Raw genomic sequence first — 72,089 nt, forward strand, 5'->3', positions numbered from 1 at the left:
GAGAGAGAACAGAAAGTTAAAGCAGAAATGACAACACGTAATGCATAATTGAAGAACAGTAGAACTCTATAGAGTGAGAAAATTAGATCCTGATATCCTCCAGTATCCTAAGCCAATAGCAGTAAAACTATAAAGTAGTGATGTTACGTGATATGCCGAGGCTTCGAGGCGTGTGTAGTAATGGAGGGGCCGTTTCCGTAAAGCGCGTATCGAGGCTTGCTTCATTTAGGGGAGGAGCCGAAAACGATGACGCCCGAAGCCTCGCTGCCCGGCTGTACCACGTGACTGCTTCGGGAAGTGGCTCAGATTTTGCCAGATGACCGGTTCATTCAGAACCAGTCATGGCTGCACGCTGGATCATAAAACAGTTCTGCTAACCAGATGCAGTTTAAAATGCCACTTGGTCTGTTTCCTTTTTATACTGCATTTTTTAACTACATGCACCGTATTTCTGTGCCTCAGCGCTTGCTGCTCCCCCCCCCCTCCTTTCCCTCGGAGCAGGTGCTTTTGTCACCGTTCACTGCGTTTAATGTCCTCACATCGGTAGCAACGTGTGCCAGTTAAAGTCAATAGGAGAGTTACTAGCTGTGTTTAATGCTCTTTCGTTTTTAACAACATAGAATCAGTTTCGGTGGGCGTGCTGCCTCGCGCTTTAATTCAGGTGCGCACATTTAAGGGTAATTTTAAAGAACTTGTAACATCAGGGGCTTCATCTCAGACCTGTCAGTACCCCTGTTCCCTTTATAGGAGCCCTTTACAGTCTTTAGTTATGCATTTTCCCCACTGTTTATCCGTCGCACGCAGCGCACCGGGGGAAAAATTCGCCAACCGCACCGCCACACTGACGAGAGCAATAGAAATTTGTCTGGTCAGCGCTGCGACTGACTGAGAAACCTGTCGCTGTGAAAGGTGATGAGAATGTTAGAAACTTTAACAGTCTAGAAGTGCATTGAGCTGAAAGGAGGGAGACATCAGCAGCTGGATCGTGCGTAAAGACGCAGCGTGAACCTCTGTGTGCTTCAGTGTTGCTGCTGAGGGGAAATTGTTGACCATACCCCCCCACCGCCCCCAAAATTAGCACAATCTCACTCTTAACTTTTGATCAAAGTTGAGAGGTCTGATTATTACACACCATGCCATATCACATGACACTACTATTTTGGGAATAATTACAGACAGAGAATACATTCAAACAATATTTTAGTATGCACATATGTGTATACATAATTTATGTAAACAAATGATTTCGTCCTACACCTTTTGTGAAGTCATTCCCAAGAGCCTTAATAGACAAAATAATCAATGCATCACACATGTTAAGATACAGCTGGCTGTGATTATACACCTGGCCAGTAGGTGGTTTTGTGTGCACATGAAGCTCCAAGAAATGAACCCTTTCTCGAACCAGTTGGCTCAAGTGGTTCAATGCCTCATGAGGCTTCATCTCACCATCACTACTATAAAGGTAGCTCAGAGTAACATGAGCCACTCTAGTTATAAGTTTTGTCAAAAAGGAAAGTTTTAAGATTAGTCTTAAAAGTAGACAGGGTGTCTGCCTCACGGACCAAATTTGGGAGTTGGTTCCACAGGAGAGGAGCCTGATAGCTAAAGGATCTGCCTCCCATTCTACTTTTAGAGACTCTAGGAACCACCAGCAGACCTGCAGTCTGAGAGCGAAGTGCTCTGTTAGGAACATACGGGGTAATCAGAGCTCTGATATATGATGGAGCTTGATTATTAAAGTCATTCAGCTTTTGATGTCATCAAGACATGACTGCAGTCGAAGAAATTGATTGGATTCATCAGGATTTATGGATAAATATTGCTGAGTATCATCAGCATAACAGTGGAAATTAATCCCATGCTGTCTGATAATTTTGCCGATCGGAAGCATATATATAGTAAATAGAATTGGTCCAAGGACTGAACCCTTTGGTACTCCACAGGTGAACCTAGAGTTTGAGGAAGATTTATTATTAACATGAACAAACTGGAATCTGTCCGACAGATTAGATTTAAACCAGCCTAATGCTTTCCCCTTAATCCCTACAGTATGTTCAAGTCTTTGTAGGAGAATATTGTAATCAACTGTATCAAATGCAGCACTGAGATCTAACAGTACAAGTACAGACACAAGTCCATTATCTGAGGCCATGAGAATATCATTAGTGACCTTCACCAGAGCTGTTTCAGTGCTATGATGAGCTCTGAAGCCTGACTGAAACTCCTCAAGTAGGTCATTGCTTTGTAAATGTTCACAAAGTTGATTAGCAACTACTTTCTCAAGAATTTTAGATAAGAAAAGAAGATTAGATATAGGTCTGTAGTTTACTAACTCATCTTGATCAAGAGATGGTTTCTTAAGTAAAGATTTAATAACAGCTACTTTAAAAGCCTGTGGTACATATCCATTTACCAAGGATAGATTAATCATGTCTAAAATAGTGCCACTGATCAAAGGGAATATGTCCTTAAACAACTTGGTTGGGATTGGGTCTAACATACAGGTAGAAGGTTTAGCTGAAGCTAAAATTTTAGATAGCTCAGCAAACTCTACTGCTTCTAAACAGTTCAGACACTGCGCAGGTTCTAAAGATTCCTCCAATGCTGCCTCACTTACTGAGGATGAGGTAATCATGTTTGGGAGGATGCCAATTATTTTATTTTTAATGGCATCAATTTTATTTATGAAGAATCCCATAAAATCGTTACTACTAAGAGCTAAGGGAATGGATGGATCAACAGAGCCTATCTTATCTTATCTTATTTCTGTAAATGAAGCCTCAAATCATCATTGAACAGTAGACACCTTATTACCTCATTATTTGTTATCTGTGAATCACGGAGGACAGCTAGTTCATACAAATTTTTGAATCTTCATCTTTTTATTTTTAATCTCTCTTAAACGCCATAATGAAAAAAACTTTGACCCTTGTTCATTGCCTGTTTGTTTTTGTTTGTTTATGTTTCTTATGTGTACTCTTAGCTGGAGTGGCCAAAAAGAAATTTCACCACAGTAGCATGCGGTGACAGTAAAACTGCAATAACTCTGTTTGTTAACCACAAGAGGAAGACAGAGAAAGTTTAGCCTCACAAACATTGGTCTTGGGATAAACTGGATATTTTACCACTTTGGAAGACACTAGTCAGGTAAGTCAGCTCAGTAATTTCTCTCTTAGAGTAGAAACAGTAAATTATGTCCCTGAGTTGCTCCTGTGAAAAAAAAAAAACACATGAAAAACAAATCTTAATATTGCTTCACCTGAAAAAATTTTTTTAGTCCTTATAGTGGAAATGTTATCATATCTTTCTTCGAATAAATATAACTAATAATTCTTCCACATTAATATAAATTTATTGACAACCAAATTGCTGACTCATTCTATTTTAAACTGACTACTCTAGCTCTAGAGAGCATCCAGAAGGCCATAGAGATGAACATGAAAATGATTTACCCAGGCACGCCTCAATATAATTCCAATTAAACTTTCTGGCACCTTAATCTGGAAAATTATGAAACCAACAACTTAGTCTTTCAAAAAGTTTTTATCAGGAATCCCATAAAATCGTTACTACTAAGAGCTAAAGGAATGGATGGATCAACAGAGCCTATCTTATCTTATTTCTGTAAATGAAGCCTCAAATCATCATTGAACAATAGACACCTTATTACCCCATGATTTGTTATCTGTGAATCACGAAGGACATGTAGTTCATACAAACTTTTGAATCTTCATCTTTTTATGTTTCATCTCTCTTAAACGCTATAATGAAAAAAAACCTGTGACCCTTGTTCATTGCCTGTTTGTTTTTCTTTGTTTATGTTTCTTATGTGTACTCTTAGCTGGAGTGGCCAAAAAGAAATTTCACTACAGTAGCATGAGGTGTAATGCCAACTCAGAGGTGACGGAACTGCATTAATTCAAGACGTGACGGATTGCAATGTGGCCAAAATGGCCACCAACTCCCATCATGCAACACGGCCCAAATAGCTTCTGGCATAACAGCGGTGACATTAAAAAAATCCTTGAATCCTTGAGCAGATAAGGAAAAACTGCAATAACTCTGTTTGTTAACCAAAAGATGAAGACAGAGAAAATTTTGCCTCACAAACATTTGTCTTGTGATAAACTGGATATTTTGTCCCTGAGTTGCTACTGTTAAAAAAAAAAAAAAAAAAAAACACATGGAAAACAAATCTTGATATTGCTTCACCTGAAATATTTTTTTTAGTCCTTATAGTGGAAATGTTATCAAACCTTTCTTCAAATAAAAAATTATAATAATTCTTTCACAATAATGTAAATTTATTGACAAACAAACTGCTGACTCATTCTATTTTAAACTGACTACTGTAGCTCTAGAGAGCATCCAGAAGGCCACAGAGATGAACATCAAAATTATTTACCCGGGCACGCCTCAAAATAATTCCAATAAAGCCAACAATTTAGTCTTTCAAAAAGTTTCAGAACTATGTACCAGAAAAGTGAATGATATTAATTTCACTGTTTGATAAAGAGAAAATAATATTACAGTTAGCTTAATGTGATAAAACATCTTTAAAACTGTAGAAAAAACAGAGTGATGATTTAATCTGCTTAGTTCAAGATAAATGCTCAGTGGTGACATCATCATAATCATTGTCCAATCCCTGATCACTGTGGATGGATGGAGCCATCACCATGGAAACGGGCAGGTCGCTTCCTGCTGATGGAGAAGGTAAAATAATTATAAATAACAATTGATTAATTTAAATTTAATTGTCAGTCAAGCATTGATTGATTATCAAGACAGAAGGAAATGAGTCAAAGTTACCTTTGGCTCTGTGTCGATACAAAGACACCATGAGGAGAGAGGAGATGAAGTACGGACAGAAGACCACTAGGTGGCAGACCAGCCTGACCTGGAGGGAGGCTGAGGCAGAAGGTGGAGCTTCACTGGTGGGTGGAGCTGAGGTTGGAGGTTTTACTGTAAAATGAATCCTTCCTGTTTAGATGATTGAGTAAAATAAGTGAGTTTTGAAATGACAGATATTTGTCATTTTGTCTTTGCATGCGTTTTGTGTTAGTAGTACTTTGTGTTTGCACCTCTCTGACATGTAAAAATGTGTTTAAGTTCCATTTTAGCTGCTGACCTGAGACAGAGATCCTGCTGGATGGAGACTCTCCATGAGCGCTGATGCTACACCTGTAGAGGCCTTCATCAGAGCTGGTCACATGGTGGAGGGTCATGTGACCTGCAGGCTCAGTCCTGATGAGGGAGCCATCTTTATAGAAAGCAGCTGGGAGGTTGGAGGGAGCGGTCTTTGTGAGACAGCTCAGAGTGACGTCATCTCCCTCCATCACAGGGAGGACAGGACTCTGCAGGATCACTGATCCACCTCAACACAGAGACAAACTACAGCATTTCATCCATTTCCACACAGCTTCATCAACACTAACTCCACAGTCTGATCTTACCAGTGACAGTGAGCTGGATGCTGCTGCTGGCTGCTCCCTCTCTCCACTCACACCAGTAAACTCCACTGTCATGTTCTCTGATGCTGCTGATGCTACAGGTAGAACCAGATGGTTTCCCCCATCCATCTCCACACTGAATCCTGGTCTCTCTGGTTATGTTCCTCCTCACAGTCCATCCAGCAGAGCTGTTGTCCTCCTCACAGCTCAGAGACACAGATTCTCCTTTAAAGAACTGAGATCTGCTGGGACTCACAGTTAGAGCAGCTGGGAGGAAGAAAGCAGGTTAAATAGTTTCTAATTCCTGCAGGAGCGTCTCTGTGGAGTCAGTCAGACTGAAACAGTGACAGAAGCAGTTTCTAACCTTGGTTTGTTGAGCAGCTCAGCAGAGAGATGAGAGCTGCAGAGAAATGACTCTCAGGTTAGTTGGAGCTTTAATCAGCGCTCTGCTGTGGGAAGCAGCAGTGATGGTCTCTCAACATTTCCACACCAACACACATCCAGCAGATGGGACTCACCCAGCAGCCTGTGGACAGATGTTCCCTCCATTCTGCAGCTGGATCAAATGAGACCAGCAGCAGGTTGACAGACAGTAAAAAGCTCCTCTTCCTCTTTGTGGACCACTACATGTCAGAGGCTCTGAGAGCTTTGCTCTGCAGCTCAGACCAGGAAACTCTCACATACAGGAACAGAGGTGAGAAACCCACAAACTCAGCATCACATAGACACTAAACATCGTCTGGGTTTGTTTCTATCGAAGGAGAAATCTTCAGTTTACTTCAAGCCAGAAGTCGTCTGATAAACCAGGAGCTGCTGGAAGAGGAACAAAGTTCAATGCAGTAAAAGTAATTCTTTTTTCAGGTTTTCTGGCTGCTTTGAGTTTTGTCTTGTCCTGTTAGCTTCTCAGTTTAGGTTTGGTTTCTGATTTATTTCTTGTTTTGAGCCTCAGCACTGATGTCTGGGGCCTGTTTCAATAAGGAGGTTCAACCAACTCTGAGTTAAAACTTGAACTCTAAGTTGACTTAGCCTGAGATGGGAAACTCTGAGTTTTGGGTTTCAGAACAGCTGAAATTAGTTAGTTCAATCAACTCTGAGTTGCCTGACTCTGAGTTAAGAGCGTGCACCACTACTATAAAAAGCCATTATCAATGGAGCACAGATATTACGAGCCATGTAGAAGGTCTTGAGGAAGGTCTTGAGGATGGGCGGCCATGGCAACAGCGTCAGACAAAGAAAGGTGTGCATATTTCTCACCAGCAGAACTGGTTAATTACTTTTATACAGTGTTGGGTGTAATGAATTAAATTACTAAGTCATCTAAATACTGCAGTTAAATTAAAGACTATAAAACAATAGTGGATTTAATATCAAATTTTAAAAGGTATATTTTTAATTTAACTTACTCCCTCTAGTTACACACTTTGGTCAATTTAAGATTAATTCATGCAATTGAATATTGTTTATTTGAAAGCATTAGAAGTGCAGTTTCTTGTCTCTCCTTGTATTGTTTAAGTGGTTGAGGTTAATTTAGGATTTAGAAAGTAATTAATAAGTAAGTAAAACAAATTGGTAAGTAGACCAATACTTTCTAGAGACAGTAATTATTACATTAATCTAATTAGACTTGTTGAAGATAAAATTTGTAGTTAGTAATTAAGAACTATTTTAGAGTAACTTACCCAACTGTTATAATATCAGAGGTGAAACTAGAAGAACAGTATTTTATGAAACCTTGTTTAATTTTCATGGATATGTGCAATCCTGCAGGCATGAAAAGAACATGGCAGCAGCTGAAAATGAAATATAAAAACATACTTCAAGCAGGTAAGCCTTGAGCATATCATAGGAGTAGAGTAGCTACCTGGCTTTACAAACATTTGACATATTAAATGACTCAATGGCATTCAGTGTAGCATTTTTGACATAGGTCTAAATGTTCATTCTCATTTGACTTCTACTCAGCCAACAGAAAGAAGGCAGAGGCTCGTAAAACAGGGGGAGGACCTGCACCACCACTCCTGACAAATGCAGAAGAGATGGCCCTGAGGCTAAATGCTGGAAGGCCAATGGCTGAGGGAATTCCTGGAGGGACTTCATCAGAGCCAGTCACTCCAGAAGATTTAAGTGCCTTCATAAAATGTAAGAGGTCTACCTACAGTGTTATTTTTTTCATATAGACTAAATGTGATATTTCCATTTATATTACTTTGGGTTGGGTTTTTTGTTGGTCCCAACAGATTTGGATGGTAATATCTGCCTCTTGGAGCCTCCTGTCCCAAAAGTACCCCATACAGTTGTCAGTAGCCTACTCCATACACCATCAATTATGACAAATATTATTATAAAGTGTACTCTATGAAATGCTCATCTTCACAGGATGATGGGGATGAAGAAACCGTTTCTGCTGCCACAGACAGGCCTACAGAGGTAATTTTAATATTATATGTCTACACATCAAACAATCTACACATTCACATTTATATGTGGAGTAGCCTATAGAATCCAAGTTTATATCTATAAATGGTCATTCTTATCTCTACCCCCCAGAGTGTGGAAGAACAGCAGGAGGAAGGTCCATCAACTTCTGGTGCACAGATGGACACAGTTCAGTGATTTACAGTAAATGCCACAGTTTCATTCTGAATTTTAGACTACATTCATGATGTAACTCTAATCTAATGTATTTTCAGTTGCCAGTTAAGGAGTTATATAGACTTCTTCTTATTAAAAAGATAGAAAAAAAACCCAGCAAAAAACTTAGAGGTACATACTTGGACCGCCAGATCCAAAACGCAGATCTGGAAATTGACATTCTGAAACTAAAGCTAGAGGTGAGTGTATGGTCACAGGTGAATTCTAGGAAATAATGAAACTATTTTAAAATCATTTATTTTTTTTATTTATTTTTTTTTTTTTAGCAAATGAAGAACACCATATAAATTGCTTTAATAGGATAGGGATATGACAAAAAATCCACTCTGGGCCTCAAAATCCTTTCCTGACGTAAATGTAACTCTCTACGAAGTAATACAGCCTCTTCGTCAACAGGATCATCCATAAAAGGACATGCCATTTCATTCCCTTTGATGCGCTCTGCGTGACTGAAATGTGCGCAATGAATATGTCCCCAAAGGATCAATGAGGTGTTTAAACACCACTTCCTTTTTAAAAAAGGGGAGGAGACCAAAATAAACTCTGGGTTTTCTGAAGAAAACCTGCTCCTGACCAGGTTAGGTTCACAGAGTAAATTGCCATGGTAACTGACTCTGAGTATAAGTTACCTCTCTTTCAGAAATGGGCTTGACTTACTCTGCTTTCTCAGGTTTAACTTACCTCCCCTTCTGAAACAGAAAACCCAGTTTCCCTCATTTCAGGGTTAACATACTCAGAGTTTTCACTTAACCTCCTTTCTGAAACAGACCCCAGATAACTGAGATAGTAAACAGACTAAATATGAATCTAAAACAAGACAGAACTACTGCAGAAATAAACCCAGAGGCAGGAGAGAACTAGCCTACCCAAACAATAAACCCAAACCAAAACAGAACATTACAAATCCTACACCTCTTTGTGTGCCAACCCCATGTTGTAACACCCCCTTGCCTTTTCTTTTGTTTCTTAACCCCCATGTTGTGAACACCTGACTCCTCTTGCCCTGTCTTTGATGTCTGATAATAAAGGCAAAGAGACAGAGATAACTAGCGCATATGGACCCGAGACTGTGATGGAACAAGCCTCACGTTTCTGGCCCTTCTGCCCTCTTTCTGAAGGAAGAGTGTAAACTTGTGTTTGTATTGGTTTTCTTTCCAGGATAAAAGGGTTATTAAACTTAACTCTATCACATAGCTTTAGATTCCAGCCCCCAGATCACCACCAACCATCTGCGTTTCTAACAAATTTTCCCCACAGCGACACACCCGCTGAGAAGCTGACCCTGGTGATTGGGAGCTCTATAGTCAAAACTGTGGCACTAGAGACACCAGGGACCATAGTCAAATGCCTGCCAGGGGCCAGAACAGGCGACATAGAATCCTACCTGAAACTGCTGGCTAAGGATAAGCATAAGAAACCTCAAGTCACCTGCTTTAACGACTACCGGCCTGTTGCACTAACTCCCGTCATGATGAACTGCTTTAAAAAGCTGGTGAGAGAACACATCATCTCCAGTCTTCCCCCAACACTCGACCCGTTCCAGTTTGCCTACCGACGGAACCGCTCCACTGAGGATGCCATCTCCTCTGCTCTTCACCTGAGCCTAGCACACCTGGAGGAGAAGAACACGCACGTGTGGATGCTGTTCCTGGACTTCAGCTCAGCGTTTAACACCATCATCCCACAGCACCTGGTGGGAAAACTAGAACATCTGGGCTTCAGCACACCCCTTCGCAACTGGCTGCTAGACTTCCTCACCAACAGACCTCAGTCAGTCACAGTCGGTCAGAACACCTCTGATGTCATCACCCTCAGCACGGGCTCCCCTCAGGGCTGCGTCCTGAGCCCCCTGCTGTTCACTCTGATGACACACGACTGTGTCCCCAGGTTCACCACCAATCACATCGTGAAGTTTGCAGATGACACAACGGTGGTGGGCCTGATCAGATACGACAATGACTACAGAGAAGAAGTTGAGCAACTGGTGGGCTGGTGCAGTGACAACAGCCTGATCCTGAACGTGGAGAAGACGAAGGAGATCATCGTCGACTTCAGGAAGAACCGGCCCCACCACGCTCCACTGCTCATCAACAACTCAGCTGTGGAGGTGGTCAGCAGCACCAAGTTCCTGGGGGTGCACATCACGGACAACCTCACCTGGTCTGTGAACACCACGTTACTGGTGAAGAAGGCACAGAAATGACTGTACTTCCTGCGGAGGATGAGGAGAGCCCACCTACCTCCGCCCATCCTCAAGACCTTCTACAGAAGCACCATAGAGAGCATTCTGACCAACTGTCTGTCTGTGTGGTGTGGAGGCTTTCCATGTATCGGTCTTACGTCACAGCTTATCTGTCCCCCACATAACTCCATACCAGGCACATGCACCGAAGGGTCTGATGAAGTCACCACACTCCTGGCCTTGGATAACAGTTCTCTAGTATCACCACACAGATTGTTTTGCATAACAGCGGCTGCACCAGAAGCAGACATGTCCGGAATGACTGGAGGAGTTGTTTACTTATCTTCTTGTTTGAAAAAAGATGATTCACTTACCCCCTGCAGACTTTCACTCTCTTGTTGTTGTTTGTCGAGGCCTGAGAAGCATATGCTGAAATAAAGTTTGGTTAGTTTTATCAAGCCTGCCATTTTGATTTCCTCTTTTTGGCATTTTTCCCGAGCAAACTCGCTAGCACCAGCCGTTTTTACTTGTGCTTGGGCTAGTCTATTTTTTAACATTTGTAAATAGTGAGTACACATCTGGGCTTCTGGCGGAGGCCCCTCTGCATCACCAAAAACCCTGTCTCCCCTCATTTTTTCACACCACTCATCGAACTGTTTCAGATGATGTTCAGCGTCTTTGTGACGCTTTGAGAGCTTATTTTTTATCTCTCAGACACCAAAACTTATTATGTTGCTATATGCCTTATTATAGTGTTTTTACACGACAGTTTCAATGAGCCAGTGTACTCTGGATGAGCAGGTTATACGTCACCTGAACAGGTGCACCCTTCACTCTTCACTTCCACTGGCTCAATGTAAATAACATGTTACACACACACACACACACACACACACACACACACACACACACACACACACACACACACACACACACACACACACACACACACACACACACACACACACACACACTTTCTGGCCAAGCTTCAGTTAACTCTGTACGTACCCCTTTACTTACCTTTTTCAAAATAGTTGGACTAGCTGCTTTTAAAGTTCTTTAAGAGCACTTTTGGAGCTATCAAAACCAAAAAATCCAACGGCTGGTTGCTTTTGGACCACTTATGGTGGTCCCTGGACTCTAAACCTAAGCCAACTCTTACGCACTCTGTAGGTACCCTTTTACTTACCTTTTTCAAATATAGTTGGACTAGCTGCTTAAAGAACTTTTTTTTAAAGTTCTTTAAGAGAAGTTTTGGAGCTATCGAAACCAAAAATCCTTACGCGCTCGTTTTTCGAAAAGGCAGCTTTTATATTCCCGTGAAAACGAAGAATTTTATGTTCGTCCTCGCGCAAATAAGGGTCTCTAAACCCGCATTTCTAGGCTACATGATCTTTTAGAAGCCACACGTAACGACGTGCCTGTCAGTCAGAATGGCTGCTTTTATGCTAAACACAGAGGAAGACGTATCCTCCTCTGTGCTTAACAAGGGGACCTTTTAAACCCAAATTCTCAGAATGGCTGCTTTTATGCCAAACAAAGAGGAAGATGTATCCTGCCTTGTGTCTAACAAGGGGACCTTTTAAACCCAAATTCTCAAGGTTCACAGTATTTTCAGAGACCTGGCCAAGGTCTCCCGGACTTTCACCGCTGTAACCGCATGCAAATCACAAGTTTTTACCTACACGTTTGCAAACAATTATTCTCAAACTTTTCTCTGCCTTTAGAAGTGCAAAAAGTCGGCCCTTCCAGGAAGAAAAAGACACTAGGAGATAAATGGAATATCCTTACCTTCTTGTGCGGCTGCCTTTTTTGTGTGTTTTTCCTCTGGAATGACGTCCTGGCCGGAAAACAGAAGGTGGTACGCCGCCTTTTGGGTCCGGGCGGAAACACCAATTTGTTACTGACTTCACCGCCTCCCCGTCTGCGGTGAAACACCCTCGGTGGACCCAGCTCTTTTTACCCTTCAGACGACCCCCACTAACTTATTACCTTGAATGTAGGACGCATAAAACAGACAAGTATACTTTTAGTTATATTTTATCTACGTAAAGACAGAGAAACAGTTACAGTCACACCAGCGCTGATGGGCTCTTGATCGACAAGAAGCCCCGATTGCTCTTTACAGAAACATTATAAAGGAGTTTAGGTTAACACCCATAAAAGGCTGTACACATCCAACCTGCGTCATCAGTAGATAAACTCTGTCACCTCCGGGGTGGTATCTGATATATATGTGCCAGTCTTTTTGGGTCGGTCCTATCTAAGTGTGCCATGCAGTTCTGGGATAAACAGCTCGTTCCACTTGACCTCGTTGATATCCTAACAGGCTGCAGTGCCGCCGACTGGAAGAACATGAGGAGAGTGGTGAGGACAGCAGAAGGGATCATCCGGGCTCCTCTTCCCTCCATCAAGGATATCTCATCACAGCGCTGCGTTTCCCGAGCCCGTAACATCATCAGGGACCCCTCACAACCCCACCATGGACTGTTCTCCCTGCTGCCTTCTGGGAAGAGGTTCCGCAGTATCCGCTGCAGATCCTCCAGGTTCTGCAAAAGCTTTTTCCCTGTTGCCATCAGACTGTTGAACTGCTGAGGCCGCAAAATGGACTCTGAACTGCTGAGACCACAAATGGACTGTACCACATTCGTATATTGCACGGTTTTAAATAATGTCACCTAGACACTGTGAAATCGCACACTGTCTATTTCCCCTGCATAGTTTACATTGTTTACATTTCAATTGTCTACATCAATCGCTGCTGCATCTTTATCCTGAAATTTACTGCAATTTACTGTGATTTTTGAAGCTGTATGCAAATGAAATTTCGTTCTGTACGCACTTTGTGCATACAGAATGACAAATAAAGTTGTCTAAGTCTAAGTGTTTTGGCACCTTCTTTTTATTATTGAGTACTGAGCCAATGTGACAAGTGAATTTCTCCAATGTGAGATCAATAAATTCAATTCAATTCAATTTTATTTATATAGCGCCAAATCGTGAAACATGTCATCTCAAGGCACTTTACAAAATCAAGTTCAATCATATTATACAGATTGGGTCAGATTATACAGATTGGTCAAAAATGTCCTATATAAGGAAACCAGTTGATTGCATCAAAGTCCCGACAAGCAGCATTCACTCCTGGGGAACCGTAGAGCCACAGGGAGAGTCATCTGCATTGTACACGGCTTTGCTGCAATCCCTCATACTGAGCAAGCATGAAGCGACAGTGGGAAGAAAAACTCCCCATTAACAGGAAGGAAAACCTCCGGCAGAACCGGGCTCAGTATGAACGGTCATCTGCCTCGACCGACTGGGGTTACAGAAGACAGAGCAGAGACACAACAAGAGAGACAAACAAGCACAGAAGCACACATTGATCCAGTAATCTGTTCTACATTAGATGGTAATAGCGGGTGAGCCGTCTTCTCTGGATGATGTCACATTTAACAGAACGCCAGACCAGGTGTACTTACTATGAAGATAAAAGAGAGAGAACAGAAAGTTAAAGCAGAAATGACGACACGTAAAGCATAATTGAAGAACAGTAGAACTCTATAGAGTGAGAAAATTAGATCCTGATATCCTCCAGTAGCCTAAGCCTATAGCAGTAAAACTATAAAGTAGTGATGTTACGTGATGTGCCGAGGCTTCGAGGCGTGTGTCGAGTAATGGAGGGGGCGTTTCAGTAAAGCGCGTATCGAAGCTTGCTTCATTTAGGGGAGGAGCCGAAAACGATGACGCCCGAAGCCTCGCTGCCCGTCTGTACCACGTGACTGCTTCGGGAAGTGGCTCAGATATTGCCAGATGACCGGTTCATTCAGAACCAGTCATGGCTACACGCTGGATCATAAAACAGTTCTGCTAACCAGATGCAGTTTAAAATGCCACTTGGTCTGTTTATAAGTTTCGTTTTTATACTGCATTTTTTAACTACATGCACCGTATTTCTGTGCCTCAGCGCTTGCTCCTCTCCCCTCCCCCTCCTTTCCCTCGGAGCAGGTGCTTTTATCACCGTTCACCATTAAAAACGTGAATCAGTGCGTTTGATGTCCTCACATCGGTAGCAACGTGTGCCAGTTAAAGTCAATAGGAGAGTTACTAGCTGTGTTTCATGCTCTTTCGTTTTTAACAACATAGAATCAGTGGCGCTTTGGTGTCTTAACTTTTGATCAAAGTTGAGAGGTCTGATTATTACACACCATGCCATATCACATGAAACTACTGTTTTGGGAATAATTACACACAGAGAATACATTCAAACAATATTTTATTATACACATATGTGTATACATAATTTATGTAAACAAATGATTTCGTCCTACACCTTTTGTGAAGTCATTCCCAAGAGCCATAATAGACAAAAAATCAATGCATCACACATGTTAAGATACAGCTGGCTGTGATTATACACCTGGCCAGTAGGTGGTTTTGTGTGCACATGAAGCTCCAAGAAATGAACCCTTTCTTGAACCAGTTGGCTCATGTGGTTCAATGCCTCATGAGGCTTCATCTCACCATCACTACTATAAAGGTAGCTCAGAGTAACATGAGCCACTCTAGTTGTAAGTTTTGTCAAAAAGGAAAGTTTTAAGATTAGTCCTAAAAGTAGACGGGGTGTCTGCCTCACAGACCAAAACTGGGAGTTGGTTCCACAGGAGAGGAGCCTGATAGCTAAAGGATCTGCCTCCCATTCTACTTTTAGAGACTCTAGGAACCACCAGCAGACGACCTGCAGTCTGAGAGTGAAGTGCTCTGTTAGGAATATACGGGGTAATCAGAGCTCTGATATATGATGGAGCTTGATTATTAAGGGCTTTATACGTTAGAAGAAGAATTTTAAATTCTATTCTTGATTTAACAGGAAGCCAATGAAGGGAAGCTAAAATTGGAGAAATATGATCCCGCTTGTTGATTTTTATCAGAACTCTTGCTGCAGCATTTTGGATCAGCTGAAGGCTTTGAACTGCATTTTGTGGACTTCCTGATAGTAAAGAATTACAATAGTCCAGCCTTGAAGTAACAAATGCATGGACCAGTTTTTCAGCATCACTCCTTGTCAGAATGTTTCTAATTTTGGCGATATTCCGGAGGTGAAAAAAGGAAACTCTGGAAACCTGTTTAATATGGGATTTAAATGACATGTCTTGGTCAAAAATAACACCAAGATTTTTAACTTTATTACCAGAGGCCAAGTTAATGCCACCCAGATTAAGTGATTGGTTAAGAAGTTTATTTTTTGAGGACTCTGGTCCAAAGATTACAACTTCGGTCTTGTCAGAATTTAGATGCAGGAAATTTAAAGGCATCCAGCTTTTGATGTAATCAAGACATGACTGCAGTCGAAAAAATTGATTGGATTCATCAGGATTTATGGATAAATATAGCTGAGTATCATCAGCATAACAGTGGAAATTAATCCCATGCTGTCTGATAATTTTGCCGATCGGAAGCATATATATAGTAAAGAGAATTGGTCCAAGGACTGAACCCTGTGGTACTCCACAGGTGACCCTAGAGTTTGAGGAAGATTTATTATTAACATGAACAAACTGGAATCTGTCCGACAGATAAGATTTAAACCAGCCTAATGCTTTCCCCTTAATCCCTACAGTATGTTCAAGTCTTTGTAGGAGAATATTGTGATCAACTGTATCAAATGCAGCACTGAGATCTAACAGTACAAGTACAGACACAAGTCCATTATCTGAGGCCATGAGAATATCATTAGTGACCTTCACCAGAGCTGTTTCAGTGCTATGATGAGCTCTGAAGCCTGACTGAAACTCCTCAAGTAGGTCATTGCTTTGTAAATGTTCACAAAGTTGATTAGCAACTACTTTCTCAAGAATTTTAGATAAGAAAAGAAGATTAGATATAGGTCTGTAGTTTACTAACTCATCTTGATCAAGAGAAGGTTTCTTAAGTAAAGGTTTAATAACAGCTACTTTAAAAACCTGTGGTACATATCCATTTACTATGGATAGATTAATCATGTCTAAAATAGTGCCACTGATCAAAGGGAATATGTCCTTAAACAACTTGGTTGGGATTGGGTCTAACATACAGGTAGAAGGTTTAGCTGAAGCTAAAATTTTAGATAGCTCAGCAAACTCTACTGCTTCTAAACAGTTCAGACACTGCGCAGGTTCTAAAGATTCCTCCAATGCTGCCTCACTTACTGAGGATGAGGTAATCATGTTTGGGAGGATGCCAATTATTTTATTTTTAATGGCATCAATTTTATTTATGAAGAATCCCATAAAATCGTTACTACTAAGAGCTAAGGGAATGGATGGATCAACAGAGCCTATCTTATCTTATCTTATTTCTGTAAATGAAGCCTCAAATCATCATTGAACAATAGACACCTTATTACCTCATTATTTGTTATCTGTGAATCACGGAGGACAGCTAGTTCATACAAATTTTTGAATCTTCATCTTTTTATTTTTAATCTCTCTTAAACGCCATAATGAAAAAAACTTTGACCCTTGTTCATTGCCTGTTTGTTTTTGTTTGTTTATGTTTCTTATGTGTACTCTTAGCTGGAGTGGCCAAAAAGAAATTTCACCACAGTAGCATGCGGTGACAGTAAAACTGCAATAACTCTGTTTGTTAACCACAAGAGGAAGACAGAGAAAGTTTAGCCTCACAAACATTGGTCTTGGGATAAACTGGATATTTTACCACTTTGGAAGACACTAGTCAGGTAAGTCAGCTCAGTAATTTCTCTCTTAGAGTAGAAACAGTAAATTATGTCCCTGAGTTGCTCCTGTGAAAAAAAAAAAACACATGGAAAACAAATCTTAATATTGCTTCACCTGAAAAAAATTTTTTAGTCCTTATAGTGGAAATGTTATCATATCTTTCTTCGAATAAATATAACTAATAATTCTTCCACATTAATATAAATTTATTGACAACCAAATTGCTGACTCATTCTATTTTAAACTGACTACTCTAGCTCTAGAGAGCATCCAGAAGGCCATAGAGATGAACATGAAAATGATTTACCCAGGCACGCCTCAATATAATTCCAATTAAACTTTCTGGCACCTTAATCTGGAAAATTATGAAACCAACAACTTAGTCTTTCAAAAAGTTTCAGGACTATGTACCAGAAAAGTGAATGATATTAATTTCACTGTTTGATAAAGAGAAAATAATATTACATTTAGATGGACTAAAAAAAAAAAAAATCAAGGATGACCTTTAAAACTGTAAAAAAAAAACAAAACAAAAAAAACAACAACAAAAAAACAGTGATGATATAATCTGCTCAGTTCAAAATAAATGCTCAGTGGTGACATCATCATAATCATTGTCCAATCCCTGATCACTGTGGATGGGTGGAGCCATCACCATGAAAACGGGCAGGTCGCTTCCTGCTGATGGAGATGGTGAAAAAATAAAATAAAATAATTGATTAATTTAAATTTAATTGTCAGTAAAGCATTGATTGATTATCCAGACAGAAAATGATTCAGAGTTACCTTTGGCTCTGTGTCGATACAAAGACACCATGAGGAGGGAGGAGATGAAGTACGGACAGAAGACCACTAGGTGGCAGACCAGTCTGACCTGGAGGGAGGCTGAGGCAGGAGGTGAAGAAGTGGGCGGAGCTAAGGTTGAAGGTTGTGCTATGGTTGAATTTTTTTATATGGAGAGATTCTGATCAGTTTACTGTTGGAGTAAAAAATATAAAGTGGCCAAGAGGTAAAAATGCACTGCAACTACAAAAATGTGCTGCAAACACAAAAGTACTCAAAAAAAGAGGCTGACTCACAAATTACATTGCAATGGCAAAATGCAGCAACAGAGAAACGCTGCAATCACAAAAATTTAACAAGCTACAAATACAAATGATGCTGACACACAAACACAAAACACATGCAAAGGCAAAACTCTGCAAGTAGCAGAAACTACTGCAAGTTAAGAAAAGCTGCTTTCTACTCCATAGGGGAAGTAGACAATGGTCTGCTGTCTACAGACCTGAGACTGCAGACATTGACACATCAGAAATGCACGTTACTATAAATTTGTCTCAAGCAGGCTAATACTAAAGTTGTTTATGTGCTATCATTCTATAATATTGTGAAAGATTGTTTAAAAATACACAAAGGAAAATGTACCTTTTATTTCTTCTATCCAAGTCTCCTTTGGGCTGCCAGTTCTCATGTCAAACAACTTGGTTGGTGGTCGACTCCCCCTAGTGGTCTGGAGAACTTCTCCTATGCAGATGTAGTTTGCAGCTTTTCTTATAGCTTGCAGTTCTTTTTACTGCTTGCAAAATTTTGTCTTGCATATGTTTTGTGTTTTTGTGTCTTGGCCTCTGTTTTGTGTTTGGAGTACTCTTTGTGTTTGCAACACATTTATGTATCTGCAGTGTGTTTGCACCTCTTGGCCACGAAAAAATGTGTTGATCTTCCAATTTTAGCCACTGACCTGAGACAGAGATCCTGCTGGATGGAGACTCTCCATGACCGCTGATGTTACACCTGTAGAGGCCTTCATCAGAGTTGGTCACATGGTGGAGGGTCATGTGACCTGCAGGCTCAGTCCTGATGAGGGAGCCATCTTTATAGAAAGCAGCTGGGAGGTTGGAGGGAGCGGTCTTTGTGTGACAGCTCAGAGTGACGTCATCTCCCTCCATCACAGGGAGGACAGGACTCTGCAGGATCACTGATCCACCTCAACACAGAGACAAACTACAGCATTTCATCCATTTCCACACAGCTTCATCAACACTAACTCCACAGTCTGATCTTACCAGTGACAGTGAGCTGGATGCCGCTGCTGGCTGCTCCCTCTCTCCACTCACACCAGTAAACTCCACTGTCCTCTATAAAGAGGCTGCTGATGTTACAAGAATATCCAGCTGGTTCTCCCCATCCATCTCCACACTCAGACTGACGTTTGGTTGTGTTCCTCCTCACAGTCCATCCAGCGGAGCTGTTGTCCTCCTCACAGCTCAGAGACACAGAGTCTCCTTCAAAGAACTGAGATCTGCTGGGACTCACAGTCAGAGCAGCTGTGGTGCATCTCAGCAGAGAGATCAGAGCTGCAGAGAAATGACTCTCAGGTCAGGTGGAGGTTTGTCCTTCATGGAGACAGCAGAGTAAAACCAGTCGTGTGCTTACAGATCAGCCACAGTAGAGATGTTTCCTCCATGCTGCTGCTTGGTGATCTGAGATCTGATCTGTGATCAGCTCAGCAGCTCCTCCTCCTCTGTGGTTCTCAGTGTTCTGCTTTCATCTCTGCTCTGAGGAAACCTTCTCTGTGAACCATCACCTGTTTTCTGCTTTAACCACTGATCTGACTTCAGATAATGAATAAACTGTGGCTTCACATCAACTCTCCTCTCAGCGCTAAACTCTCTGCACTTTGGTTTCCTCTCAGATACAGAAAAGATAATCTGAAACAAAAAGATGTGAGAATAGAAACAAGAATCACTTTTAGTGCATTAAACTTTGTTACTCTTCCAGCAGCTCCTGGATTTATCAGTCGGCTTCTGGCTTTAATAAAACTGAAGATTTGTTCTTTAATAGAAACAAACCCAGAGGATGTTTAGTGTCTATAAGTTGCTGAGTTTGTGGGTTTCTCACCTCTGTTCCTGTATGTGAGAGTTTCCTGGTCTGAGCTGCAGAGCAAAGCTCTCAGAGCCTCTGACATGTAGTGGTCCACAAAGAGGAAGAGGAGCTTTTTACTGTCTGCCAACCTGCTGCTGGTCTCATTTGATCCAGCTGCAGAATGGAGGGAACATCTGTCCACAGGCTGCTGGGTGAGTCCCATCTGCTGGATGTGTGTTGGTGTGGAAATGTTGAGAGACCATCACTGCTGCTTCCCACAGCAGAGCGCTGATTAAAGCTCCAACTAACCTGAGAGTCATTTCTCTGCAGCTCTCATCTCTCTGCTGAGCTGCTCAACAAACCAAGGTTAGAAACTGCTTCTGTCACTGTTTCAGTCTGACTGACTCCACAGAGACGCTCCTGCAGGAATTAGAAACTATTTAACCTGCTTTCTTCCTCCCAGCTGCTCTGACTGTGAGTCCCAGCAGATCTCAGTTCTTTGAAGGAGACTCTGTGTCTCTGAGCTGTGAGGAGGACAACAGCTCTGCTGGATGGACTGTGAGGAGGAACACAACCAGAGGAACCAGGACTCAGTGTGGAGATGGATGGGGGAAACCAGCTGGTTCTACCTGCACCATCAGCAGCCTCTACAAACATGACAGTGGAGTTTACTGGTGTGAGTGGAGAGAGGGAGCAGCCAGCAGCAGCATCCAGCTCACTGTCACTGGTAAGATCAGACTGTGGAGTTAGTGTTGATGAAGCTGTGTGGAAATGGATGAAATGCTGTAGTTTGTCTCTGTGTTGAGGTGGATCAGTGATCCTGCAGAGTCCTGTCCTCCCTGTGATGGAGGGAGATGACGTCACTCTGAGCTGTCACACAAAGACCGCTCCCTCCAACCTCCCAGCTGCTTTCTATAAAGATGGCTCCCTCATCAGGACTGAGCCTGCAGGTCACATGACCCTCCACCATGTGACCAGCTCTGATGAAGGCCTCTACAGGTGTAGCATCAGCGCTCATGGAGAGTCTCCATCCAGCAGGATCTCTGTCTCAGGTCAGCAGCTTTGCTGTCATTTCAAAACTCACTTATTTCACTCAATCATCTAAACAGGAAGGATTCATTTTACAGTAAAACCTCCAACCTCAGCTCCACCCACCAGTGAAGCTCCACCTTCTACCTCAGCCTCCCTCCAGGTCAGGCTGGTCTGCCACCTGGTGGTCTTCTGTCCGTACTTCATCTCCACTCTCCTCCTGGTGTCTCTATATCAGCACAAAGTCTCAGGTAAAACTGAATTATGTGTCTGATTAATTTCGTCTTGTGTTAAAAAGTTATCCTCATTTTCTAACTTCCTTTAACAGGAAGTGATGTGCCAGTGTCTCCAGCAATGACTCCACCCATCCAGGCTGAGCAGGGATTGAATGATGTTTATGATGGTGACAGAGCATTATTTCTGAATAAAACTAATTCTTTTCTGATTGAATAAATATGGTGCTATGAACTGAGAAATCACAGTTTGATGAAGCTCTTCTGTTTTTTTTTTTTTTTTACCAGTTCAGCAGCAGATCCAGCAGTAGACTCGGTAGATATGAGCGGATCATTTAGGAAGTTTTAAGAAAACTTGTGATTTTTATATTTACCCATTATACATGTTTCTCACTGAGATCCAACATCTTATTTTCAATAGAGATCTGTTTTAATAATACTACAGAAAAAGATAAAATAATAACATGAACATCTCCTCCTTTGATCAAGCCTTGATCAGAGGAGATGATGTTGTCGTCTCTGATCAGAAATCCCAAATCCCAAAACTGATGGTTGCTGACTGTTGTTGGTGAAACAGAACATTATTGATGGTAAAACAGCAGGTCATGATGGTCTACCAATCCAGTTTTATAGAATATTTTAAGACTATTAAAGATCTTACTGTTAAAAATGTAAATGCAACCCTTTATCCTTTTTTAATTGCTGTAGTGGTCAATTTGATGATGAAACCAGGCTGGCCTCCCACTACAGTGTTTTACATTTTAACTAAAGCCTACTGCTTTAAGACACAAAATTAACTATAAAGGGTCCTTATATTTTTCACCTGGTTCAAAGCAATAAGAAAATTTTCATGCCAAAACTCTCAGGAATTTCACAATATAAAGCAAGTCCCTGAAATATTCCATGAAAATTTGATAAGAGCAATAAGACTATAAGATCTTTGACTTTTCAATGTTTTTACTGGTCGTGCTGATTTGTTCAGAAAACCAGAGATGTTCCTCGTGGTCAATGTTCTCATGACTGGCTGTGGACCTCCTGTCTGGGACAACTGCAGCAGATCTGAGCCTCACTGGTGGAGGATTGTAATGGGTAGACAACAGGACTACCTTCTTTACTGCCAGTGTGATCTTTTGTTGAAGGGCATTTCTTTCAGTTTTCTTGGGTTACTACATTGGATTAAATTGTTTAGATGGTTCCTCTGTGATATGATTGGCAGCTCAGTGTCCTCATCAATATGTTTAAAGAAGGCGAGATAGGAACAGTCAGGGTTCAGTTTTTGCCTGTCTCACCATGGACAGTTGCAGCATTTTCTGCCTCCCATGCTGCCTGGCTTCACTCCACTCTAATCACCTCCACCTGCCATCAGTAATCAAAGGGAACTGATTCCACCTGTCAACTCACCTATACAAACTCTCCTCAGTCAGCTTTTCCCCGCCGGATCGTCTTTATCCAAGCCTCGTTCCTGCCAAGTGTTACATCCATCTGCCAGCCAGTATGTCCACATCTGCCAGTCAGAGCTTCCCACGTCTGCCAGTCGGAGCTTCCCACTTCTGCCTGATAGAACTTTCTACACCTGCTGATCACTCTCTCTCTGCTGCACTACCGGCTCCTCCTCAACCCAATAGCTCCAAGATTTCTCTCTGCTGTGCTGCCAGCTCTGCCTCAACCCCAGCGCTCTCCCACCTGCTCTGGAGGCTTCCTGGTTCCTCAGCACAGCACCCGCAGTCCTCCAGTACTCTCTCCGGTCCAACTTCAGCTCCAGCCATCTGCATCATCCCTCCACAGCTGCCTGCTACAGTCCTCTGGTTCCTACCTCCACTACTCATCCCTCTCAATAAAGAATCTTAAAACGTGGTTTCGTGTGTGGCTGAATTCGGGTTCAACTACCTAAACCCTGACAGGAATCTGTTAAGGGAATCCCACGTGCTAAAGTAGAACTTTCTGATTATCTGGATGGAATCTTGTTTCCTGAAGATCTTTCTCGTCCAAAAATCTTCCTCAGTTCAGAACATGGTTAGAAGGAACAGGCTCATCCATTGTAATCAGATCAATGACCAAAAGGGACATTCAGGTCACTAAAGAGGAAATTATGCCATGAGAGTAACTGGCCCAGATTTTTTTTTTGCTCATTGTTGTTGCTTGATGATCCAAACATGTCCTAACGACACCATGTGAATACTTTTGGTCACATATTCTAAGGTGTGAATTGTTGAAAAACCATTAATAGATTCCTTTACTCTTCTCTCGAACCACCTGTCTTCTGGGTCCAAAATCTTTAAACTGCATCTTCAAATGACTGTCACTTGTCTTGACCCTCACCCACATATGAAATGACGGCGTTCTTCCATTTCATTTCATCTTGAGACTGAGAAATTCTGGAAAGAAAATCAAGAACTGACACCAGAACCTGAAGGAGAACATGAGAACCTCCAAGATGCCTTTACTGACCCTCACTGACGCCCTGCTTCTTCTTCTTCTTCTTCTTCTTGATTTTTTTATTGGCGGTTGGCAAATAACGTTTAGGTGAGCATTACCGCCACCAACTGGTATGGAGTGTGGACCGCATGACAAAAAAATAAATAAATAAAAATAAAAAAAAAACAAAAAAAAAACTATATCCTATTATACAACCTACTCTGTTTCAAAAACTCAAATATGACCTGGTATCCTCTGCTTCCTGATTCCTTTCGCAATAAATCAACAATATCAAGTTTAATTTTCATGTTACTAAGTTTACTTGTCAACCTGTTTCTCTGAATCCAATATTTATTACAATTCAAAATGACATGTTCCACAGTCTCATCTTCCCCACAGTCACATTTCCCTGTCTGATGTTTACCTATCAAAAATAATGATCTATTCAATCCAGTGTGTCCCATTCTAAGTCGTGAAATAATTATCTCTTCTCTCCTGTTCCTTTCTGTTATTCTCATTTGTCCTATTCTCTTTTGTATTTTATAAAGCCACCTTCCTTTCTTTTCTTCATCCCATAACTTTTGCCACCTATCTTTGGCTTTTTGTTTAATTATACCCTTTATTTCTGTTATACCAAAACTAACATTAATATCTACCCTTACCTTATTTGTACTCTCCTTAGCCATTCTGTCTGCCATTTCATTTCCTTTAATCTCGTTATGTGCCGGAACCCAAACAAAATTTACTACTAACCCCATCATATTTATTCTGTAAAGCGTTTGTTGTATTTCAATTAATATATCAGGTCTACTGTCTGACTGATTATTTTGCAAACTGATTAATGATGAACTAGAATCTGAGCAAATGATAGATTTTAATGGTCTTACCTCTTCCACCCATTGAACTGCTAAAAGCAAAGCTAGCATTTCTCCTGTATACACTGAAACTCCATCACTAATCCTTTTTCCTATCTTAATATGAAACTGTGGTATTATAAATGCTATCCCTACCCTATTAGATGTATTTTTTGATGCATCTGTATATATTTGTATATAATTATAATATTTATTTAAGTGTTCTAATACTATATATTTATTCATAATATGATATTTTTCTTTTTCCTTCTTTTCTAATAATGCAAGATCAACTTTAGCATCAGGAAGTATCCAAGGTGGTATTGTTGTTAACGGAACTGTCTGACATATATCTAACTGATTTAAATTCATTTCATTGACTTTATTTTTTATTACCCATCCAAAGCTCTTTAATTGTTTCTTTTCTTTTTCCCATCCAGGTTTAAGCACCTCTAGTGTTGGATGATCCTTCCTTTGCCCCTGTAAATTTGACCAGTAGTTTAATGATAATTGATCCCTTCTAATTTTAAGAGGCATTTCTCCCATTTCAACCTGTAATGCTGCTGTTGACGATGTTTTAAAAGCTCCAGTACATATTCTTAAAGCCTGATGTTGAATAATATTTAACTTATGTAGATTTGTATCTGCTGCTGAGTTATAGACTATACATCCATAGTCAAGTACTGACCTGATTAACCCAGTATAAATTGCTTTTAATGATTTTCTATCAGCTCCCCACTCTGTTCCAACTAAACACCTCATTATATTTAGCACCTTTCTACATTTATCGATTATTTTTTTAATGTGCACCCCCCATGTCATTCTTTCATCAAACCACATCCCAAGAAATTTAAATTGTTTAACTCTTTCCAAATCCTGACCATATAATTTTAAGTTAGCTTTTCCATCAACTCTTTTTCTTGTAAAAAACATTATTTTAGTTTTCTCTACAGAAAATTTGAATCCCCATTTATATGACCATTTTTCTACAACTGCAATTGCTCCCTGAAGTTTCTTTACAATAAATTCCAAGTTTCTTCCTCTTTTCCACATTGCTCCATCATCTGCAAATAATGAGAATCCCATTCCACCCTCTATTTCTTTAAACATATCATTAACTATCACTGAAAATAATAACGGACTTACTATACTTCCCTGTGGTGTCCCATTTTCTATTTTCAAACTCTCAGAATAATCCTTCCCTATCCTCACTTGTATTTGTCTTTCTTCTAGAAAATTTTTAATCCATCTAAACATATGACCATTTATCCCCATTCTTCTAATTTTAATTAATAACCCTTCCCTCCACATCATATCATATGCTCTCTCAATATCAAAAAATACTGCCACGACACTCTCTTTATTCACCTGTGCCTTTCTAATTTCATGCTCTAAGCATAAAACTGGATCCATTGTACTTCTACCTCTCCTGAAACCACTCTGATAAGATGATATAAGTTGCTTGCTCTCCATATAATATATTAATCTTTCATTTATCATTCTCTCCATTATTTTACATAAGTTAGATGTTAAAGCTATCGGCCGATAATTTCCTGGTTTTGTCTCATTTTTCCCTGGTTTTCTAATTGGAATAATTACAGCTTCCTTCCAACTCTTTGGCAATTCCCCATCTTCCCACACCCTATTATACATTTCTAATAAAATATTTTTAGAATTTTCACTTAAATTACTAATCATAATATAATAAATGTTATCTTTTCCTGGAGCTGATAATTTATATTTTTTAAAAGCCCTATTCAGTTCTGTTATTGTAAAAGACATGTTCAACGGTTCGTTTTTATCTTCTATTTGCTGTAATAAATACTTGTTTTCTAAAATAGTCTTTTCTCTTCCTTTTTTTCCTTCTTCACTAATATTTTCAGAGCTATGAATTTTAACAAAAGTATTTACTAACATTTTTACCTTTTCTCTGTCAGTAACTGCTGTTATTTCTCCATCATCTAATATTGGATATCCACTCACTCTTTTAATCCCATTCATCCTTTTAATTGTTGCCCACACCTTAGAAATATCTGTCTCCCTTCCTACTGAATTACAGAAACTCCTCCAATACTCTCTTTTTGCATTTTTAATAATTCTTCTTACATTTGCTTGTAATTTCTTGTAGTTATTCAGATTCTGAAAATTGTGATTTCTTTTTAATAATTTGAAAGCTTAATTTCGTTTCCTGATAATCTCCTTACATTCTGATGTCCACCAGGGCACCAAACTTCTTTCCCTTCCCCCACCTTTCTTCCTTATAGCCTGATTAGCAGCTTCTAAAATAGCTTTACATATAGAAAAATTGATTTCATCAATACTACTGTTCATATCCACTTTTAACATTTTCATTTCACTACTGTTCCTAAATGTTTCCCAATCTGCTGACTTAAAACACCATTTCTTTACCCCTTTTATACAATACCTTTCTATATTTAACTTTATTTCAATCACAATAGGATAATGATCACTTCCTATAGTTGTTTTATTAATTACTTGCCATAAACAAACACCTGCTATAGAATTTGAAACTAATGTTAAATCAATTGCTGACTCTGTGTTATCTCTAACATTAATTCTTGTTCCACTTCCATCATTTAGACAAACCAAATTTTTAACATCCATTATTTCTTCTATTATATCCCCATTTTGATCATTATGATGACCCCATAGTGTACTATGCCCATTAAAGTCCCCACACCATATAACCTTACCCTCTAAATACACCCCAAGTTCCTCCATTAAATCTATTGAAAGTCTTTTACATGGATTATAGAAATTGATTATTTTAAATGACCCATTTACTGTCCAAATTTCTGTAACTATGTATTCTAACTCTCTTCCTTTAGCCAGTAGTCTAAATTGAATTCCCTGTTTTACGAATGTTATACACCCTCCTCCAGATCCACCCTCTCTGTCTCTTCTAATGCTTTCATATCCTTTTATAACAAAATCAAGATTTGGTTTAAGCCAAGTTTCCTGAATACATAAAATATCTATATCTTCTTTAAATTCTCTAACAAATCCTTTAAACTCTTGTCCGTTTGCAATAAGGCTTCTAGCGTTCCATTGTAAGATTTTCAGTTTTTGTCTTCATGTCCTCCTGCCCCTAGCCTCTTATTTATGTGTTCCCAGGATACGTCCTTTATACCAAAAAACCTCTCTGCCCCTTTCACAATTATTTTGATTTTTTCTGTTTTTTGCTTAACTTGATCTGTACAATTTATGACATATGCAATGAACAACAATATCTTTTCAACTGTTAGCACATTTTCAGTTCCACTCTGTCTTTGTTCTGGTGTTGGATTTGGTTGAACTTTCCTTATCACTTCTTTTGGCTTCACTCTTTTAGCAGCTTCTGCATAACTTATATTATTGGTGACTTTAACTTGTTCGATTTCCATTGCTTTTCTTCTGACCTCACATCCTCCATAAGTCACTCTGTGTTGCCCTCCGCAATTACAGCAAGTATCCTTCCCATTTTTACATTCTTCATAGCTATGCTCTCCTCCACACTTTGGACATCTTTGTTTTCCCCTACATGCTGCTGCGATGTGTCCATATCTCTGGCATTTATAGCACCTGAGAGGCGGAGGGATATATGGTCTCACAGGAAAGCACATACACCCAACTTTTACCCTTTCAGGAAGAACATTTGTTTGAAACTCCAGCATTACTGATAGACTTTCCATTCTTTCACCTTCAACTGTTCTCATCAACCTTTTAATTTTACTTACTTCTCCTCCATAAATACTTCTTCGGAACTTTTCTAGATCTTCCTCCACTGGAATACCTGTAATCACCCCTCTTACTACTTTATCCTCTCCCACAATCTTTACCTGAGTAATCATTTTTTTACAAATACTTTGGGTGCTCATTACTTTATTTTTCTGTTCTTCATTCCTCACTGTAACCAACAGATTCCCATCTCTAAGTATCTTAGCGAATGTCAGCTCTCCAAACTTCTTTTTTAATTCTCTCGACAAAGCCAACGGACTAAGATGAATACCTTCATCCTCCTTTCTAAACTTTATTATTAGTTTAGCTTCCTCCCGAACTATTCTCTTACACCCCACATTATTTTCATCCGAACTGTTTCCTTCCAGACTCCGTTTACTACTTTGTGTCTCTGACACATTTCCTTCTCTTCTCTCTCTTCCCGACCCTCTACTACCACGCACTGGAGTCCAGTCTCCTAAATCCATCTCATCATCTCCTTCATCCTCAACCTGAGACGCCATAGCAGTCCAGTCACAAACCAGTTTTTACCAACCGCACACGTTCAGCAACTTTGTGTCAATTCTGCTCCGTCTATTCAAATTCCGCTCCAAGCCAGCTGTCGACTTCCTCTACCGTCCGCACTCCTGCCGGAGCCTCAGAGATCCTCTCATCTGGCCCTCTGACGCCCTGCTCCTGGTCTCAGCTCCTTAAGAAGACACCTAATTAGCTGGGACGCGAAACACCTGCCTGTCACACCCTGCAGAGAAGAGAGAGACAGACCAGGCCCGAACCAGGACCAGCAGTATGACATTTAGTCCTTATAATGGAAATGTTATCAAATCTTTCCCCAAATAAAAAATAAAGATAGTTTTTCTACATTAATGTAAATGTATTAATTACCAAATTGCTGGCTCATTGTATATTAAACTGACTACTGTAGCTTTACGGAGCCCCCAAAAGGCCACAGAGATGAACATCAAAATTATTTACCCAGGTACGCCTCAAATAATTCTGATAAAGCTTTCTGGCACCTTAATCTGGAAAATTACGAAACCAACAATTTAGTCATTCAAAAAGTTTCAGTACTATGTACCAGAAAAATTAATATTAATTTTACAGTTTGACAAAGAGAAAATATTACATTTAGCTTAGTGTGATTGACTAAAAGATTTAGGATGATCTTTAGAACTGTAGAAAAAATAGAGTGTTGATATAATCTGCTCAATTCAAAATAAATGCTCAGTGGTGACATCATCTTAATCGTTGTCTAATCCCTGATCACTGTGGATGGGTGGAGCCATCACCATGGAAACAGGAAGGTCACTTCCTGCTGATGGAGAAAGTGAAAAAAATAGATAGAAGTATTGATTACTTTAGATTTAATTGTCAGTCAAGCATTGATTGATTATCCAGACAGAAAATGAGTCTGTTACCTTTGTGGGAGATTATTTAACTATTGAACCTTAAAAAAGAAAGAAGACTCGGAGAGAAATCGTTCCTCTGTCTATTGCCAACGAGAACTTTAGTTACAACTCACACGTACAATGGGTATGAGCAAAAGTTCTAAAGTACAATACCGTGAACAGACCTTTATAAGTCACAGATGTGTGTGACAATGTAGCTCCCTGTGTGCTCTGTGTCGATACAAAGACACCAAGAGGAGAGAGGAGATGAAGTACGGACAGAAGACCACGAGGTGGCAGACCAATCTGACCTGGAGGGAGGCTGAGGCAGGAGGTGAAGAAGTGGGCGGAGCTAAGGTTGAAGTTTTTTCTATGGAGAGAATCTGATCAGTTCACTGTTGTAGTAAAAAATTTAGAGTGACCAAGAGGTAAAAACGCACTGCAAACTACGATACAAATTTTCACTTGTAGAAACAGGGATCTTTTTTTAGGCACATGTTTTGTGTGACTCATGAACTGACTCACTATGATCTTATTCAACTTAAACCTATCGCTTACTCATTTTCCAAGTTCTCTGTAACAACTTTCTGCTGCGGCGTGTACTGTATCGTTTTGAAAGAGTTCCTCAGAAACCCCCTGCACAAAAGTAGAATAAGTACGTAAGTAATGACTAAAAACTAAATAAATAATCAAGATGTGACTGGTCACCAGGTCAATTAAAGCACCACTAAGCTTAATATATCCTCTTCTAAGTCCCTCTAATGATAATCTAACTTTTTCTGAAACGATTGAGAAGCTGTCTTGCGGCTCTGTTCTTGTTCTTGCGCTAAGACAAACACCTTTACGGCAACCCAGTGTAACGCCATTCGCATCAATAGCCGTGTTACGAATCTGCTCATTATGAGCGACTTCTGACTTTTTTAAAATTTTGTGAGTCCCAAGTCCTGGTTTATGGGTCTTGTTTATGACCGTGAAGTCACTTACTTGGGCAACAAAATAAGCAATGTTGCACAAGCGGCCCTTGCAAATTACTTAGTACTGCTTTAAATAACCCTAAAACTCAACTGGTGGTGATTTTTGGCAATACGGGCTCTTCTCCAGAGCGGCAGTAAGGTCAAGGTTGGTCAAGAGCACCAGTTTAAAGAAATGCATATTTTCATCTCTCAGGTGCGTCCCGATTTATTTTCTTTTGGCATCTTTTCGTGTGCAGCAAACCTTCCTCTTCTGGCTGCGGAGAGAAAGTCTTTTAGGAGTGGGGGCCCAGAAAAAGGGGCTCACCCAGGACAGAATTTATGCAAAAAACTTCCTATGTACACAATCTTTCACATGGAGCGGATGGGAATCACTGGGGCTGTTTGCTAGCAGCTCTGACCAGAACAGTTCTGAGGCCTTTTATGAGGGTTGTGACAAAATGTTTGTTACTATAGATTACTATAGATTACTACTATATAAACAGTTTTGAGCTTCTCTATTCTGCGGGTGATTTCAAGGAGGATTAGTTCAATTGCATAGCAACAAGTGTCTGTTTTTGCTAAATAGTCCTGAAATAGCATGAAGGAGAAGAACAAGATGATAAAAAGAAGAAGTGGTGAGTAATTACAATATGATGTTAGCAACTTCAATAAGCTTTAGACCAGGGTTCACCAATCTTTTTGAAACTGAGAGCTACTTCATTGGTGTTGTGTCATACGAAGGGCTACCAGTACTGACCTTTGAACTGGAAGAGTCGGAGTTCACCTAAACTTTATTTAAAATAAAAAAGTTATAGATATTGTTGTTTTTAAATCTATATAAACACAAGTGTAGATAAACAGAGAGAGGCATATAATGAAATAAAGTTTTAGATGCAGCTCACTGGCGGGTTGTACTGTTTTTAGAACAGGCTCGAGGGTCCCACGTGTGGCCCTCAGGGGCTACTAGGAGCCTGCCGGCCCCATATTGGTGACTCCTGGTCTAGATGAATGCCAGCACATTACACTGTTAAAAATGTTCTGAGCCCACCTGCCCCCGCCCATCCTCAAGACCTTCTACAGAAGCACCATAGAGAGCATTCTGACCAGCTGTCTCACTGTGTGGGGTGGAGCCTGCAGTGCCGCCGACTGGAAGAATGTGAGGAGAGTGGTGAGGACAGCAGAAGGGATCATCCGGGCTCCTCTCCCTCCATCAAGGACATCTCATCACAGCGCTGTGTGTCCCGAGCCCGTAACATCATCAGGGACCCCTCACACCCCCACCATGGACTGTTCTCCCTGCTGCCTTCTGGGAAGAGGTTCCGCAGCATCCGCTGTAGGTCCTCCAGGTTCTGCAAAAGCTTTTTCCCGGTTGCCATCAGACTGTTGAACTGCTAGTGACTCTGGGCTGTCGAGGCCGAAAAACAGACTCTGTACCACATTCACATAACTGCACACTTACACATTTGCACATATGCTTCAGAATGCTGGACTGCAGAATGCTGGACTGCAGAAGCCACTAAATGGACTGAACTGCTGAAACCCAAAATGGACACTGCACCACATTCGCATAACTGCACATTTACACATTTGCACACATGCTTCATGCTGCTGAAATGCTGAAGCCACAAATGGACTCTGTACCACACGTGAATAGCACACTGTCTATTTCCCCTGCATTGTCTACATTGTTACATTGTCTTACATCGTTTACATTTGTATTGTTTACATAAATTGCTGCGGCATCTGGATACGTGAATAGCACACTGTCTATTTCCCATGCATTGTTTACATTGTTACATTGTTTCTCATTTCAATTGTTTACGTAAATCGCTGCATCTTTATCCTGAAAAATAGTGCAATCTACTGTGATGTTTAGAGTGATTTCTAGACTGACTTTTTTCAAGCTGTATGTAAACGAAATTTCGTTCTGTAAGCACTTTGTGCATACAAAATGACAATAAAGATATCTATCTCTATCTATTAGCATCAGGCTCAAAAGAGCTAGCAGGTTGCTTGCAGGGCTGCTGGAGCTAACTTCAGTTTTAGCTTCAAAACATAGTTAAAACACTGAAAAATATATGATACCCAAATTGTTTAATCTCACACCAACTTTCCCTGTTTTCTGTGCCAAACAGAATGCCTCTACCAGGATGTTTTGTGACAAGGTTGACATTCAAAGGGTGTTTTCAGCAGCACTTAACTGAACATTTTCTGGGGGAAGTTAGCCTCCCTGGACCGGGAGGCTTACTCTGGCTTGCGGTGATGAAGGCTGAGAAAGGCACTTATTTTGGATTGAATTACTTTGGGGAAACCCTGTCAGGCCTGCAGTGAGGCTTCACTCAGCACTGTCCTTGTATGGGGCCTATGAAGGCTACTCTCAGTCATAGCTGGGGCAGGCCCTGCTGGCTATAAAAAACATCTTATGCCGGATCTCTGTCCAGATTCTTCCTGCCAAACTAAGAGAAAGATCAGAGCTTGTTTTCAGTGACTCATTTAGCCAAAGGGCCAAATGAGTCAAAATGCAACTTTAAGGATGATGCCACAGAAACTTTTATCCAACCTTACTGTTCTACTTCAACCTTGGGTTGCAACTCAGTAGATGAGCTAGTAGATAATTTTCATTCTAAAGTCTCAGACATCATTGACTGCGTTGCTCCGACTAAAGTGAAAGTTTCTTCCGGGAAGAAAAAATCTCCTTGGAGAAATGCTCCAGCAGTTAGAAGTGAAAAAAGGGAGTGCTGAAAAGCTGAACGCAGGTGGAGAAAGAACAGACTTCAGGTTCACTATGACATCTATAAAGAGAGACTTTACAGATATAACTTACAACTGAAAAGGGCAATGGAATCTTTCATCTATGAGATCATCAAGAAAAACATCAATAATGCTCGTGTCTTATTTGCCACAGTCGACAGGTTAACAAATCCTCCTGTGTCCGTGACTTCCGAACTCCACTCTATCAGGGCCTGCAATGAATATGCTAACTTCTTGACTGAGAAAATCCTAAAGATCAGAGGATCAGTTTGTACATACATATCAAGTTCAGTAACAAAGTTGTCTCCAACTAGAATTGATCTTGACCAAATGTCCCATTTCAGCCAAATAAACTACAAAAGCTTAGAGGAAATTATTCAACAGCTAAGTTCCTCCTCCTGCTGCCGTGATGTTCTACCCACAGCTTTCTTTAAGAAAGTTTTGCCTGTCATAGCGTCTGAGTTGACTCAGATAATAAACACGTCCCTTCTGTCAGGTGTTTTCCCCAAGGGTCCATCCTGGTTCCCCTCCTCTTCAATATCTACATGCTCCCTCTAGCTCAGATCATAACAAACAACAACATCGGCTACCATTACCATGCAGACGACACACAGCTCTACATCATCATGTCACCAGGTAACTATGTACCAGTTCAACCACTGAGGAAATGTTTAGAAGAAATCAATGCCTGGATGTGACAAAATGTTCTTCAATTGAATAAAAACAAAACTGAAGTAATAATATTAGGACAAATAGAGGAGAGATCAAAAGTTTCTTGCTGAAGCATCCACAGCTGCTTCAGCAAGAAACCACCGATCACGCCTGAAATCTGGGTGTTGTGATGGACTCAGACCTGAACCTTCAAAAGCATCTAAAGACAATTACAAGGTCGGATTTCTATCACCTGAGGAACATTTCCATGATTAAAGGACTGATGTCTCAGCAGGATCTGGAAAAACTATTCCATGCGTTTTTCTGTTGTAGAACTGATCACATTTTTCATGCTACATTGAAATTAATCATGTTTTCATAACACCAATTTCCCATGCTGCTTCGATGCAGACCTTCTCCTGTCGGCTGTTGGCAATTAGCTCATTAGCGCCTCACATCGAAATATGGAGTTTGCAGCTCTGCAGCGTCTCACATTGAAATACGGAGCTAAAATTAACCAAAAACCACTTCTCCAACACAGTTGACCTCTCCAAAATGCGGAGCTGTGCATCGCACTAGTCTTTGGTACAGTGTGTCGACAGTACTGCATTGCAAAAAATGCACTCATTATATCTGATAACTTACATGGAAAGCAACATTAAAAATCTAAATAAACAACAAATGTAACAAAACAGAAAAAGCAGTGCAAGCATTTAATTAAACTAGGAGATTATTTCATAAGTGCACATTGATGGAAAAAGGCTTCTTTTAAAAATGTTGCCAACTTTGGAACAGTGCTTCTAATGGGTTTCTTTCTAGGGCTCCACAATTCCTAGCAATGCAAGGGAGAACCTCCCATGCAAATAAATACTACAAACATTGAAAATGGAAACATGAGCTTGTTGTTTGCTAATTATTTGGTGCTACAACTTCCAGAAGCTGTAGGTTTTGTTTGTGTCACGTGAACATATTTAAATATTATGTTGAGCACACCTTTTTGTCAAGTGTCACCCTTAAACACATTGAATCTGGTGCCAAACTGCACACAAATCTTTTAACACTTGTATCAAACCTCTGCTTAAGAAGAACCTCTAAAAGCATTTGATTCAAAATCCCCAAGCAAAGCCTACAACCAAGGATGATTTTTAAGGGTGCAAACATATTTGAAATGAGCAGCATTCTTTCCAAAGAGCTTATATTTTCCTTTTCAGCACATACAGATGGTGGGCGCCTTATTAAATTTCTTCTGAAATTTTCTATTTTTTTATAGTTTATTTTTCTTCCATCACCGTTAATACAGCCCGAACCGTAAGGTGTACACCCACAAACTATATCTCAAAACGTGCGTCTCGATGCCGTGAAGCGGAAAATTTGTACTTCACACCATTTCGAGTTACCACCCCAAAAAAACCCATAGGAATGAATGGAGTCGGGTAGAAAGAAAGCCTCAAAAAAACTCCAAACGACCATTTTCAACTCTGTACTGTATCGTCATGCTTTCACCTGCGAACACCATTTAACTTCCAGTTTGTAGATATATCTTTGAACTACTCAGAAGTGAAAACGGGATGCGGATATCTTTTATGGTTTTCTTACAGTTACTCCTCAAAGCTCATGTCTCTCCAGGACCTGTACGCCTCCAGGACTCAGAGGCGTGCAGGGAAGATTGTGGCTGATCCCTCGCACCCCAGTCACAGACTATTTCAGCCACTTCCCTCTGGCAGGAGGCTGCGGTCCATCAGGACCACAACCTCACACCACAAGAACAGTTTTTTCCCATCTGCTACCAGCCTTATCAACAAGGCCAAGAGCCACCCGTGAAACTGGACACTGTGTTTCTCCGTTGTTCAGGACTTACAAGTTTCTGCGTTACATTGACGCACAGTCTGCTGAGTGTATACAGCTTCTGTGTATATATCCTTTGCTTCTTATTTTACTGTATTCTTATTTTTTGTCTGCACCATCAATACCAAGTCAAATTCATTGTAAGTGCAAACCTACTTGGCAATTAAACCTGATTCTGATTGTGATTCTGATGCCCAAAAATCGGCAGAATCATCGTTTATAATGGAAGTCTATGGACGGAATTCCCCTACTGTCACAGTGGCCCACTTTGGCGTTTTCAAAGATTTCAAACTCCAAACAACTTCAGCTTACTCGCTCAATTTTCACTCTACGTACACAAATTATACATCAAAACGTAGGTATTTTTGTTTGAATTCAGGAAATGTAACCCTCATTATAGATTTTTTGTAAATCACCTCAGAGCGACACCAAGTCATAATCCTCCTCATTCATTTTCTATGGAGCCGTTTTGAAAAATCACACCTGAACATCCCAAACAACACATGTTTTTGCATTGCCGCTACTCCTAAACCGTTTGATGTACAGACATGTGACTTTCACACATGCATGTCCAGACCCTTCTGGCACTCACAAAAAAGGAGATTTGTGGATAACTGTTATGCTTTTGTCGCAGGAACAATTTGTTCGGGAGTAGCGAACGTGCAAAATCCTGAAAAAAGATCAGACTTCCTTTGCACCAAATGATCCACTTTTTTTACATCGTCGCTGTGCCTACACCGAATTTTGTACAAACATAAAAATAAGCATCATAGTCCTCAAAAGCCTGCTGATACTCACGGTGAAAGAATTATTTTGATATCTCTTATACTTTTTCAGCTAGATCGATTTGTTCGGGACCCTTTTTAGACGATTTCTGCTATACATAAAAAAATCCCCTTTATATCATAATTTTTTTCCGCCTCTATTAAAGTATTTCAAGCAAAAAAACATATATTGTCTTATTCCCCTATCCGTTACAAAATAAACGCAGAAATAATTACATCTCTATCATTTACGGTTGACGAAATATTGAGTATTGTTTGAGGCAAAGTATTCCATTCTAATCCAATTACACAGACTGACCCAGTCTCTGCATGCTGCAGACAGACAGCAAGTGTTAGTGAGTTTCAATGACAATGGAGCTATGCTGGCCAGAGGTTACTACAGGTCAGGGACAGGGACGTCTTCATCCAGTCAAGTGATTTTTTTGTATCAGTTTCCATTTTGAGGTTACCATGGCGACATTATAAACAAAAAACATGCAACATATTATTTTCTCCCTTTTTGAGGCACTTCCCAGTACAGGATTTGGACCAAACTAACAGAGTACCATCACCTAGTGATACTGAGCACAACTATGTAAGCGGGTAATGGTTAGCATGTTGCTAACCGGAAGTAGCTCTAGGAAGGTCCTACCAACTTCTGCTTGACAGAGTGTATATTTCCTTTACAGAGAAAGCTGCACAACAAATTTGGGCCATATCGGATAAAGCATGTCTCCACACACGCCAAAATCCCATAATCCACAATTCAATGCTCACTGCGGGGACTGTGATGAACGTAGGAATATGATATTTGCAAGGGTAACTCTTACGGGTAGAACGATACGCACCATGAGGCAGGCGCCTTCTTAAATTTCTTCAGAAATTTTCTAGTTAGGCGACTGCCATGCAAATGCATGGGCAGTGCCTATTACTATGCACCTAATAAGGGTTTCTTTATTTTTATTTTATTTTCTTCCGTCACTGTTAATACAGCCCGAACCGTAGGGTGTACACCCACAAACTATATATCAAAACGTGCGTCTTGACGCTGTGAACCGGGCTATTTGTACTTCACGCCATTTTGAGTTACCATGGCGACAAAATTAGTGAAAAACCACCCCTGAAACAAAGCTAAACTCCAGATAATGCATGACCGTATATGGAGCTGGTCTTTTGTACAGTGGTTTAGTTCTGGTATTGGCAGTGAAGAGGTCGCAGGATCACTACCCGGTGTGGCAAGTTTAGAAAATTACTTTTTCAAAACGTGCGTCTTCATCCAGTCAACTGCTGTTTCTGTATCAGCCGCCATTTTGAGTTACCATGGCGACTTCATGAACAAAAAACATGCAAAATCGCATTTTCTCCCTTTTTGAGGCACTTTCCAGTACAGCATTTGGACCAAACTAAAAGAGTACCATCACCCTGTGATACTGAACACAACCATATTAGCGGCTAATGGTTAGCATGTTGCTAACCAGAAGTAGCTCTAGGAAGGTCCTACCAACTTTTGCTTGACAGAGTATGTATTGCTCCACAACAAATTTGGGCCATATCGGATAAAGCATGTCTATTTTATGAGGTGTCAAATATCCATTTTTGACCCCTTTTTTGGAGTCAAAAATGTCTGCAGCTACATGCTCAAGACATGCTCCACAGACACCTGTGGTGAACGTAGGAATATGATATTTGCAAGGGTAACTCTTACGGGTAGCACAATACACACCACGAGAAAGGCGCCTTCTTAAATTTCTTCAGAAATTTTCTAGTTTAAATTGTTCTTCTTCTGAAATCTCCCTGAAACATCTGCTGCCTCTCTTTGAAGCCTCAGCTGAGCAGATCTGAAGAAGTAGAGATGCACATACTGGATGCTCACACATAAACAATATTTGAAGGACAGCCACGGAAAGAGAAACATTATAGCTGCTTCTCTGGCCTGGTATTCATCTAAAAGCTGAACATTATGTATAATCAGCAGGAAAGGGACTTGTCAATGTTTATTTATTGAACCACCTACATTGGTTGAAGAGTGACTGAAGGGATCTTTAGGTTTCTGCCACCATTGGTCTATATATGTAATATCTAAGCAACATTATTTAAAAGGTAATCTTGAAAGCCTTCAGTAAGGTGGCGCTCAGAACATGTTTGATCACTTCTCAGCAGAGTCACCACCTCAATGATCTTCTGAGGTTTGAGTGTGACTGTAATCCTGGGGGCTTCACTCTGCAGGACTGAGGGTTAAGGGGAGCACCTGGTGGTCAAACCTTAGCTCCTGGGGTTTAATCTGGCCTAGTATGAAAAGCTGCAAGCTCACATCAGTTAGGAGGAATGTTGATTTCGGGTGACATAGGAGTCAGTGGTGGCCGAGGGTGGGGACCTGGGTGTGTCAATTCCCAGCATCACAATCTGGTTCTAGGGGCCTGTAATGTTACACCATCAGCAAGAAATAAATAATTGATACTTCATTCATCTCACAATGGAGAAAAAAACGGCCTGAGCAGATGTGTGAGGTTGAGTTGTACCAGAAAGACACATCTGGAGATGCAGCTTGCACTCTAGAACTGAGGCCTGGAGGGGGTTTCCATGCAGACTGTCTCTTACAGCAGTGTTACTCCAGCAGAGAGGTGTAGAGGTGGTATGGAAGTTACTCACAAACCCCAAGCTGAGTTCCTTGGTGTTAGAGGTTTCTCTGGTGAGAAAGAGGGTCCACTCTCTTCCACTACTTTACCTTCTCTGAATTGGCAGCCAGGAAAAAAAATAAAAAAGCATCACTGCCTCCAACTAGATGAGGACTTAAAAATGTAAAACAGACATTAGACACTATGGACCTCTGTAGATTATCTTTCTTAGCGTTGCCCGGCATAACTTTACTCCATCAGACCTACTATTTTTCTCTCTGTCATACTACATCAGCTCCTCCTGAACTGTTATTTGAACAATGTTGGTATTTAATTGATTTCTTGGTCTTTCAGTGTCACTGAAATGTGAATCATGTAACCAAATTCTAAAATATTTAAATGCTAAATGGCTAAAGTTCAGTGTGAGATATACAAGACAGCAACATTTTTCAGCAATTTATTGATATATTTTTAAATCATATTTCAAGAAGCCTTATAACACAAACTAAACCAGTCGATATGCAGTTATATAAAGCCCAGTTCAGTCCAAAATCATCTCGTGAGATTCAGACACAACTGCAACCATTTCAGTTGATTTGCGGTCTAAAGCTGCAGTTCCACCGGCCCTCCTGGTTTTTACCCGTCTGACTCGACTCCTCCCTACTATGATTACCTTAGCCCATTTTTGTGATTTGACCAGCCTAGAAAGGCCTGGAAGAGGGAAACACCTCCTGGTCGTTGCCTTAAACCCCCCTAACACACACACACCTGTTTACAACACTGAGCTTTTAAACAAAAATGCAATAAATGGTAGATGATAAAAAATAAATCAGTATAAATAAACTAGATAAAAGAAAAAAATCACAAACAACGTTTTTATAACTGTGTATGCAAGACTGTCTTGTATATTGTCCAGGAAGAATCTACCAGGATAAATATCTGGGTTACACATCTAATAATGAAATAAAGCAATATTCCCCTCCTCTACTATCTGCATTGAAGCTGTATTTGAGAGATAGACACAGGGGGAGAGAGGGAGAGCGTTTTAGCTTGTAAGCTTAGAGCCTCTCTGCTGAGGAGGTATCCAGGGGTTACCCGGGGTCCAAGCTCCCATTAGCGGCCACTAATTACGATAAAAGACGATGGAACTAGGCCTTAATACAATAAAGTCCAGTTCAGATGGTCACTTCTTCCCAGTCAGTAAATGTTGGTGATCTCAGGAAGTCATTATTATGAGTTCAGATGTTTTCCAAACTGGGAGAAGAGTGATGAGATGATCAGTTCAGAAGTGATGCTCTGTGGTGACATCATCATAATTCTCATCCAATCCCTGATCAGTCTTGGAGGATGGAGTCATCACCATGGCAACAAATAGGTCACTTCCTGCAGTCAGAGAAGGTTAGAAAGGAAGCAAATGGATAAAAGTTATCAACATGGAGAGATTTTTCTCTAACGGCGATCGATCGATCGATTGATTGATGGATTGATCAGACTGCTACCTGTGTCTCTCTGTCGATATAGAGACACCATGAGGAGAGTGGAGATAAAAAAGGGACAGAAGACCACCAGGTGGAAGAGCAGCATGAACACAAAGTGAGAAGCTGAGGCAGGAGGAGGAGATGTGGCGAAGTAGGGGCTTGTAGTTTGGCTTGTTGTAGGTTTAACTGGAGAAACAGTGAAATATAATCAGGTCAATATTTAGATTAAATATTTTGACAAACCAGAAGCAGGTTAAGACTCCTCTACCAGGGCTCTGTTAACACAAGATCATCACCACAGCAACAGGTTTAAATCAGCCAAGGAGCTGAGAGAAACCATCGGTGCTAACCAAACTGAATACCATGACATATGAAGATTGGCTGCACAAATACATCAGACTGTACCAAAATACAAAGAAAACTAAGTTAGATCTTCTGACCAAAAATCAGAGCTGCAATAAATCATCAGGAAGGTCAGGACTGTGCACCACGTGTCTTCATGTTAAACAACAGTGAAGCTGCTGACCTGAGACAGAGATCCTGCTGGATGGAGAGTCTCCACGACCGCTGATGCTACACCTGTAGAGGCCTTCATCAGAGCTGGTCACATGGTGGAGGGTCATGTGACCTGCAGGCTCATTCCTGATGAGGGAGCCATCTTTATAGAAAGCAGCTGGGAGGTTGGAGGGAGCGGTCTTTGTGTGACAGCTCAGAGTGACGTCATCTCCCTCCATCACAGGGAGGACAGGACTCTGCAGGATCACTGATTCACCTCAACACAGAGACAAACTACAGCATTTCATCCATTTCCACACAGCTTCATCAACACTAACTCCACAGTCTAATCTTACCAGTGACAGTGAGCTGGATGCTGCTGCTGGCTGCTCCCTCTCTCCACTCACACCAGTAAACTCCACTGTCCTCTATGAGGAGGCTGCTGATGTTACAAGAATAACCAGCTGGTTTACCCCATCCATCTCCACACTGAGTCCTGGTTTCTCTGGTTGTGTTCCTCCTCACAGTCCATCCAGCAGAGCTGTTGTCCTCCTCACAGCTCAGAGACACAGAGTCTCCTTCAAAGAACTGAGATCTGCTGGGACTCACAGTTAGAGCAGCTGGGAGGAAGAAAGCAGGTTAAATAGTTTCTAATTCCTGCAGGAGCGTCTCTGTGGAGTCAGTCAGACTGAAACAGTGACAGAAGCAGTTTCTAACCTTGGTTTGTTGAGCAGCTCAGCAGAGAGATGAGAGCTGCAGAGAAATGACTCTCAGGTTAGTTGGAGCTTTAATCAGCGCTCTGCTGTGGGAAGCAGCAGTGATGGTCTCTCAACATTTCCACACCAACACACATCCAGCAGATGGGACTCACCCAGCAGCCTGTGGACAGATGTTCCCTCCATTCTGCAGCTGGATCAAATGAGACCAGCAGCAGGTTGACAGACAGTAAAAAGCTCCTCTTCCTCTTTGTGGATCACCGCAACTTCTTTTTTAAATCAGCTTTCTTTACAGCCAAAGAGATTTTGAACTTTGATAGAATATGTCTAGTATTTCTTGACTCCTTCCCGTTGCTTGAAGACTTTGAACGTCAGTTTCCTCTTTTTGTCAGACCAACCCAGACTCCTACAGCATTTAGTAACACTATTTTAACCTGTTCCTCTTCTGAAATCTCCCCAAAACACCTACTGCTTCTATTTGAAGCCTCAGCTGAGCAGATCTAAAGAAGTAGAGATGCACATACTGGATGCTCACATATAAACAATGTTTGAAGGACAGCCACGGAAAGAGAAACATTATAGCTGCTTCTCTGGCCTGGTATTCATCTAAAAGCTGAACATTATGTATAATCAGCAGGAAAGGGACTTGTCAATGTTTATTTATTGAAACACCTACATTGGTTGAAGAGTGTCTGAAGGGATCTTTAGGTTCCTGCCACCATTGGTCTATATATGTAATATCTAAGCAACATTATTTAAAAGGTAATCTGGAAAGCCCTCAGTAAGGTGGCGCTCAGAACATGTTTGATCACTTCTCAGCAGAGTCACCCCCTCATGATCTTCTGAGGTTTGAGTGTGACTGTAATCCTGGGGGCTTCACTCTGCAGGACCGAGGGTTAAGGGGAGCACCTGGTGGTCAAACCTTAGCTCCTGGGGTTTAATCTGGCCTAGTATGAAAAGCTGCAAGCTCACGTCAGAATGGAGGAATGTTGAGGTCGGGTGACATAGGAGTCAGTGGTGGCCTAGGGTGGGGACCTGGGTGTGTCAATTCCTAGCATCACAATCTGGTTCTAGGGGCCTGTAATGTTACACCATCAGCAAGAAATAAATAATTGAACAGAGGTGAGAATGAACTGATCTTTTTTCTTGATCTTAATAAAATGCTTTTAGAATTTATTGATCTTTTAGTTTCTCAGTTTTGCATAATAATGTTCTGCAGCAACTATTTTTAAATACTTCCTCAAAAAACAATCATGCTGCAGCCATTTAAAAGCTCCATTGAACACATTAAAATAAAATCCGCATGTATTTTAAACCTGTAAGCAGTGTTCAAATAATGAAGGTGTAACAGGTCAACAGGTCATTAAATACCCAAAACTCAGCTGCTGGTGGTTTTTTGACAATATGCCTTGTTCTCCAGGGCGGCATTAGGGTCGGGCGTTGTCAAGAGCACCAGTTTAAAGAAGTACATATTTTTATCTCAGTGTTTTCCTGATTTACTTTGCATAGAAACAGGGGCTCACCCAGGACACTATTTATGCAAATTATCAAACAATTATTAACACGGAGCAGATGGGCTTTTTGCTAGCAGCTTTGAACAGAATAGTTCTGAGGTCCTTTATGTGGGTTGAGATAAATGTTTGTTACTATAGAAATCAGTTTTGAGAGCGGATTCTCGTTACTGGGTTTGATTTCAAGGAGGATTAGTTTGGTTGTGCGTGTCTCATTTTGGTAAATAATCCTGAAACGGCAACTGTTTGAGTCAATAGGAAAATTAAACTGCAATACCCATAATTCAACATTAAGAGGGCAGCACTAAGATGGTGCAAAACTAACTATATTCACATAAAATGTAAAAACAAAAATACACATTAACATCATAGTAGCACTCTTAGAATCAGAATCAGATCAGAATCTGATATACTTTAATAATCCCAGAGGGAAATTACTGTTTCAGTACAACCGGCATCACAAATATACATAACATACATCACAAACATTCCGGGGGTGGGGGGGGACAATTTACTGACGCCATGCCACCAAGGACACTGTTTACACGGCGCCCACAGTGCGCTGCCCTTAAATCTGTGGAATGTTAGATGCCACAAAAGGGGAGGAGAAGGAAAAAAACCCCACATATAAATCACACCCTATCCTCTCACGGTAAGTGTGAGATATCCGACAAAAAACCTCCGGCACAAGAAGCACAAATAAGACGAGACACATAAAAGCAGAAAGGTAAACATTGGAGACTAGTCGCGTGTAAGTTCATCAGTTTATATGAGCATCAGTTATGTGTGTCTGTTTGGGTGAAAGTGTTTATATTTCCATGAACGCTCTTCAGAGGCCATTGTCCTTGATGTTATCAGCCGGCCAACAGTTCAGAAAGCATCCGCAGATGTCAGCGGGGGAGGAGGGAGCGGGGGAGAGTTCTGAGCATTCTCCGCCATAACAATCCAGGAGTAGAAATAGGGAGGGCATAGACCAAATACTTTATTTGTACTGAGACAAGCTGCTCTGGCTTTCCCGTCAGCTTTAAGTCTTTGCTAGCTCCAAATGGCGAATCCAACATTCCAAATTATTGGGCTTTTTTGCGTTTCACTTCCAGATTTTATCCTAACTCCACTTGAGTTCAACCACAGAAGCCAGTCTGCGTTCACCTGCCATCCTCCCTACTTAAGCTCACTTCAGTCTGCTCTCCCCTGCCGGATCGTCTTCACTCAAACCTCATCCTGCTAGTGCTACCTACATCTATCAGCCAGAACGCCCTCATCTGCCAGTCAGAGCTTCCCACGTCTGCCAGTCAGAGCTTCCTATGTCTGCCTGCCTTCAGCCAACTGCCTGCTCCACCACATCTCCAGCCTCAGCTATCTTCACCTTCCCTCGTCTGCTCCAGCCAGGTGCTGTCTCTGGTCATCTCTTTAAAACGAAGCTCTGTGTGTGGTTGTGTTCGGGTTAATCAGAACAAATCCTGACAAACACTAATTATGAGTTACAACTGGTGCAATAACTGAGTGTCACGCTTTACTGCAGGTGAACCCGATATTCAGCCAGACAGAGTTACGTTTAGACGGTTTATTGAAGGGGTGAATAATGGCAGATGAGGCAGGCAAACAGCCACAGTTTCCTGGTTTAAGGAGCTGGTTTGCAGGTATGAGCAGAAAACCAGGAGATGTAGGCGACAGAACCAGCAGGCCGTGTGGACCAGAGAACCACCAGAACAGGTAAGCAAGCAGCTGAGATTCACGGAGGAACAGGTAGCAGTGCAGCATGGTGACTCAGGCAATCTTAACTAGGAGAGTTCAGCTAGCAGGCACACAGGATCCGGTAGAGCAGGAAACAGGCTGAACTGCAGCATGCAGACACAGGTGGCCTTAGCAGGGAAGTCCAGCTAGCAGAGCACACATGAGCAGGTGATGAAAAGAAACACCACATGGGGACAGTGAGACATTCTGGTGAGTAGGCAGAGGCAGGTATAAGTAGGCTGGTAAACAGGTGAGCTGAGTAACTAATTAGTGGGAACAGGAGGAGATAATCTAGACTGGGGTGGTGGCTGGAGGCAGACTGAGCTGATACCATAACTGCTGGTGGCTGAATAGTGACAGGGTGAACAGAAAACGTCCAAACTAAACTAAACAGAACCATAACTATGACACTAAGGCTATAGGTTTTAATTGTCACCCATCTAGTTCATCCATCCCAGGTGGTTTGTTTTTTTTCAGTCATCAATAGTAATTCAACTTTAAATATACTTACATTATTGAAAATAAGAATTTCATTTTTTATTACTCATTTCATGTATTAATGATTATGATATTTTCATCATTCAAGGTGTTTCTAAACTGGACATCCTTCTTTACTGCTGATGAGATCTTTTCTTGATGGACCTTCCAGTTTTCCTGGGCTTCTACATTGGATTAAATTGTTTACAAGGTTCCTCTGTGATATCATTGGCAGTTAAATCACCAATATGTTTAAAGAAGGTGAGATTGTAACCTGTTATTGGAATCCAAGTGCTTAAGTAGAACTTCACTGTCAACTGGACTTCTTCTCTTCTTTCTTAAAGATGTTTCTAATGCAAAATGCTTCTACAGTTCTGAATGACTAAAATGGCCATGAAGATCACTAATGAGGAAAATAAGCCATAAAGAGTAACTGGCCCCAACGATGCCATGTGGTTTATTTTGGTCACATATTCTAAGGTGTGAATTGTTGAAAAACCACCTGGGGAAACAAGTCGGAACTGCAAGGTTACCATTAATAGATTCTTTCACTCTTCTCTCTAACCACCTGTCTTCTGGGTCCAAAATCTTCAAACTGCGTTTTCAAATGACTGTCACTTGTCTTGACCCTCAGCCACACATGGCAAGACGGCCATGTGTGGCTTCCACCTCCACCTCTTTTCATCTTGAAACTGAGAAATTCTAGAAAGAAAATCAAGAACTGACATAAGAACCTGACGGAGAACATGAGAACCTCCAAAGATGCCTTCACTGACCCTTTGTAAGGATTCAGCTTTTAAAGCCTGAATCCCAACATGAAGCAGACGTTTAGAGACTTCAACCATTTGAGACATTTTTACTGTATGAATGGCTGTTTGTTTCTGTAGCTCAGAGCTGTTCTGCTGAAAGGAAATCAACCTGAGTTTCTGGTTCAACCACTGATCTGAGGCCAGAGAATAAATAAACAGTGTGGCTTCACACCATCGGCCCACTCAGGACTGAGCTCTCTGCTTTTGGTCGCTGCTTCAGAGCAGTCACATTGCTGTATGACTGCAAAGCAGGTCTAAAGCTGGATTTTAAAGAAACCAAAGATAAATGAGATTCAAACACTTTGTAATAAACTGGATCAAGTTTATTAAAAAACTCACCAAGTCTGCATATTTGATTTGGGGACCAGGGTTTGAATACCAGATGTGTCATGAAGAGCATGAAGTATAAAAAACTCGGTCAAGTCTATGTCCAAGTAGTAATGACTTGCTGTGGTGACCCTGAATAAGGAAGCAGCAACATGGACTCACTAGTGCTTGTAAGGGTTACAACGCCACTGGTCATAATTCAGTTGCAGTCCAGCACTATTTTTTTTTTTACCAGATCCAGAGCAGACAAGGAAAAACTGCAACAACTCTGATAACCACAAGAGGGAGACAGAAAAGGTTTAGTCTGGAAAACATTCGTCTTGTGATGAACTGGATATTTTGCCACATTGGAAGAAACCAGTCAGTCAAGTCAGCTCAGTAATTTCTGAGTAGAAACAGTAAATTATGAAATACAATCACTGAGCTGTTCCTGTGAAATATCCATATGGAAAACTAATCCAAAAGCAAATATTGACGTTGCTTCACCTAAAATAAAAAAGATGTTTAGTCCTTTATAATGAAAATTTGATCAAACTGCCCCTGAATTAAAATTTATTTTTTTCCACATTAATGTAAATTTTATTGAAAACCAAACTGCTAACTCATTTATTAAACTGACTCCTGTAGCTCTACGTAGCACCCAAAAGGTCATGGAGATGAGCATCAAAATTATTTACCCAGGCACGCCTCAAAATAATTCCAACAAGACCTTCTGACACCTTAATCTGGGAAATTATGAAACCAAACATTTATTATTTCATAAAGGTGCAGGACTATGTACAAGAAAATTTAATGATATTAATTTTACTGTTTAATAAAAAGAAAATAAAACATTTAGCTTAGTGTGAATGACTAAAAAGGTCAAGGATGATCTTTAAAACTGTAAAAAAAAAACAAAAACAAAAAAAAACAGTGATGATATAATCTGCTCAGTTCAAAATAAATGCTCAGTGGTGACATCATCATAATCATTGTCCAATCCCTGATCACTGTGGATGGGTGGAGCCATCACCATGGAAATGGGCAGGTCGCTTCCTGCTGATGGAGAAGGTAAAATAATTAAAAGCATTAAATAATTTAGGTTTAATTGTCAGTCAAGCATTGATTGATTATCCAGACAGAAGATGAGTCAGAGTTACCTTTGGCTCTGTGTCGATACAAAGACACCATGAGGATTGAGGAGATGAAGTACGGACAGAAGACCACTAGGTGGCAGACCAGTCTGACCTGGAGGGAGGCTGAGGCAGGAGGAGGTGAAGAAGTGGGCGGAGCTAAGCTTGAAGGTTGTGCTATGGTTGAACACATTTCTATTGAGAGAATATGATCAGTTTACTGTTGGAGTAAAAAATATAAAGTGGCCAAGAGGTATAAACACACTGCAAATACATAAATATGCTGCAAACACAAAAAGTACCCTAAAACAAAAAAGCGTGTGACACATAAAAACAATGGAAAAATGCAGCAAAAGAGAACCACTGCAATCACAAAAATTTAACAAGCTACAAATACAAATGATGCTGACACACAAACACAAAACACATGCAAAGGTAAAACGCTGCAAGTAACAAAAACTACTGCATGTTAAGAAAAGCTGCTTTCTATTCCATAGGGGGAGTAGACAATGGTCTGCTGTCTACAGATCTGAGACTGCAGACATTGACGCATCAGAAATGCAAGTTACTATAAATTTGTCTCAAGCAGGCTAATACTGAAGTTGTTTATGTGCTATTGTTCTATAATATTGTGAAATTTTGTTTAAAAAGACACAAAAGAGAATGTACCTTTTACTTCAGGGTTAGTTTACAGCTTTTCTTATTGCTTGCAGTTCTTTTTGCTACTTGCAACATTTTGTCTTTGCATGTGTTTTGTGCTTTTGTGTCCTAGCCTCTGTTTTGTGTGTGCAACACATTTATGTATCTGCAGTATGTTTGCACCTCTCGGCCACGAAAAAAGTTGTTGATCTTCCATTTTAGCCACTGACCTGAGACAGAGATCCTGCTGGATGGAGACTCTCCATGACCGCTGATGCTACACCTGTAGAGGCCTTCATCAGAGCTGGTCACATGGTGGAGGGTCATGTGACCTGCAGGCTCAGTCCTGATGAGGGAGCCATCTTTATAGAAAGCAGCTGGGAGGTTGGAGGGAGCGGTCTTTGTGTGACAGCTCAGAGTGACGTCATCTCCCTCCATCACAGGGAGGACAGGACTCTGCAGGATCACTGATCCACCTCAACACAGAGACAAACTACAGCATTTCATCCATTTCCACACAGCTTCATCAACACTAACTCCACAGTCTGATCTTACCAGTGACAGTGAGCTGGATGCTGCTGCTGGCTGCTCCCTCTCTCCACTCACACCAGTAAACTCCACTGTCACCTTGGATCGAGGCTGCTGAAGGTGCAGGTAGAACCAGCTGGTATCCCCCCTCTATCTCCACACTGAGTCCTGGTTTCTCTGGTTGTGTTCCTCCTCACAGTCCATCCAGCAGAGCTGTTGTCCTCCTCACAGCTCAGAGACACAGAGTCTCCTTTAAAGAACTGAGATCTGCTGGGACTCACAGTCAGAGCAGCTGGGAGGAAGAAAGCAGGTTAAATAGTTTCTAATTCCTGCAGGAGCGTCTCTGTGGAGTCAGTCAGACTGAAACAGTGACAGAAGCAGTTTCTAACCTTGGTTTGTTGAGCAGCTCAGCAGAGAGATGAGAGCTGCAGAGAAATGACTCTCAGGTTAGTTGGAGCTTTAATCAGCGCTCTGCTGTGGGAAGCAGCAGTGATGGTCTCTCAACATTTCCACACCAACACACATCCAGCAGATGGGACTCACCCAGCAGCCTGTGGACAGATGTTCCCTCCATTCTGCAGCTGGATCAAATGAGACCAGCAGCAGGTTGGCAGACAGTAAAAAGCTCCTCTTCCTCTTTGTGGACCACTACATGTCAGAGGCTCTGAGAGCTTTGCTCTGCAGCTCAGACCAGGAAACTCTCACATACAGGAACAGAGGTGAGAAACCCACAAACTCAGCATCACATAGACACTAAACATCCTCTGGGTTTGTTTCTATTAAAAGACAAATCGTCAGTTTAATTAAAGTAAGAAGCTGTCTGATAAATCAAGTTCAATGCAGCAAAAGTGATTCTTGTGAAGCCACAGTTTATTTATTATCTGAAGTCAGATCAGTGGTTAAAGCAGAAAACAGGTGATGGTTCAGAGAGAAGGTTTCCTCAGAGCAGAGATGAAAGCAAAACACTGAGAACCACAGAGGAGGAGGAGCTGCTGAGCTGATCATAGATCAGATCTCAGATCACCAAGCAGCAGCATGGAGGAAACATCTCTACTGTGGCTGATCTGTAAGTACACGACTGGTTTTACTCTGCTGTCTCCATGAAGGACAAACCTCCACCTGACCTGAGAGTCATTTCTCTGCAGCTCTGATCTCTCTGCTGAGCTGCACCACAGCTGCTCTGACTGTGAGTCCCAGCAGATATCAGTTCTTTAAACTACACTCTGTGTCTCTGAGCTGTGAGGAGGACAACATCTCTGCTGGATGGACTGTGAGGAGGAACACAACCAAACGTCAGTCTGAGTGTGGAGATGGATGGGGAGAACCAGCTGGATATTCTTGTAACATCAGCAGCCTCTTCATAGAGGACAGTGGAGTGTACTGGTGTGAGTGGAGAGAGGGAGCAGCCAGCAGCAGCATCCAGCTTACTGTCACTGGTAAGATCAGACTGTGGAGTTAGTGTTGATGAAGCTGTGTGGAAATGGATGAAATGCTGTAGTTTGTCTCTGTGTTGAGGTGGATCAGTGATCCTGCAGAGTCCTGTCCTCCCTGTGATGGAGGGAGATGACGTCACTCTGAGCTGTCTCACAAAGACCGCTCCCTCCAACCTCCCAGCTGCTTTCTATAAAGATGGCTCCCTCATCAGGACTGAGCCTGCAGGTCACATGACCCTCCACCATGTGACCAGCTCTGATGAAGGCCTCTACAGGTGTAGCATCAGCGCTCATGGAGAGTCTCCATCCAGCAGGATCTCTGTCTCAGGTCAGCAGCTTTGCTCTCATTTCAAAACTCACTTATTTCACTCAATCATCTAAACAGGAAGGATTAATTTTACAGTAAAACCTCCAACCTCAGCTCCACCCACCAGTGAAGCTACACCTTCTACCTCAGCCTCCCTCCAGGTCAGGCTGCTCTGCCACCTGGTGGTCTTCTGTCCATACTTCATCTCCACTCTCCTCCTGGTGTCTCTATATCAGCACAAAGTCTCAGGTAACACTGAATTATGTGTCTGATTAATTTCATCTTGTGTTAAAATGTTTTCCTCATTTTCTAACTTCTTTTAACAGGAAGTGATGTGCCAGTGTCTCCAGCAATGACTCCACCCATCCAGGCTGAGCAGAGATTGAATGATGTTTATGATGAAGGGACAGAGCACCATTTCTAAATAAAACTAATTATTTTCTGATTCAATAAATATGGTGTTATTAACTGAAGAATCACAGTTTGATGGAGCTCTTTGATTTTTTTAACCAGCTCTGCAGCAGATCTCAGCGGATCATTTAGGAAGTTTTAAGAAAAGTTATGAGTTTTATATTTACCCATTATACAGGTTTCTTATTGAGATCCAGCACCCAATTTTTAATAGACACCTGTTTCAATAAAAAAAAAAAAAAGCAAAAACTGAACATCTTCTCTGATTAAGCCTTTGATCAGCTTAAAATCCCAAAACTGAAAGTTTCTGACTGTTGTAGGTGAAACAGAATATCATTTATGGTTAAAAAAAAAAAACAAACAGGTTATGATCGTCTACCAATCGAGTTTATTAAAGATCTTACTTATAAAAATGTAAATGCAAACCTTTATCCTTCTTTAATTGCTGCAGTGGTCAATTTGATGATGAAACCAGGTTAACATCCCACTACTGTGTTTTACATGTTAACTAAAGCCTACTGCTTTCAGACACAAAATGAACTATAAAGGTTTCTTATATTTATCACCTGGTTCAAGGTGATAAGAAAATGTTCATGCCATAACTATCAGGGATTTCACAATATGAGACAAGTCCCTGAAATAATCCATGAATATTTGATGACAGAAACATGACTGTAAGATATTTGACTTTTCATTGTTTTTACTGGTCATGTTGAGATGTTGTGAAAACCAAAGATGTTCCCCATGGTCAGATTCCTTTGTTAAAAACATTTTCACAGTAAATGAGAGCTGTTCTGCTGAAAGGAAATCAAACTGAATTTCTGGTTTAACCACTGATCTGAGGCCAGAGAATAAATAAACTGTGAATTCACACCTTCGGCCCACTCAGGACTGAGCTCTCTGCTTTTGGTCGCTGCTTCAGAGCAGTTACATTGCTGCATGATTGCAAATCAGATCTAAAGCTGGATTTTAAAGAAGCCATACAAAAGTCTTTCGCCTTGGCTTTTCGAACTCTTCCCATGCCCAAGTTTTTGCCTCAGCGACCAGCAGAGCCACCTGCCGCTTTAATCAGCTGCTTCTGGAGTCCCACAGGCCAAGAAAGCCTGATAGGACACTTTCTTCATCTTGACAGCTTCCCTCACCACTGATGTCCACCAGCGTGTTGGAGGGTTTTTGCTGTGACATGCACCGACAACCTTGCGGCCACAGCTCCGACTAGCCGCCTCAACAATAGAGGCACGGAACTTGGTCCATTCAGACTCAATGTCCCAAAACCTCCCTTGGGATGTGTTCAAACTTCTCCCAGAGGTGGGAGTTAAAGCTCCGTCTCACGGGGTACTCTGCCAGACGTTCCCAGCAAACCCTCACAATGCGTTTAGGCCTGCCAGGTCTGACCGGAGCCAACTCACCACCAGGTAGTGGTCGGTGAAGAGCTCCGTCCCTCTCTTCACCCGAGTGTCCAAGACATGCGAGTCTCCATCCAGCAGCATCTCTGTCTCAGGTCAGCAGCTTTGCTCTCATTTCAAAACTCACTTATTTCACTCAATCATCTAAACAGGAAGGATTAATTTTACAGCAAAACCTCCAACCTCAGCTCCACCCACCAGTGAAGCTACACCTTCTACCTCAGCCTCCCTCCAGGTCAGGCTGGTCTGCCACCTGGTGGTCTTCTGTCCGTACTTCATCTCCACTCTCCTCCTGGTGTCTCTATAACAGCACAAAGTCTCAGGTAAAACTGAATTATGTGTCTGATTGATTTCATCTGGTGTTAAAAAGTTATCCTAATTTTCTAACTTCCTTTCACAGGAAGTGATGTGCCAGTGTCTCCAGCAATGACTCCACCCATCCAGGCTGAGCAGAGGTTGAATGATGTTTATGATAAAGCCTAATTCAGTCCAAAATCATCCCTTCAGATTTAGACACAACTGTAACCAGTCCAATCAATCATGGTCCAAAGGCGCAGTTCCACCGGCCCTCCTCCTTTTTACCTGTCTGACTTGGCTCCTCCCTGCTATGATTACCTTCGGCCATTTTTGTGATTTGACCAGCCTAGAAAGGCCTGGAAGAGGGAAACACCTCCTGGTCGTTCCTTTAACCCCCCCCCACACACACACACACACACGTACAAATATGCTTCGCGGCCTGTTTGCAAAACTGACATTTTAAAGAAATCTGTGAGAAATGGTAGTCAATAAAATATAAATCATTATAAATAAATTAAAAAAAGAAAAAATACAAATGTTTCTATAACTGTGCATGCAAGACTTTCTAAAACTGTGCATGATTTTGGAAAGATGCCTACCTTCACCACAGTGGACCTTGACACGCTTCTACAGATGATCGCTGTTATACAACAGAAGATATGCCGACTCAAACTGAATTATGATGTAAACAGCGCGTATGGAAATGAAACAACCCTGCCTGCAACTCCAAACGGGGACCACCAGCCCAGCAACTCTCTGAACAAACAGATCCCTGAGGAAAATGAGAATCCCTGGATCACTCAGGGTGCAAGACCAAAGGATCATCGAAACCCGCACCTAGACAAAGAAAACTGGCCGATACTACAGAGAACTGTCCCAGGACAAATGAAACAGCAGCGGACTGTTCCCACAACAAATAATTGGAGTAAACCTGCTGGGAATGCTGGAATTCCATTACGAAACAGATTCGCTCCGCTCCAAAATGTAACCCAGGAGGATCTTGACATCAATCAGAGGTACGTCAACGACTTTCGCTCTAAGACAACAGAGAAAAGACATGCCACGGGGCCAAAGACCCTGATTTTATGCAATCAATCTGTAAGTGAGATTAAACATTTCTGTAACAAGAAAAACACAGAGGTGTTGAAATATAATGATTTGAACCTTGGCCTGGTGTCTGATATATCAGACATCCTTCCAAGGATCTTAAAAGAACGCCCGACCTTGGAAAAACTCATAATACAAGCTGAAGCCCTGGGCGAAGTCACCCAGATAAGAAAATCAGAAGTATTGAAAGAGGATTACATTCATCTGTTGAACTTAGTTGATGGCCTTGATGTCAAGGTGTTTCTCAGCAGGCCTCGAGCACCCGTTAATTGTGGAGATGAGATTTTTTCCAGAATTTTGATGCTAAACAATTGGTTGGCAAAAACATGCAAACAAACAACTGTAACCTTCATAGACAACTTTAACATCTTTTAGGAAAGGAGACATCTGTTCAACAGAGATGGTTTCTCTCTAAATAGGTCAGGTGCAAATCGGCTGATTTCCAACATCTTCTATTCTGTGAACCATGCACCATCAGCTTTGTTTCAAAACAAAGTTCATCCAGTGCCAAAACAAATGATAAGCCCAGTACAGCCCAAACAAGCCAAGATAAAGATAGCCAGAAAGATGACACAGAAAGAGGCTACGTCAGAGCTACAGGAGGATTCATCCCAGATCTCAGCAGGACAAAGAGAGGACCAAGAACCTCCATCGTCACGAACACCGATCAAGACTGCACCCGCCTCCCCCTGCTCTCCACAAAGCCCAGAGGTTCCTTTTCTGGATTTTTCTCATAACATGAACAAAGTCCTTAAGATTGGTCTACAGTTGACATCCTCTCCACACATTAATTCTGAAAACGGCAGTTCTGTAGCTAAATCAGCATCTTCCAAAGGATGCAGAGGTCCAGATCCTCCTCCTCCTCTACATATCACAGAACATGCCTGTCCTGAAGACCTTCGGATAACTTCCTTGTGATGTACACCGGGCCCTGGCAGTACGTTTATCAGACAAGACCGCTTCCAGCATCAGCCTGGGCCTCCTGACGGAGAATATGGAATATCTGTTATGATACGTGGCAGAAATAAGAAAAGCAAAAGGAAAAAAACAGGAATAATCAATCGTACTTAAAAGTCATAAACTGTCAGATGCAACCTGCCACAGACACACCATCAACCACCAAGTCATATAAACTGGGTTTACTAAACATTAGATCTCTGTCAGGAAAATCCCTTTTAATTAATGACTTCATTATTGACAATAATCTTGATGTAATGTTTTTAACAGAAACATGGCTGCATGAATTTAGTGAAGCAGCCATTCTGCTGGAGTCGACTCCTCCAAACTACAATTTTCTTTATGAGAGCAGACAGCAAAGGAAAGGCGGAGGAGTGGCAACATTGTTTAATGATTCACTAAAGTGTAAAAAGGTGTTTTTGGGAAAATTCGACTCTTTTGAACATTCGACTCTTTTGCTCTCCACGTAAAGAGCCCGGTACGAACTATGTTTCTGAATGTTTACAGGCCTCCTAAGTCAACATCAAACTTTTTTAATGATTTTAGTGACCTCCTGTCTGTGATATGTGTTGATTATGACTGTTTAATTATTGTGGGAGACTTCAACTTTCACGTTGACAACCCTAAAGACAGAAGTGCAAAAGAACTGTGTGACACACTTAGAAACTTTGGTTTAACTCAGCATGTCAAACAGCCAACACACAAACAGGGACATATTTTAGACCTGATCATCACTAAAGGTCTAAACATTTCTAACATCAATGTAACTGATGTTGCCTTATCCGATCACTTCTCTGTTACCTTTGAATGTATAATTTCCAGTGACTCATTTAGCCAAAGGGACATCGTAAGAAAACGCACCTTTAAGGACAATGCCGCGGAAACCTTTATTCAAGCTTACTCTGACACTTCAACCTTGGGCTGCAACTCAGTAGATGAGCTAGTAGATAACTTTCATTCTAAAGTCTCAGACATCATTGACTGCATTGCTCCAGTTAAAGTGAAAGTTCTTTCCGGGAAGAAAAAATCTCCTTGGAGAAATGCTCCAGCAGTTAGAGGTGAAAAAAGAGAGTGTCGAAAAGCTGAACGCAGGTGGAGAAAGAACAGACTCTATGTTCACTACGACATCTATAAAGAGAGACTTTACAGATATAACTTACAACTGAAAAATGCAAGGGAATCTTTCTTCTCAGAGGTCATCAAGAAAAATATTAATAATACTCGTGTCTTATTTTCCACAGTCGACAGATTAACAAATCCTCCTGTGTCAGTGGCTTCTGAACTCCACTCCACCAGGGCCTGCAATGAATTTGCTAACTTCTTTACTGAGAAAATCCTAAAAATTAGAAGATCAGTTTGTACATCCACACCAACTCTAGAACCAAAGCTGTATTCAGCAGGGACTTATCCTGACAAAATGTCCCAATTCAGCCAAATAAACCACAAAAGCTTAGAGCAGATCATTCAGCAGTTAAGTTCCTCTTCATGCTGTCTTGATGTTCTACCCACAGTTTTCCTTAAGAAAGTTTTGCCTGTCTTAGCGTCTGAATTGACTCAGATAATAAACACGTCACTTCTGTCAGGTGTTTTCCCCCAGTCCCTAAAAACAGCAATTATCAAACCACTGCTGAAAAAGAACAATTTAGACAAACTACTACTCCAGAACTACAGGCCCATCTCAAACCTCCCCTTTATCAGTAAGATTATTGAAAAAGCTGTGTTTTAACAATTAAACACCTTCTTAACTACGACCAGCCGCTTTAACGTATTCCAGTCTGGCTTCCGTGCTCACCACAGTACAGAGACAGCCCTTATCAAGGTGTTTAATGACATCCATATAAATACAGACTGTGGAAGAACCACCGTGCTGGTTCTATTGGACCTCAGTGCAGCATTTGATACTGTTGATAAAAACAAAAAAGAAAGAAATATTTGGACCAATAGAGGAGAGATCAAAAGTTAGCATACAGCTTTAGTCGTTTCAGCTAGAAACCACTAATCAGGCCCGAAATCTGGGTGTAGTGATGGACTCAGACCTGAACCTCCAAAAGCATCTAAAGACAGTTACAAGGTCGGCTTTCTATCACCTGAAAAACATTACTAGGATTAAAGGACTAATGTCTCAGCAGGGTCTGGAAAAACTAATCCATGCATTTATATTTAGTAGAATTGATTACTGCAACGGTGTTTTCACAGGCCTGCCTAAAAAGTGGATCAGACAGCTGCAGCTGATCCAGAACGCTGCTGCCCGTGTCCTCACTAAGACTAACAAAGTAGAGCACATCACACCAGTTCTAAAGTCATTACACTGGCTCCCTGTATCTCAGAGAATAGACTTTAAAATACTTCTGTTAGTCTATAAATCACTGAATGGCTTAGCACCTAAATACATCACAGACTTGTTATCAGTGTATCAACCATCCAGACCACTAAGGTCTTCTGGCTCAAGCCTACTCTGCATACCTAGAACCAGAACTGAACAAGGAGAAGCAGCATTTAGTTCCTATGCTCCACTGATCTGGAACAAACTTCCAGAAAATTGTAAAGGTGTGGAAAGCCTGAGTTCCTTTAAATCAAGATTAAAAACACATTTGTTTAGGATTGCCTTCAACTGTTCTAGTTAACTGAATCACCACTTTTTTGTTCTTTTTTTTATATCTACATTTTATTCCTACTTGCTTTTATTCTGTTTTATTTTCCTATATTTTAAATCATGTAAAGCACTTTGCATTGTCTTTGTACTGAAATGTGCTATATAAATAAATTTGCCTTGCCTTGCCTGGACTGTCTTTTATAATACCCAAGAGGAATCCACCAGGATAAATATCTGGGTCACACATCTAATAATAAAATAAGGCAACACTCCCCTCCTCTGCTATCTGCCTTGAAGATGTATTTGAGAGAGAGAGACAGAAACGAAGAGGCGGAGCTGTTTAGTTTGTAAACTTCGAGCCTCTTTGCTGAGGGGGCTTCCAGGGGTTACCTGAGGTCCAGGGTCCCATTAGTATCTATTGATGCCGAATAAAGATGGTTGAACTAGACCATAATACAAAAAAGTCCAGTTCAGATGGTCACTTCTTCCGTGTCAGTAAATGTTGGTGATCTCAGGAAGTCGTTGTTATGAGTTCAGATGTTTTCCAAACTGGGAGAAGAAGAAAACAGCCAGGAGGAGAAGAGTGATGAGATGATCAGTTCAGAAGTGATGCTCTGTGGTGACATCATCATAGTCCACGTCCAATCCCTGATCAGCCTTGGTGGGTGGAGTCATCACCATGGCAACATGCAGGTCAGTTACTGATGTAAGAGAAGGTTATGAAGGAAGGAGATGGAGAAAAGTTATCAACATGGGTAGATTTATGTCTAATGGTTGATTGATTGATTGATTGATTGATTGATTGGTTTATTTGAGTGAAAGGTCAGTAGATGAATCAGACTGCTACCTGTGGCTCTCTGTCGATATAGAGACACCATAAGGAGGGTGGAGATGAAGAAGGGACAGAAGACCACCAGGTGGCAGACCAGCATGGAGACAAGGTGAGAAGCTGGGGCAGGAGGAGGAGATGTAATGAAGGAGGGGCTTGTAGATGGGCCTGTTGTAGGTTTAACTGGAGAGACAGTGAAATATAATCAGTTCAATATTTAGATGACATGTCTAGACAAACCAGAAGCAGGTTAACACTCCTCTACCAGGGCTCTGGTAACCCAAGATCATCACAGCACCAACAGGTTGAAATCAGCCAGAAGGTGGATGGACTTTGAAGGGTCTGGATGAGATGATCAGGTCCACACTGATACATCCACCAAGAGAGGATGAACCAAACTTCTGTACTGAGGTCAGAGTTTCTATTCATGGGGCAGTTAACGGGGTCATTACCTGGCAGAGCCAACCATGGTGACAGCACATCTATGGGGATGATGTTCACCTGTGTGTCTTCTTGATGACAGGATTTAAAGCATGACTGATGAAACTGGCCTCAGGCCATGGCTACAACCTGATGGTGTCCACAGCGGGCTGCGAGCGTTCTAAGTAATCAGAATCCATAAATCCTGATGAATCCAATCAATTACTTCGACTGCAGTCATGTCTTGATGACATCAAAAGCTGGATGACTTTAAATTTCCTGCATCTAAATTCTGACAAGACCGAAGTTTTAATCTTTGGGCCAGAGTCCTCAAAAAATAAACTTCTTAACCAATCACTTAATCTGGGTGGCATTAACCTGGCCTCTGGTAATAAAGTAAAAAATCTTGGTGTTATTTTTGACCAAGACATGTCATTTAAATCCCATATTAAACAGGTTTCCAGAGTTTCCTTTTTTTCACCTCCGGAATATCGCCAAAATTAGAAACATTCTGTCCAGGAATGATGCTGAAAAACTGGTCCATGCATTTGTTACTTCAAGGCTGGACTATTGTAATTCTTTACTATCAGGAATTCCACAAAATGCAGTTCAAAGCCTTCAGCTGATCCAAAATGCTGCAGCAAGAGTTCTGATGAAAATCAACAAGAGGAATCATATTTCTCCAATTTTAGCTTCCCTTCATTGGCTTCCTGTTAAATCAAGAATAGAATTTAAAATTCTCCTTCTAACGTATAAAGCCCTTAATAATCAAGCTCCATCATATATCAGAGCTCTGATTACCCCGTATGTTCCTAACAGAGCACTTCGCTCTCAGACCGCAGGTCTGCTGGTGGTTCCTAGAGTCTCTAAAAGTAGAATGGGAGGCAGATCCTTTAGCTATCAGGCTCCTCTCCTGTGGAACCAACTCCCAGTTTTGGTCCGTGAGGCAGACACCCTGTCTACTTTTAAGACTAGGCTTAAAACTTTTCTTTTTGACAAAAATTATAACTAGTGACTCATGTTACTCTCAGCTACCTTTATAGTTTTACTGCTATAGGCTTAGGTTACTGGAGTATATCAGGACCTAATTTCTCACTATATTGAGTTCTACTGTTCTTCAATTATGCATTATGTGTTGTCATTTCTGCTTTAACTTTCTGTTCTCTCTCTTTTCTCTTCATAGTAGGTACACCTGGTCTGGCGTTCTGTTAACTGTGACATCATCCAGAGAAGACGGATCACCCGCTACTACCATCTAATGTAGAACAGATTACTAGATCAATGTGTGCTTCTGTACTTTTTTGTTTCTCTTGTTGTGTCTCTGTTCTGTCTTCTGTAACCCCAGTCGGTCGAGGCAGATGACCGTTCATACTGAGCCCGGTTCTGCCGGAGGTTTTTTTTCCCGTTAATGGGTGGTTTTTCTTCCCACTGTCGCTTCATGCTTGCTCAGTATGAGGGATTGCAGCAAAGCCATGTACAATGCAGATGAGTCTTCCTGTGGCTCTACGGTTCCCCAGGAGTGAATGCTGCTTGTCGGGACTTTGATGCAATCAACTGGTTTCCTTATATAGGACATTTTTGACCAATCTGTATAATCTGACCCAATCTGTATAATATGATTGAACTTGACTTTGTAAAGTGCCTTGAGATAACATGTTTCATGATTTGGCGCTATATAAATAAAATTGAATTGAATTGAATTGAATCAGAATCAAGTTTATTGCCAAGTAGGTTTGCACTAGAAGGAATTTGACTTGGTGTTGACGGTGCAGACAAAAAAATAAAATAAAAATAAAATAGAATATATAAATATACAGAAGCTATATACACTCAGTAAGCGTTAATGTAACGCAGAAGCTTGTAAGTGGGGGGAGAGACAGTGTCCAGTTTCACGGGCAGCTCTTGGCCTTGTTCATATGGCTGGTAGCAGATGGGAAAAAACTGTTCTTGTGGCGTGAGGTTGTGGTCCTGACGGACCGCAGCCTCGTGCCAGAGGTAAGTCTCTGAAATAGTCTGTGACTGGGGTGAAGGGATCAGCCACAATCTTCCCTGCACGCCTGTTATAAGAATTATTATTCTGAAGTCACTTTGGCCTCACACCACTCGGACAGAGGAGGCCTGGAGACCTGATGTCTGTGTATAAGATCCACTGTTTGCTGATTGCAAGGCCAAATGCTGCAGCTGCTGAGGGATACTGATTGTTTATGATAGACTGTCTTTGTTTTGTCTCATGGGAAGGCCACTGTGCAGTATTAGGGGAAGCCCGAAAAGTGAGGCAGGCAGAGACAGGGCAGACAGAGACTGCAGCGGGACCGAGGGGTGCGATTACTTTCCATCTATGTGAATCTCTGCTCTGTTTCTCAATAAAAGTGCTGGAACGTTATACCACCGTCTCGTCATTTAGTAAAGATGGGAACTCAGTTACTATTGTTTAATATTCCACCCAAAACTCCCATAACAATTTGGCGTAAACGAACAAGATCTCCGACCGACGAGCGGGGGAGTCCGAGGACAGGAGCTGCTTTGGCTGGCCCGGAGAGGTTATCCGGCCTCTGGTACCCCGAATGGATTTTCAAGGGATGTGGAGGAGCTCCTGGTCTCGGAGCGTCTCGGAGCGTCTCTGTGCGTCGGCGCGAAGATCCGAACCTTTCTTTCATGAGACGTAAGGGGATTATTTTCCAGCTCTTTTAAAAACAAACGCAATTGGTCAAAAATGCTTGCAAGCTTTTAAAATTTAAACCCCATTTTAAAGTATACCTCAAGAAATTTTAAAATTTAAAACTGTAAACCTAAAAGGTAGTAAAAGTAAAAGCCGGTAGAAATAATAAATTATATTTAATCCTTAAGGCATATAAAACAGGATTTGCAATACAGAACAGTGACTAAGGTTTTAACATTAAACTAAAATTCAAAATTTAATTAAAATACGTTTTCAGCTGAAATACGGACTCTCATGCTGGGAGGAGGAGGGGCAGAGTGATTTTCACCTGGAGAACAGGTGACCGGCTGAGCAGTTTGCAGCTGGTCCATTAAAGTCCTCTTGTCTTGGGTTTATGCAAGAGGCTGTCCACTTCTGTTGTGGATGAAAGCGGCAGGGATGCTTAAGTCCTTGACTGTTGCGAAGACGTTCGCAGCTTTGATAAGTGGGGACCCCGACCATTATACCAAAAAGCCGACCATCAGATGTGAGGCCTTTCATTTTAGTTGGTCGATCGTGCTAAGGACGAGTAGAAAATAACAATAAAAACACAAAAAAAGGATAAAATAAATAAAAACAAACAAAAAAAAAAAAGTCTGGATGCAGACTAGGTCCGTGTGATGGGTAAAAGGCAGAGTTTCTCAGGGTCAAGCCTAGCCCCAGGGTGAGACGTTCGATTTCATGCTGAAAAAGTAGGGGCCCAGAAGCATGACATGCATAAATGATTTGAAATGATTTGATTAAACATGCAGATTTCTCACATAGGGATTATTATTATTACTATTATTTTGTTTTATTGCAGTACTGCTACTAAATAATAAAAAATAAAATTAAGAGAAAAAAAGGAAAGCGAAAATTGAATAAAATGAATAAAAACAGGAAAATGGAAACAGAACTAAAAGGACGTTGCACCGGGGAAGCGTTTACAGGGGGACTGACAAGAGACACTTCCGTTATGTGTAAAAGTGTTCTAAACTGCTAATAACAACGTATAACTTTCGAAAATTGGTAAGCGTCCAAGTGTCTGCGAGACAAAGAGTTGTGTCCTTGCGGGGCTGAAGCGCAAAACCGTGTGTGGACGAAACATTCGGGGGTCGTAGTGAGCGCTACACTCTCCACTTGTTAAACTAAGCGGGAACTTAGCGCGTTGAAAACATCTTTCGGTGTTGCCATAGACGTTATTATGGAAAACACAGAACTGTTAAAGATAGTGAAAAAAGCAGGCCTGCACGTGTTTGTTTGTCTGATTGTCATCGTTTCTATGTATCTGTATGTATGTAACTGTGCGTATCGTATGTAACTAAACGTTCACCTGAGTGAATTAATTGGGGGTAAAAGTAATGTTCATGGTTTTAAAATGATCATTTGTTTTGGGAGAACTGCAGCTCCGTAATTCAAATGACATTTTAAACATGGACTATGTTAACAAAAAGGTAAAGGAAAAAAGATATTTAAATAACAAAGTTTGTTTTTTTAACATTAAATATCAGGACCAAATGAAATTGATACACGGTGAGATTAACATGTCTTGAACGGAAATATTTCAGCTTTGTTAGAAAATTGGAACTGGTAATAAGCTTTACATAAAGCTTCTTGAGTTTACTGTATAAAATTAGATCCTATAACTTGTTTTCTTTAGCCCTAAAGTAATTTAAAATTACTGAGATCTCATTTCTTATGATAATGATGATTCATCACAAACCAGTCCATGCGAAAGAAGTTTAGATATAGATGATTTTTGATGTAAATACATGAGAAAAAACTGTGCTTTGAACAAACCTGTATGGAACTAAATATGGTTGTTTTTCTAAGGGTTCTCTATTAATTTATTTCATTTCTTTTTACTTGGGATTTGAATGCAACTAATAAGAAATTTTGAAAAGTGTCAAAATATCAGAAGGCCACGTTACACACGTCATCAGTTACAAAATCATCTGATGTTATTAGTTATGCTGAACTGAGGTGAACCTCAGAGGGACAGTATAACCTGAGAAGGACAATAGATATGATAAACAAATCTGACCATGATGTAAACATCTGAATGTTTATGGCGAGGCTGGGTCTGTGTGTTCTGGCCTGGGGGCACGAAAACTATGTCAGAGGGAAAAAATAAAATAAAGCCAGCTTCTGAAGGGTTAAACACTAATTCTAATCTTGGGTTGTTTTGGGTAGCCTTCTCAATGTGCTTACGGGGAAAACTCTTATCATTTACAGAGAAACACTAGAAGTTCAGTAAACTAAAAGGGAAAAAAATCTATGTTTTAAAGTTTCACCCTTGACCAATTTAGATTGAAAAGTTATATATGAATAAAGTATTACTACAGTAAATACACATGGTCAAAGGACCAGAAGGATATAAAAAAGTTTGTAATTATAAGTCAATAATCTTTGTCATATCGGAAAAAACATAATTGTGCTCCTTGGGAGCGTTTTGCTTTTTTGATTATTTTTGTTTTCCCTGTTATTTCTTTGTTTTTTTCTTTTAGAGATGTTTTGAACAAAGTTTCAAAGGAAAGGGGAAGAATAGAAACCTTCCCAGGATCAGAAAAAAAGGGAAAAAACATCACGTTAAAGTGACACTAAGGGGACCAGGGTTTTTAACTGCATGCTATTAACGCTCTTGTTTTTCTCTGAGTTATTGCTTTCAGATTAAAGGAGACGTCACCTTTCTGCCAACAGAAGACTCTGAGAGGACAGTGCTAGCAGTGCGGTAAGGGTCATAATCAGATTTGGACACTAAATTATACTTAGTTTTAACCATTTATGCCAGGAGATCTTCCAGCGGGAAAGGTGGCGTCTTAAAGATGTTTGTCGCTTTCTGCTATTAGCAGCTCTATCTTTCTGCTTCTTTTTCTTTGCAAAGAAACCTGGTCAATATGACAGGAATGTGCTAACATAGAGATTTAGTCTCATTTTAGACATTCTCAGATGCGAGAGAATGCAGAACCAGTGCCACAGTGACATGGGGGCTGATCCTTGGGAGAAGGAGAAAAGGTGATGTCATTGACTTCAGCCTGATCCTGATTGAGTTTTATTTTGTCAGAGACAAAGTTTGATTTTTTTATTTTTTATCCTTTTTATTTCTTTTATGTTTGTCATGTTAGAGGGAACACTGTAGTTAAAATGTTTGTGACTGTTTTGCTGTAATTTCTTTTCAACCTATGGAGCGTTTTCTTTGGCAAAAAATGCTGGCAGAATTCATTCTGTTTGCAGGCGTGAGGACTGGAGGATGGACTGTTAAAGGGAAGGAGAATGTTTGGCTGTTGATCTCAGACATTGGACTTAAAATGGACAATGAAGGACTATGACTGAGGCATCGGACAACCTTCGACAAAAACACACAGATGAGTTCTGCAGACACGACTTCATGCATTTCACTTCAGATTTTGTTGTACACAATTAAAACAAAACACACATTACGAAACACATTAAGATTATGTAAAGGTGAAAACTTTTAAAGAAGCACCTTGATGGAATCATGGAGCAACTTAATAAATTAAGTGGGTATTATATCAACAGTTTAATAAATAAATAAATTAATTTGTTTTCACTATATAAGCAGAGTAATGTGAACTTTTAAATAGCATTTTATTTAATGAACATCTTAGAGTAAGCGGCTTTCTGCTACTCTGGCAGGCATCAATAAAACACAAAGAAAAGGTTACTGGCTAAAATGGGTAATGTTGCAATAAAATTAGCATAATGACACATCCTACTAACTAACATGGGTAAATTTAGGATTAAAGCATCAGTGTAAAATGGTTACAGTATTTATGGAGATTTAATATCTTTCAACTAGAACACAAATAACTCAATAGTCTTTTTAACCAGTTAAACATCCTAAAGGAAAAAAAACAACACTGAGTTTAGCAAACCTTTAACCTGACGGCTTTTAGATCAGGATCATTTAATGGTTATCGTCTTACATACAGAAAATAAGTACGATTAATTTAATTAGATTAAATTATGGGGACATTTTGGATCTGGTCAGGATGGTTGGGGGGCTGTGATGATGAAAGGGTAACAGCTTGAAGATGTATCAATGAATGAAGGTTTTCTCTGAGGAACATTAAAGCAGCAAAGACACCCCACATTGGAACTCCTGTTGTGTAAAGAACATCTTGAATGGGACATAAAGTGAGATCCTTACAACGAGAGACGTTCCACACAGGGGGGTGTGGAGACCCCTGGGGCATGGCACCCAGGATGAGCTGCTGTGGACTTGACACAGCTGGTGGAACCAGAGGGACAACGAGGTGGTCCCACAGATCACCTGACACTGACTGTAAAGGGTTCGGGGTTTTCAGGGTTGCTGAAAACAGAAAGCTTCAGAGAACCTTAACCCTTCCTGACCAGGCACTCAGAATACATAGATCATAGATCAGATTGCAGAGGCCTAGACAAATAGGAACACAGAGACGCGTTCATCCAATAACTTCTTAATCAAAGTCCTTAATCCTCAGTTTAAGAAGATAAATAAATAAATAATCACAATGTACACAATGTAAGGTTTACTTTATTTTAGGATTAATTTGAGAACTAATTCTGATTTGCTTAAGTAGCTTTGGTTGTTCAACAATGTTAGAACATTTTCAAAAAGCTCCTGTTCTCTCCTGCTCACTGCTTTGTTTTGTAGAACCTTGGCATCCTTGAACAGTAACAGCATGGTATAAATATTTTGTCTTTTCTGTGCAGAACAGCACCTCACTTAAAAAAAAAATAAAAAAAGGAGAGAGAGAGGGAAAAGCTTTCACATGGAAAGGCTTTCTTTTTCTCAGTTGGGTTTTCAAAATAAATGGGAAATGACATTGACATGAAACGAATATGTTGATGAAATTATGTTGCAGAGAACTTCAACTGTCAGACAACAACAGTTAAGACACACATTGAAAGCATTCTGTTAAGAATTATTATGAATTTACTGCATATACATTTGAACTTAAAGATTACTATTTTAATTAATAATTAAATTGCAGAATTCTGAAAGCTAAATAATTGTGCACAGAAATATCTTGAATGTGAAAGTGCATGGAGGATGTTTTAATAAATGACACATGAAAGGGGTTTTGATAAGAACACTAATTACACCTTGTTTCTGTTCTCCAGTGGAAACAATGACTCGTGTCTGCAGACCATCTTCACAAAGTGTTTTATTAGAGAGAAATGCAAAATAAAATGCTCAGTGACCATCCAGAACTGAACGCTTATTACCATCCAGCTCAATCGTCCAGCCTGCGAGGAGGAACCAAGAAGAGGACTGGGGATGAAGAAGCCAGAGAACTCTGATTCCTTATTCTTCAACGGGAGGAGTTGCCTGAAGAGACCCTAAGCGCGATTAGATTATTTTCTGCCTTGTGCCTGAATGGCCTGAAGTCTGAAACGTTCTTGACGTTTTTTTGTGTTATGAGATCTACACTTTAATATTACATCATGTTGATCAATATGGTTTTATGATAAAAAATGGAAACTGTTTGCTTCAGACACACAAAGATCTATGGTTTATGCACCTTTTGATTTGATATAGGAAGAACCAGGATCGGATTGGCTCTAAAGATCCTTTAATATTAGCTGGTAATGATAACACTTAGATTCAATACAGGATTTTCAGGCTCATATTGGCCGAGAGCAGATCTCCCTCGGAGGGGGGCCTTGTAGTTTTTACTACCCCCTAGGGGTAGCTTTTTCTGTGGTTCCCCTGCCCGCACTGAACCTCTCCTGCCTTTGGTCCTGGTGTTGTAAGTTTGGAGTGGTGGATTATTGTCCATCGGAGGGGTGAGTGGAGAAAGGAGTAGGAGGGTATTCAGGGTGGGGAAGAGTAGACGTATTCGACCTTGGTTACTGAACAGGTTTAGCTTACCATAGTCTAATGTAATTTTAAAATAATGTGCGCATAGGTACCTAAAACAGGCCTTACTTAAGTAGACGACCCCTAAATTGTAGACAAAAGCTAAATCTTTGATCTTGTGTGTTAAACCTCTTTGAAACATTCATGTTGATCTGTACTAAAAGTTCCAGCACTACCCTGTTCCAACACGGGAACCCTTTGGGTCCCACTTTACGAGTTTACAGAAATGGTTCCTCTGTGCTTTGTTCACATTTTCAAGTGATGGGTCATGTAGTTTTGTCTTGATGCTGACGACGCCATCATCAAAAAAAAAAAAAAAAAAAAGAGAGGAATGTTATAAGAATTATTATTCTGAAGTCACTATGGCCTCACACCACTCGGACAGAGGAGGCCTGGAGACCTGATGTCTGTGTATAAGATCCACTGTTTGCTGATTGCAAGGCCAAATGCTGCAGCTGCTGAGGGATACTGATTGTTTATGATAGACTGTCTTTGTTTTGTCTCATGGGAAGGCCACTGTGCAGTATTAGGGGAAGCCCGAAAAGTGAGGCAGGCAGAGACAGGGCAGACAGAGACTGCAGCGGAACCGTGGGGTGCGATTACTTTCCATCTATGTGAATCTCTGCTCTTTTTCTCAATAAAAGTGCTGGAACGTCATACCACCGTCTCGTCATTTAGTAAAGATGGGAACTCAGTTACTATTGTTTAATATTCCACCCAAAACTCCCATAACAACGCCTCAGAGTCCTGGAGGCATACAGGTCCTGGAGAGATGGAAGAATGCAGCCAATCACCTTCTCTGCAGACCGGATGACACGCTGCAGTCTGCCCTTGTCCTTAGCGGTGGCACCAGCGTACCAGATGGTGAAAGAGGAGGTGAGGATGGACTCAATGATGGAGGAGTAGAACTGCACCATCATTGTCCTTGGCAGGTTGAATTTCTTCAGCTGCCGCAGGAAGTACATCCTCTGCTGGGCTTTCTTGGTGAGGGAGTTGATGTTCAGCTCCCACTTTAGGTCCTGGGAGATGACAGTTCCCAGGAAGCGGAAAGACTCCACAGTGTCAATGGTGGCCAGAAGGTGGATGGACTTTGAAGGGTCTGGATGAGATGATCAGGTCCACACTGATACATCCACTAAGAGAGGATGAACCAAACTTCTGTACTGAGGTCAGAGTTTCTATTCATGGGGCAGTTAACGGGGTCCTCACCTGGCAGAGGTAACCATGGTGACAGCACATCTATGGGGATGATGGCCACCTGTGTGTCTTCCTGATAAGAGGATTTAAAGCACGACTGATGAAACTGGCCTCAGGCCATGGCTACAACCTGATGGTGTCCACAGCGGGCTGGGAGCGTTCTAAGTAATCAGAATCAGAATCAAGTTTATTGCCAAGTAGGTTTGCACTTGCAAGGAATTTGACTTGGTGTTGACGGTGCAGACAAAAAATAAAATAAAAATAAAATAGAATATATATATATATATATATATATATATATATATATATATATATATATATACAGAGGCTATATACACTTAGTTAAATTGTGCGTTAATGTAACGCAGAAGCTTGTAAGTCCTGAACGGGGGAGAGAGAGAGGCAGTGTCCAGTGTCACAGGCGGCTCTTGGCCTTGTTCATAAGGCTGGTAGCAGATGGGAAACTGTTCTTGTGGCGTGAGTTTCTGGTCCTGATGGACCGCAGCCTCCTGCCAGAGGGAAGTGTCTCAAATAGTCCATAACTGGGGTGAAGGGATCAGCCACAATCTTCCCTGCATGCCTCAGAGTCCTGGAGGCGTACAGGTCCTGGAGAGATGGAAGATTGCAGCCAATCACCTTCTCTGCAGACCGGCTGACATGCTGCAGTCTGCCCTTGTCCATAGCGGTGGCACGAGCGTACCAGGTGGTGATGGAGGAGGTGAGGATGGACTCAATGATGGAGGAGTAGAACTGCACCATCATTGTCCTTGGCAGGTTGAATTTCTTCAGCTGCAGCAGGAAGTACATCCTCTGCTGGGCTTTCTTGGTGAGGGAGTTGATGTTCAGCTCCCACTTCAGGTCCTGGGAGATGACAGTTCCCAGGAAGCGGAAAGACTCCACAGTGTCAATGGTGGAGTCACAGAGGGTGATGGGGGTAGCTGGGGCTGAGTTCTTCCTGAAGTCACCGAACCATCTCCACTGTTTTCGCAGCGTTGAGCTCCAGGTTGTTCTCCCTGCACCAGGTCACCAGATGGTCAGCCTCCCACCTGTAGGCGGACTCGTCACCATCAGAGATGAGTCCCATGAGAGTGGTGTCGTCAGGAACTTCAGGAGCTTGACAGACTGGTGACTGGAGGTGCAGCTGTTGGTGTACAGGGAGAAGAGCAGAGGAGAAAGAACACAGCCCTGGGGGGAACTAGTGCTGATGAACTGTGAGTCAGAGTCATGTTTTCCCAGCTTCACGCGCTGCTTCCTGTCAGACAGGAAGTCTGTGATCCACCTGCAGGTGGAGTCGGGCACTTTCAGCTGGGAGAGCTTCTCCTGAAGCAGAGCTGGGATGATTGTGTTGAAGGCAGACCTGAAATCCACAAACAGGATCCTGGCGTAGGTTCCTGCAGAGTCCAGGTGCTGGAGGATGTGGTGAAGGGCCAGGTTGACAGCGTCGTCTGCAGACCTGTTGGCTCTGTAGGCAAACTGTAGGGGGTCCAGGAGGGGATCAGTGATTTCTTTTAGGTGTAGGCTTTGTTTCTTTTTTAAGTTGAAGAAGAGACTGGTAGCTGCAACGTTTTTACCCATTCTGGACTATGGTGACCTAATCTATATTAATGCCCCAGATCAAGTTTTAAAAATGTTAGACTCAATTTACCATGCCTCTCTACGATTTATCACAAATTGTAAGCCTCGCACACACCACTGTGAACTTTATATACGTGTGGGCTGGCCAGCATTAGAGACACGTAGACTAACTCACTGGTATATGATCATTTATAAGGGTATTCTGCATCTGCTCCCCTCATACCTCTGTGAGTACATTCAACCAAGAGCGGCTGGACTGTATTCTCTACGTTCTCAAGAGTCTCTGCTTCTGTCTGTACCTAGTATCCGCACTGAAACTGGAAAGACAGCTTTAAAGTACTCTGCCCCCACAGCATGGAACAATCTTCAGAAAGACTGGAAGTTGAAGGATTTGATTCCGATTGGACATTTTAAACGATTGCTCAAAGGTTTGGAAATGAGATCTATGGTTTGTAACTGTTTTATGAAATTCTAATTTAGATAGATGTTATTGTAAACTGTAATGTAAATTGTAATGTAATCGTTTGCCGCTATCTTGGCCAGGACTCCCTTGAAAAAGAGATTGTTAATCTCAATGGGACTTTTCCTGGTTAAATAAAGGAATAAAAAAAAAGGTGTGAAAGCACAAGGCGCTCAAAGCACTTCATAACCACAGAGGTCAGAGCGACGAGTCTAAAGTCATTAAGTCCTGTGGTCCTTGGCTTCTTGGGAACAGGGATGATAGTGGAGGATTTGAAGCAGGCTGGCACGTGACATGTTGCCAGTGAGGTGTTAAAAATGTCTGTGAACACTGGAGACAGCTGATCAGCACAGTGCTTCAGGGTGGATGGAGACACGGAGTCTGGTCCAGCGGCTTTCCTCGGGTTCTGTCTTCTGAATAGTTTGTTAACGTCTCTCTCATAAATGGAAAGAGTTGTCACTGGGGAGGAGGTGGAGGTGATCTGTTGGGTGGTGTCGTGGGGGGTGGATGCGGGACTGTCCCTTTGTCTGTGGAAACGACAGTAGTTGTTCAGGTTGTTTGCTAACTGTCGGTCGTTCATGGAGTGGGGGGCTTTAGGCTTGTAGTTTGTTATCTGCCTAAGCCCTTTCCAGACAGAAGCAGAGTCGTTTGCTGAAAACTGTTTTTTCAGCTTCTCAGAGTACAGTCATTTAGCCTCCTTCACCGCGTTGCTAAACTTGTATTTTGCATCTCTGAATCTGCATTTATCCCCACTTTTGAAAGCATTTTCTTTCTCCAGCCTTAGCCTTTTGAGTGTTGCTGTGAACCAGGGTTTGTCATTATTGTAACTCACCCTGGTTCATGATGAAACACAGCAGTCCTCACAGAAGCTGATATATGATGTCACAGCCTCTGTGAACTCATCCAGACTGTTGGTAGCAGCCCTGAAGACATCCCAGTCAGTAGAATCGAAACACGCCTGAAGATCCTCCACAGCCTTACTGGTCCACTTCTTTGATGTTTTCACTACAGGTTTGCAGAGCTTTAGTTTCTGCCTGTAAGCAGGAATCAGGTGAACCATGGCGTGGTCAGACTGGCCCAGTGCATCATGGGGGACAGCGTGATAAGCATCCCTGACTGTGGTGTATCTGACTGTGGTGTAGCAGTGATCCAGAATGCTCTCCTCTCTGGTCGGGCATTTAATAAACTGTCTGTATTTAGAAAGTTTCTCCAAGGACAATAACTAACGAGTCCGGGTTTCTCTGCTCCACATTCAGTATCTGGTCTGCGAGTGTGCGCTGTGCGACCTGCACGTTTGCGTTCGGCGCGATGTAAACACCGACCAGAATGAATGAAGCAAACTCGCGGGGTAAGTAAAAAGGCTTACAGTTTATGATGAAGGATTCCAGGTCAGGAGAACAGTGCTGCTGGATCACTGCTACATCGTTGCTCCAGCCGCTATTGATGTAGAAACAGATCCCTTCACCCTTCGCCTTGCCGGAGAGATGTGTGTCGCTGTCAGCTCTGTGAAGATGGTAGCCGTCCAGCTGCAGCGCGGCTTCCGGGATTAGTCCACACATCCACGTCTCAGTGAAACAAAAAACAGCAGATGAGGAGAACTCCCTGTTTTTTCCCAGCATCAGTTTCAGTT

The 72,089-nt window shown here is 41.3% G+C and overlaps 2 protein-coding genes, 3 long non-coding RNA genes and 1 pseudogene across 6 annotated transcripts; 3 read left to right on the forward strand and 3 right to left on the reverse strand.

Annotated features, from left to right (window-relative positions):
- Nucleotides 1-4,608: 4,608 nt before the first annotated feature.
- Nucleotides 4,609-18,822, reverse strand: LOC118561765. 2 transcript variants are annotated; one of them, XR_004930239.1, is made up of 3 exons: nucleotides 18,742-18,822; nucleotides 4,816-4,968; nucleotides 4,609-4,707 (listed from the first exon to the last, which is right to left on the reverse strand). It is a non-coding gene; the product is annotated as an uncharacterized LOC118561765 (long non-coding RNA). The 2 variants fall into 2 exon arrangements; XR_004930238.1 differs by lacking the exons at nucleotides 4,609-4,707; nucleotides 4,816-4,968 and adding exons at nucleotides 17,526-17,684; nucleotides 17,790-17,936 and having other exon boundaries at nucleotides 18,742-18,809.
- Nucleotides 18,823-20,304: 1,482 nt separating this feature from the next.
- LOC118561758 (Fc receptor-like protein 5) lies at nucleotides 20,305-21,349 on the forward strand (the record flags this gene model as incomplete). Its single annotated transcript, XM_036133962.1, has 5 exons — nucleotides 20,305-20,312; nucleotides 20,345-20,592; nucleotides 20,672-20,917; nucleotides 21,011-21,145; nucleotides 21,223-21,349. Coding segments are annotated over 5 exons (762 nt in total), but the record flags the coding sequence as incomplete, so codon positions are not given.
- Nucleotides 21,350-40,380: 19,031 nt separating this feature from the next.
- Nucleotides 40,381-41,695, reverse strand: LOC118561759 (Fc receptor-like protein 5; the record flags this gene model as incomplete). Its single annotated transcript, XM_036133963.1, has 4 exons — nucleotides 40,381-40,481; nucleotides 40,598-40,762; nucleotides 41,103-41,348; nucleotides 41,428-41,695. Coding segments are annotated over 4 exons (780 nt in total), but the record flags the coding sequence as incomplete, so codon positions are not given.
- Nucleotides 41,696-46,699: 5,004 nt separating this feature from the next.
- On the reverse strand, nucleotides 46,700-49,620 carry LOC118561763 (annotated as a pseudogene).
- Nucleotides 49,621-50,646: 1,026 nt separating this feature from the next.
- On the forward strand, nucleotides 50,647-51,260 carry LOC118561768. The gene is made up of 3 exons (XR_004930242.1): nucleotides 50,647-50,685; nucleotides 50,761-50,913; nucleotides 50,991-51,260. It is a non-coding gene; the product is annotated as an uncharacterized LOC118561768 (long non-coding RNA).
- A 1,303-nt stretch (nucleotides 51,261-52,563) lies between these two features.
- On the forward strand, nucleotides 52,564-52,953 carry LOC118561766. The gene is made up of 3 exons (XR_004930240.1): nucleotides 52,564-52,576; nucleotides 52,670-52,804; nucleotides 52,882-52,953. It is a non-coding gene; the product is annotated as an uncharacterized LOC118561766 (long non-coding RNA).
- Nucleotides 52,954-72,089: the final 19,136 nt, after the last annotated feature.

The sequence above is a fragment of the Fundulus heteroclitus genome, unplaced genomic scaffold, assembly GCF_011125445.2.
Source record: "Fundulus heteroclitus isolate FHET01 unplaced genomic scaffold, MU-UCD_Fhet_4.1 scaffold_71, whole genome shotgun sequence".
NCBI classification, from domain to species: domain Eukaryota; kingdom Metazoa; phylum Chordata; class Actinopteri; order Cyprinodontiformes; family Fundulidae; genus Fundulus; species Fundulus heteroclitus.